This window comes from Candoia aspera, chromosome 6 (genome assembly GCF_035149785.1).
Source record: "Candoia aspera isolate rCanAsp1 chromosome 6, rCanAsp1.hap2, whole genome shotgun sequence".
Lineage (NCBI taxonomy): Eukaryota > Metazoa > Chordata > Lepidosauria > Squamata > Boidae > Candoia > Candoia aspera.
The window spans coordinates 52,734,509-52,806,597 of record NC_086158.1 but is presented as its reverse complement, the minus strand read 5'-3'; positions in this window follow the sequence as shown (position 1 = coordinate 52,806,597).

Here is a 72,089-nt window from a genome sequence, read left to right as displayed (position 1 = left end):
ATGTTGTGAGGTCAAATCTAATTTTTTTAGTTGTTTTGACTATTCCATTGTTATAGCTCATAATCACAGGGAAAATGTTTGCCAGTTTATTTCATAATTTCTGTATTTCAGATGGTAGGTCCTAATATTTTACAATCTTTCCAGATTCTTTTAAAATATTCTACTGTCCATTGGTATAAATATTTACCTATAAATAAGACTTTTCTTGCTTTTCTTCAACTACAGCTTTTCTTCAACTACTGTGATGTCCAGCATATTGTGTTCTTGATGTCACTCCATTGGAATTCACTCCATTTGAATTCAGAAGTTCCATAATTTTTTTACATGGTCACACTAATACTTTAGGGCATCAAATGCATACTTTATACATAAATTCCAACATACCATCGTTGTGTCCTCCTCCTCCTCCTCTGATAATAGGGAATAATTACTTAAACAAAAATAAGTAAAAATATATAGCAAATCTTATTATAACAGAGATTTTTGAATACTTTGCTTTTATTTCTGATGCTCTGTGAATCATGAACAATGTGATAGAGATTTTTAAGCAGTTTAAAATTTATTTATTTATTTATCATATTTCTTCCCCACCCATCTTGTATTACAATGACTGGGTGGTTTACAAACAGTTAAAAATCAAAGATTAAAATATCATTAAAATAAATACAATATAAATATAAATATAAATGCATAAATATAAAAATGCAAGATATAAAATATACAGTCCAAGATGGTGAATTACGGTGTCATCATTGGCCCCATCAAGGTGCCAACCACCCCCATGATTGACTATCCCCCCTCTCACCCCAAGCAAGGTGGCACAACCAGGTCTTAAATCTCTTTTGGAAGGCTGGGAGAGTGGGGCCCTGTCTCATCTCTGGGGGTAACTTATTTCAAAGGGTGGGGGCCATGGCAGAGAAGGCCCTCTTCCTGGACACTGCCAATCAACAGTCTCATGGACGGGGTCTGTAGCATAACCTCTCTGCCTGACTGTTTGGGACGGGTTGATATAATGGGGGTGAGGCGGTCTCTCAGGTAACCTGGACCCATGCCATGTAGGGCTTTAAAGGTGATAACCAACACCTTGAATTGGACCCGGAAGCAAACTGGCACCCAGTGCAGCTCATGCAACAAAGGTATTATATGTGCCCTCTTTGGGGGCTCCTAAAACTGCTTGCGTAGCCACATTCTGCACCATCTGTAGCTTCCGGATACTCTTCAAGGGTAACCCCATGAACAGTGCATTCCAATAGTCTATGTGGGAGATGACTAGGGCATGAGTGACTGACCGGAGGGACTCCTGACCCAGGAAGGGGCGTAGCTGGCGCACAACATGAAGTTGCTCAAAGGCTCCCCTGGCCACAGCTGCCACCTGCTCTTTGAGCAGGAGTTGTGAGTCCAGGAGAATGCCCAGGTTCTGTACTGGATCTGTCTGGGGCAGTGCAACCCCATCCAGAACCAAGGATGATAAGTTCCTGGATACCATGGATGTCCTAACAGCCAGGAACCACGCTGAGGCAAGGAACAGGTCTCTAGTGTTTTATTACTGCTACATAACAGAAATCCTAACAAACTGAAGAAGCGTGGGAAAAACCCAGACATATAAACCCCAAAGGTTAAGGCGGGCCTGATCTGTGTCTCTTGGAATGGCTACCTAATTCCTCAGTGCTACGCATGCACTTTACAGCCTGGATGGGAGCCCCCTGCTTGCCATCCTTACTCATGACAATGGAGCCCCCAACCCACAGCCACTCTGTCTTACCAGGATTCAGCTGAAGCCTGTTGTTTTCCATCCAGACCCCTACAGCCTCCAGGCACCAAGAGAGGGTAGCCACAGCATCACTTAAGTCACCCAGGATGGACATGTATAGTTGAGTAACATCAGCATATGGATGATACCTCATCAAGGCAATGGATGATCTCACCCAGCAGTTTCATGTAAATGTTAAAAAGGAGCAGAGAGAGTACTAACCCCTGTGGCCTCACACAAAGGAGGGGCCACAGGCCGTATCTCTTGCTCCCTATCAATACCAATTGGGACCGGCCTTGGCGGAAGCAGGTGAACCAGTGCAAAGCCACACCACCCACCCCCAACTCCCTGCGCCGACCCATAAGGATACCGTGGTCAATGGTATCGAAAGTCACTGAGAGGTCAAGAAGAACAAGGATGGATGCCCTGCCCCTATCCTGCTCCTGCCAGAGATCATCCAAAAATGTGACCAAAGCTGTTTCCATCCCATATCCAGGCCTGAAACCCAACTGGAAAAGGTCCAGATACTTTGTTTCTTCCAGGATCCTCTGGAGCTAAAACGCTACCATTTTGTCAACCTCCTTCCCTAAAAAAGAAAGGGAAGGTGGGAGACTGGACAAAAATTGTCCAGCATGGTGGGATCCAGTGATAGTTTCTTGAGGAGGGGGTGCACCAGCGCCTCTTTAAAGGGGGCCTTGTTATTAACTGACCTGGCGTTAGGAAGCAGCAGCCAAAAGCCAGGGACTCCATGGGTCTGCTGTCCAGGGCCCAGGTCAGAGTGCAGAGGGCTGGAACATATCACCAGTACTAAACACCAGGGGCGTCTTCCCCGAAGATGGCCTGCTCTCTGACTCCCACCATGACACCCCTATCCCATCACTACTTGAATGGAACAACCCATCCTAAATCCCCCAGAGTTCCTGTTCCTATTTCCTCCCAATCCCAGCTGTCTGGAATCCCTGGTTAGGGGTACCTCCATCCAATCATACAACAGGCACACATCAAACAATCACAGGGAAGTGGCAAGTTCCGCAGCAGTTCAGCTGCAGGAACCTAACCAGTACCCCCACATCTGCCATGCCGCTTTACCGGCCTCTCTCACTAGCTGGCAGGGGGCATCCCACTCACTTCTCCTCCTCCCTGACTCTCACCCAAGGAGAGAGGATCCCCACATGCATATCTCATCCACTCTCGGGCTTGCTCCCCGACTCTCACACCAGTGAGGGAGTACCCCACTCATCACACTGAAGGGACCCTGGCGGGGCAGTCCTTATTCCCACAGACTGGGAGCTCATGGGAGACTTATAGTCAACCCATGAGGTCTGCTGGGTCATCATAAGGGTCCACTGCACTGCTCAGTTGCCATGCTACACCTCTGCTGTTCCAGGGGGATCTGTCTGGGCCTGCAGGGATCTGCTGGGCCACCCCAAAGATTCACTGTCCCACTAGGCTACCTCACTACACCTCCTGAGTTCACTGTGCTGCCTGGGTTCCGCTACTCTAGGGGGCTCCAAAATGAGTCTGCCGGGTTCTTTTCAGTGCCTGGCTGCTGTGCCGTAGCTCCCGGTCTTGTCACAGTCACCCACACCACCTGGCCACCTCACCGTGGCTCCACCACTCTAGGGGGCTCTGTGGGGCTCTGACTAGGATCACTGGGCCACCCTCCACACTTTGTGCTGGGTCCCCCGGGTCCTCCAGGTTGCTCCAGTGGGTCTTCACGGCTGTTCGGCTCACCACTGCCATCTGCACCACATGGCTGCCATGCCATGGCTCCACTGCTCTGCCGTTCCAGGGGCACCATGGGGCTCCAACTAGGCTTGCTGGGACACTCTCCAAGCAGGGTCCCCCAGGTCCCCGAAGTCACCTCGGGGTCTTCACGGCACATGTCCACTGTACACCTCCCAGCCTTTCCATGCCACTTGTAATAGAACAGTTTTCTAGCTGATGTGACTGGGCCTCTTCTTGAAATGGGTGAAGACACTCCTATTCTGGTAGGCCTGTGCTTGCTAAGTGCGGTTTTATTTAATGGTTGTTTTAGTTACAATTTTTATACCTGAAGTTCTGGAGTATTCAAATCTGCACCTCAAAGGAATCTGGTGCATCCTCAGCTATGTAAAAAAAGCAAACGGAGAAGTATTTCTGTTTCTCTCCCACCCTCTTTCCATTTGGTTTTATTGAGATAAAGAATTATTTTTAAACAAGCAATGCGCGGAAGTGGAAGAAGACAATAGAATAGGAAGGACAAGAGACCTCTTCCAGACAATTAGAAACATTGGAGGTAAATTCCAGGCAAAAATGGGTATGATCAAAAACAAAGATGGCAAGGACCTAACAGAAGAAGAAGAGATCAAGAAAAGGTGGCAAGAATATACAGAAAACCTGTATAGGAAGGATAACAATATCGGGGATAGCTTTGACAGTGTGGTCGGTGAGCTAGAGCCAGACATCCTGAAGAGTGAGGTTGAGTGGGCCTTAAGAAGCATTGCTAATAACAAGGCAACAGGAGACGACGGCATCCCAGCTGAACTGTTCAAAATCTTGCAAGATGATGCTGTCAAGGTAATGCATGCTATATGCCAGCAAATTTGGAAAACACAAGAATGGCCATCAGACTGGAAAAAATCAACTTATATCCCCATACCAAAAAAGGGAAACACTAAAGAATGTTCAAACTATCGAACAGTGGCACTCATTTCACATGCCAGTAAGGTAATGCTCAAAATCCTGCAAGGTAGAATTCAGCAGTTCATGGAGCGAGAATTGCCAGATGTACAAGCTGGGTTTAGAAAAGGCAGAGGAACTAGAGACCAAATTGCCAATATCCGCTGGATAATGGAAAAAGCCAGGGAGTTTCAGAAAAACATCTATTTCTGTTTTATTGACTATTCTAAAGCCTTTGACTGTGTGGACCATAACAAATTGTGGCAAGTTCTTAGCGGTATGGGGATACCAAGTCATCTTGTATGCCTCCTGAAGAATCTGTATAACGACCAAGTAGCAACAGTAAGAACAGACCACGGAACAACAGACTGGTTTAAGATTGGGAAAGGAGTACGGCAGGGCTGTATACTCTCACCCTACCTATTCAACTTGTATGCAGAACACATCATGCGACAAGCTGGCCTTGAGGAATCCAAGGCTGGAGTTAAAATCTCTGGAAGAAACATTAACAATCTCAGATATGCAGATGATACCACTTTGATGGCTGAAAGTGAAGAGGAACTGAGGAGCCTTATGATGAAGGTGAAAGAAGAAAGTGCAAAAGCTGGTTTGCAGCTAAACCTCAAAAAAACCAAGATTATGGCAACCAGCTTGATTGATAACTGGCAAATAGAGGGAGAAAATGTAGAAGCAGTGAAAGACTTTGTATTCCTAGGTGCAAAGATTACTGCAGATGCTGACTGCAGTCAGGAAATCAAAAGACGCTTAATCCTGGGGAGAAGAGCAATGACAAATCTCGATAAAATAGTTAAGAGCAGAGACATCACACTGACAACAAAGGCCCGCATAGTTAAAGCAATGGTGTTCCCTGTAGTAACATATGGCTGCGAGAGCTGGACCATAAGGAAGGCTGAGCGAAGGAAGATCGATGCTTTTGAACTATGGTGTTGGAGGAAAATTCTGAGAGTGCCTTGGACTGCAAGAAGATCCAACCAGTCCATCCTCCAGGAAATAAAGCCAGACTGCTCACTTGAGGGAATGATATTAAAGGCAAAACTGAAATACTTTGGCCACATAATGAGAAGACAGGACACCCTGGAGAAGATGCTGATGCTAGGGAGAGTGGAAGGCAAAAGGAAGAGGGGCCGACCAAGGGCAAGATGGATGGATGATATTCTAGAGGTGACGGACTCGTCCCTGGGGGAGCTGGGGGTGTTGACGACCGACAGGAAGCTCTGGCGTGGGCTGGTCCATGAAGTCACGAAGAGTCGGAAGCGACTAAACGAATAAACAACAACTAAAATCAAAGGGAATAAATTAATCTATGTCAAATTAATCTATGTCATATTTGTGTCTAGTATAGATTAGTTGCCAGATGGGATGGCTGAGCTATAGATCATTCCACCTCACAGTGGGACTCTGGGATTCTATCAATGATTCCCTTTAACATTTATGAAAAAAAACCCTCCCTGCACATAAAGCTCTGATAATTGATACCATGCTGATGCAATAATAGTTGAGAGTTAGGCTGCATTGGCTTGAGTTCTCCTAAACCTTTTGTCTAATCATTTTATTGCCACCTTCTTTACAGTATTAGTGATTTGATCAAGAAAATGTGGAAAACTTTATCTCAATAGCTTGGATCTTAGCAGAACCTCTGTTTAAATCAATGGGAAACTTCTCTACAGGCATCAGGAAACCATCATAATTTGATAATTTTATGATTGGACTCCAGATATTAAAGACTGAAATTGGTTTCTCAATGTCAGAGAAATTAAAAGCAGCAGGGGTTAAAATAGATCAGATAATAAACTTTGTCATCAGAATAACAGAAGACCAGGTCCTTATATTGTGAGATATACTGTACTTAATTTAATGACATATCCATGGTTGAGAAATGGTCATTAAAGCTGAAATCTTCCTTAGCAAAGTAGCTTCATGGTGAAAGTTAAACAACCCCAAAACCTTGAATGTAGAACACTATGTCCACCAGCTGAAACAACAAACCACATGCGAACAAAACTTCACTTTTGTCAAGGGTCTTTGTTAACTTCAGATTAATTGATTGATTTTGTCCCATCAGGTTGCCTTCGACTCCTAGTGACAACACAGATATTGTAGATCTTCTCCATGATGATCTGTTCTTTCAAGTCTCCCAATGGTGCACTCATCACCACTGTAAAAATTAGTTGTTTTATCAGACCAGTCTCCAATCTGAAAACAACTAATTTTCTTATGTGTTATGAATAATCATTTTAAACTTTAAATGTGTTTACTTTTATAGATTTTCTCTATTATGAATTGAACCTCTCGATGTATTGTCAAAACATTGGCTCAGTTATGTGAGCAACAACTTTCTAATATTGTTTCTAAATATAGCCTTTTCTCTTAATGAAATAATAGTACCAACAATTTCCCTATTGCTAAAGTGATACAGGGAAGAATAACCTCATACTTTATATGCAGGGAGTCTATGAATTCCTTGTGCAGTTTAATTTTAATAACTTCACTTCTATAGACAGTAAGATATAAACAACCTGAGAAATGAAACAAAGAGGGAATATATTTAAATTTATGTTAACTTTCAACATAGCCACCATTATTCTGAATTCAAATCATGACACAATTTTGAATTGTGTCTGTAGCTGTGTTTAAGCTAGTTTGCTTAGCATTTTATTTAATTTAAATATTGAGCAAATTCTCTATTGCATTTTACAAATTGTTTGTATCTTATATAGAAGAAAGGTTATTAAAAATTAAAACTGTACAAGAACGTAATAATAACAACAATATAATCATTTATTAAACTTTTATGCCACCTGACTCCCAATGACTCTAGCCTGCTCACAGCAAGATAGTGGATTATATGTCAAAATCTGATTATGGTGAAGGGCTGGCACTGATGGTCCAAACTATGAGTTACCTGTCTAAGTCTACTTCCCAGCAGCCTACTCAATGCAAACTCTAGCAGTCTGGCTGTTATTATTCCTTGCCTACATTTCCTAAGAGTAAAAGGAATAATGACAACAAGGAGACAGAGGAACAACACGGACTTCCTTTCCCTCTTTCTTGGGTGCACTGAAGACTGAACAAATGAACAGCCTGGCAGCATTAAGAACAGGGTGGGTTGATTGAGGATATGGGGGGCTTACTAAGAGTGCATTTGCCCAGGACTCCCAAAACTAGCACTGCTTCTGTAATATATGATTATAGCCCTGTTCTGGAGTGGTGGGAAAGATACTCATATTGGTAGCCACAAGTCAAGCTTCTCTGCAGCCTTATATGGCAATGGCCTAACATGTTTTAGAAGTGATCTAGCTGGTTTTAGTAAAAGTGGTCATTTGAGTACAACAAAAAGTGGTCATTTGAGTACAACATTGGCTTCTGGCCACTTTCCATCTTTACATCCTAAGAATGTGTCAGAGGCCACATGGTACTCAAAGCCTTTTGAGGAATAGTAATCATAGATATATTGAGCAGGGCTTTTGAAACATACTCAGCTAGGTCCCCTGTCTCCAACAAAGCAAGATAATGCACATCACAGTTATTAGCAGGGAATTTTGTAGGTACAAAGGGAAGTAACTTTAGATACAAGGACATCCAGGTGCACTATATTGTCTAATATGATACAGATTGACTAGGCCATTGCTTTCTTAGAAATTGACAGAAGATTCAGAAAAGGTAAGCAGTGGAACCATAACATACCATCTCAACGTTAAAATTTAAGTAGTGGTTATTACTGTTACACTGACCTATGTGGTAAACGTCTGTTATTCTGTCATTAAATGAGGCTAACGTGAAATCACTATTCGTAAGCAATCTTCTTAGGGTGGGTGATTCTTCAAAATTAGACCTGAGGTGGAACAAATTCTTCACTTCAGCATTTCTGAGATAATGAAGCTTTAAAGCAGTTTTTCATTTTCTTTCTTAGATTTCCCTCACTGCTTTAACAGTGTACTGTTTATTTATTTGTGTGTTTCAAAAACTCCCAGTCCCTTTGAGAACAAGTCACAGGCCTCTTCCAAAATTTACAGCAATAAAATAGTAGGGTTGTATTGCTTCAGATTTGTTTCCAAAAAGTGCAAGGATGTGAATGAAAACTCCATTGTTTGCATCCCTTGTTGCATCCCTTAGGGCAGTGTTTCTCAAACCTGGCAACTTTAAGATGTATACTGGGAGAACTGGGAGTGGCATGGCTGGCTAGGGAATTCTGGGAGTTGAAGTCCACACGTCTTAAAGTTGCAAAGTTTGAGAAATACAGCTTTAGAGTAGCTACCTTGTTTTCTAGGATGTTCTGGCAGCTGTCCAATCCCAGAAAATGATGTGACTGCTTTGAAGAGTTTCTGATAGATTTGCAATCCTAGGTGCCAAAAGACATTTTCCAGATAATTTCTGAAGTGCTGCACCATCCTAGAAAATGAAAATACTCTTAGTAATTTCCATCACATTTGTAATCTTCCTTTACAATCAAACATCCCTTCATTTGGCATAAAGGCCAAATTCTACTTAGCATTTTCATACAAAAGGATAGCAATCATGAACAAAAAAGAATAATGAAGAAAAAAGGTTCTTGTTCACAGAATTGCACAATCCTTAGGACACAAGTCTGGCAAACTGATGTTACCATCATCCCCAATCAGAGCAATTAGTCCTGCATTGTAAGATTGTTAGATATTGAAGAACAACCTGAGCCAGAGACCAACACCAAAGTTAGGACAACTCAATTTTATTAAAGAGATTATTATTTATTAGCAATTGATACTATTGAGACTCACATAAAATCACTCATATGGCAGAGTTCTTCTCTTAGGGTGTGATGGTTTTTTCAGAGCTCAGAGTCTGGACACTGGTATCCACAACTGCAAAACTTTCTTCCACTGTTGGAAGAAAGCTCTCTTGGGATTCATCCAGCTGCTCTTTACTTTTAATTCTTTTACTCTGTCCTGTCTTCTGCAGAGTTTTCCTATTCTTCCTTCTTTCATTCATTCTCTCCACTGCTTACATTGAACTCAGGTGGAAATCATTGAATATTTCAGTAATAATAATCAGCAAATGTCTGTGATACAGAAATTAGAATAAAGAAAATACTTAAACATGTGCTAATAAGTTTGGGCAGGTGATTCTGTACATAAAGAATGCAACACAATATATATGTGACTTATGGACAATATTATAGAAATGCCTATTCCTAGCATTGATTTTTCTACTTTTCTTGACAGGAAAATGAACTTTTGAAAATTGAGCATGTTTTTTTTTTTGTCATACTGGTCCTTGTTTGCAAGTATGATTGTGTAAATCTTCTGTTTCTTTCTTCTGCTTTAGAATTCCAGTTTCACATCATTTAAATATTTTTTTAACTTTTATTTCCCCTGTACCAATTTCTGTTAATATCCATTTTCTCTTCATCCTAAGGTCCTTTTTTCGAAGACTTCTACTTATCTCCATACCATCAGGCACTTAAGTTTCCTTTATGGCAGCTTTACTTGTTCAGCCAGTAGTTTATATTTATATTTTTTAGCAGTGATGCTGATGGAGCTAGCAAATAATGGAAGTATATTCACTCCTTATAATACTTGTACTTATTATCAGTTGGAAAATCTTTTCCCAAATGCTAAGTGCGTTTGATAAAAAATACATTTTAAGGATATATTCCATTTTTATACATGTGAAATTGTATCTCATCAGACCAGGCTAATGAAACTTGTAGTCCCTTCTTGGTGCTTTCTCAGAACAATTGGTTTAACTCTTGACAGTTTGGGTGTTACATTATCCTTCTTTCCTGATGGAGAGCAACAGGAGAAATGCAACTATTTCAACACATCAGTACCTGCTCAAATTCATGTTTCACTATACGGCCTGTGATTTAGGGTTCAACTGACAAGATTTACACTCTGTTATTGACTTTTAAGTCCATTTCCAGGATTGGTGGGAAGATGATTGGCAGTGGAGCAGCACCCATCACTGATGGATAAGTCCTGCTTCTAGGACCCTCTATTCTAACAGCCAATCAGAGTGATGATATCAAGAGTCATGATGTAGAAAATTAGGCACACATTGCTGTTTGCCCGTTTCTGCATAACACTGCAATAATATGAGTGTTTCCTGACATTCCTCAGTTGAATTAGTTAGGATTCTCAGAAATAAAACTCTTTTATAATCAATCAATCAATCAATCAATCATTCAAATTACATATAATTAACAGCCAAGATGGAACTTGAAGCAGAGCTGGCATGAAATTCATTTTTACTCATAATCATTTTCTTTAGCTGGTCTTCATGCGAGCCAATTCCCATACTTGTATTTAATCTGTGCTCAGAATCCATCTTTTGATTAATTTTTCTTACCTGTCATTTGATGCAGTGGACCTCCAAGACTGCTTACAGAATAAAATGCAATTTCCACAAGAAGTTAAAAGTCAACAATAAAAATAAACTATCCTGGATATAAGAGGTGTGTGTGTGTGTAAAATGTTTTTCTATTACTATTTTCACTGATTCCAAATAAAAAGAGTTGGATTATGTGGCTTCTAAGTACAATAACATTACAGGATTCTGTTCATGTATCTAGCTCTCGTTCATCTATTCACCATGGTGAAGCGAAGGTGGGTAATGTAGTGGCTCTTTTATAATGCTATTTGGTATACAAACTACTATGGATCTAGCTTCAAAGATAACTTTTTTATCTACAGTATTACAGTATATTTCATGTTGAGTGGTGAATATGATACACAATACAAAAATTGGAACATTACTTCTCATTGATATGTAGTCCATTAAGAGTAAATTATTTTTCAAAAATGTGGTTGTTGCTAAGTATTTATTAGATATGAGGAAAAAAGCTGGTTCATTTTGGCTGAAAATATAGTTCCACCATTGAAAAAGAATGGATGTCACTGTGTGGAAAATGCAAAGTTAATGAAAGCATCTCCAAGGGGAGTTGGTTTTGGGGGTGAAGGGAATGATTTGTTTATTAGTTCCTTTCAATTGTTTTAGGTTCAGTCTGGAGGGAAATTTGCAGAGTATTGTATCAAGAAAATATATTGTGTACATTTATGAAGATGGAACATCTGTAGCCTTTGGATTGCTTGATCTGTATGGCATAGTTTCATAATTACTTAAACTCAATGAATTCTCTAAGATAACTAATCTGGCCCTGAACATTAGGATGACACTGAAAATCAAATTTAATGCATACAAAGTGATGGCTAATTTAGCAACATATGTCAGTGTAAGCCAAAAACAACAACAACCCTGCATTTTCTCCTAGACATATTTCTTATGTCTTGGGACATAAAATATGAGACATATTTCTCATATCTTTGTGACAAATGCTTTCTAATAAAACAAATACCTCTGGTTTGACAGACAGAAGATTCTGTACAATGTCCATTAATTTCCCCATATGGTGAATGACAGGATATTGGAAAAGACAGACACATGCCAAATACATACATTGTAGGTACAAGTTTAAGGCTCTGAATTCATGAGGTCTAGATATTTTTCTTTTTTAAAAAAGTAACCTGATATTTTCACCAAACAAAAATCTAATTCAGAGTCCTAGATTCTTCCTCTACATCAAGGTATAAATATAAGGAATCCATGTGAGTACCTATTAGTAACCATTAGAGGGGGATAAAGCATCACAATCTTGCATCATCTTAGCACTGATAACATCTGCACTATTGAGCTGAATGTCAAGTATAACCATCAAGAGAGGGGCAAAACCATAAAGGTAGTGATCTTTCAAAATTGCCATGCAGGATCTGTAATGTTTACCCCTGGCTTTTAGGTTGCTTTAGCATTCTCTGTGTGATGGATCAGATGAAGGATGTCCTTAAAGTCTGCCCATTCAAAGCAAGGATAGCCTAAGGTATATGAGTTGAGTGCTGGCCTTGGATATTGCAAACTAAGTCTATTGTGAAACATCTAGATATTCTTAGGCAAACCCAGAAGTTTGCCACAAATTATGGCATTTGCAGCTTGGAGTATGAACTGAAAAGGAAAATTTCAGCATGCTTACAGTAAAAATGTTGATCAAGTGGTACAAGATGTATTAAGACCTGATATGCTTGAGCAGTAAGAAGATAATTCTTATGAATTATACTTTAAGAAAATCTTAATAGACCATGTGAATAACATATTTGTATATCAAATACTGTGGTTTAAGTAAATTCAGTTCATTTAAATTTAACTATATCCATACTCATACGATTTCTTTTTTTTGTCCTTTGGCTACTAAAACATGAATTGCAAGTCCTTCAGAAATTAATGGAAACCCTTAGAGAAACACAACTGCATGCAAAGAATAAATACTCAAAAGAAAGAAAAAATGGATCTTGCTACAGTTCTTAACTGATTGACTTATATTTTGCTAATAGGTTTACTCTAAAAATAATTCTATAGATTTTTTTATCAAGTTCATGTTGGTCATGTGTAAATCTGCTAAATGAATGACTCATATTCTTTTTGTATACTTTTTAAAGAAAGAAGCAATGCATAATTTTTATTCACAGGAAAAAAGCATTGATTACCGAGCCTTTCTTTGCACCCCATGTATTACTATTATGACTGTTGCTACAACTGCTCATCACTTCTTCATTATTAGCAGATTCAGGAATAAACAAAAAAAAAACCCCTTCCATTTTAGATTTATGCCATACTTGAGGGCAAGCAGGTATCTCCTGCTGTAAAGGAAGAACTCTCAGCTGGACTGCAAATCAATCCTAATTAAGATCACTATGGTGATTAAGAGCTTCCTACCAGGGTGCACAATTAGAATTTTATTAATAGTTCAAGAGATACATACACCAGAAGCATTTTCAGCAAGAGAAGCTGTGGATATGTTACATCTCCTGCAGGGTTAGATGATTTTGTTATGAATCATTGGAGTAATGCAGATTTGCTGCCACATTTTTTCTTGTATGGTATGATACAAATCTTACAAAGAAGATACTCACACAGTATTTAAAAGTCAATACCAGTTTTGTAAGAACATTTAAGCTTGCTGTTTAATTAAAGCAATGTTACTGTTTATGTTGACAATAAAAGAGCCTTGCTGGATCTAACACCCGGACTAATGTTTCCATGGAGTCCTTGGTACTCTCTGAGCATGTTGTTTGCTTACAGAGGTTCATTGCCTGACAGCACTGGTGATGTTACCTAGTTGGGCAATGAAATGCCTGCAAGCAAACAACCAAGCTCAGAGAGCACCAAGGCCTCCAGAATTCAACCCTGAGCTATATATATTATCTTCTAATGTTTCCATGGTGGCCAAACATATGGGAAGTCTACGTGCAGGACAGGAGGGCAGCAGTCCCCGTTTCTTGTTGTTTCTCAGCAGAGCTATGCATTCAAAGATAAGGTTTCAGGGTTAGGGTTACAACAGCATTAGAGCAGTTCAGACCAGTTTTGTTGTTATATGTTTCTGATAGAGTGGCATGACTTCCCTTGAATTGGAGATCTTTTCCACTAACAAAATGACATCCAAATTCTGCACTCATTCTATTCCAGACACTATTTCATTCATTCCCAAGTGGCCTACACAACATACAAGAAGCTGCCCTTTATGGTAATAGGATGTCAGCTGCCTCAGTGTATGTCTTGCTGCAGAGAGGGCACTGAGTAGACATTTAATTATTGTTTGACCTTAGGAACTTATTTAGGGTCTCCAGATTCGTCTTTATTGCTCTTAAAGCAAGCAAAATAAAACAATAAATGCTTTCAAACCATGTTCTACAGAGGCTTCCTTCATTGCTTATTCCCATCGTCATCTCAAATGTCTATAAAAAGGTCACTTCATACTACTAGAATGTCAAGTTGATTGATGGGGGGGGCAGTAAAAAATCACTCTGAAAACTTATTTACTGTTTGTTAGCAGTGAAAATGCAAAGAGAAAAGTACTCTTGTGCTGTTCCCCACATGTACTCCTTGCAGGTAATAGTGAAAGAATTATTAAATGCAATCTGGGATGCAGACAAAGAATGTAATTCTATGGTTTAGACTTATTTAGAATGAATGAGACTGCCAGTTCTCATTTCTCCAACAATACTTTATGTGGATAGGCTTTTCACGTTGATCTTGCACTACAATCAGGATTATAGCTGAGGTGTCATTTAGATGTTGAAAGCAGGAAAGGCAACCCTGAAGGTCAAGATTATACAGATATGAGGAGGCAAGTGAAAAAGCTCTGGCTTCATTCCACACCACCTCTTTTTACTTTCTCTGGGTAGCTTTCCAAATTTATTTTGATTTTCCATCATAAAAGTCCATTGTTCTAAAGGAGGAAAAATGTCTCAGGAGTTGTGACTGGAACAGTGTAGGACTTCTCTTAAAGGGAGTGTGTGAGAGACAGTTCTGTACTGCCAGATTAAGAAAGTAGATCAAAAACAAACATTCATTATAAAAGCTAAACTTATTTTCCAAATTTATAGCATGTGAATTTTAAGAGTTACTTTGAATTTATTATTTAGAAGGGAAGTTATGAATTTGTTCTGATTTTGGTTGTCAGTTTCTATTATTTTATTCATTCTACTTTTGTGATATCTGCTCTTTGTGATTTACACTTTAGTGTCAACATTAGGTATCATGTGTGCTCATGTACTCACTGGGTGTAAGAAGGGTAAGAAATTTTATGTTAGTAAAAAGGAGCATAAACATGATATGCTTTGCTTGTTTTTCAGACTTAATATTTAAAAATAACTGAAAAAGGAAATGGAATAAAAGTCCAAGCTCTTAAAGTCAAATATTTATAGTTACAATTCATAGAAAGTTAACATTCACATCACAGAAAGATACGATTAAGCTTTATTTGCTTAAAATGGGCATTTTACACATAAATAACACTGTCATTTTTGCTCACATACAAAATCTTTATGTCTCAGTTGCCCAACACAACAGAAGAACTTACTTTGCTGTCTCATTAAGAAGATGTCCTGATCTCAGGGGTTCCCCAAATGTAACTTAGACCATACAGTCCACTGATTGATTGATTATGTGCCATCAAGTCATTTTTAACTCCTAGCAACCAGATAGACAGACAGATAATAGATAGATAGATTTTCTCCATACAGTCCATATTATCTCACATATTGTTTTCGTGAGGGAGGGGAATCTCTGCACTGTTCCATGTTCATCCTTCTCTTACCCATACCTTCATTTGTCAGAGCTGAGAATATCTCACTCTCTCCCTTGTTAATTTCATTGCCATGCCAGTCAGTTGCCTGCTGCTATTACCTACTGTTACCATTTTGGAACCTCTTAATAAGCTCTGTTTTGAGGATTTAGATTTGCCACCATTGAACAATAACAGACATATTACTCCAGACATAATACCCTTCTCTTTGCCCTTCATATTTTACCTTTATCCTGTAAGTTCTTGCTACCTTATTTTATAAGGTCTTGATCCTTCTTGCTGTTTGCTAGTTGAGTCACTGATGATGATACTGAGAAGTCCCCCCTTGTCACATAGGTTACATTAGCAGGCTTCTGTATATTAGATTCTACTTTCCCCATTTTTGTGCCAATTCTTGTTTATTTTCTTGTAAAACTGTAGTCATGTGCCAAGAACGAATTATAATATGAAAGTTAAGAGCTTTGCTTACTTACTTTATTGCCAGAATAGATTGTCAATCTACATCAACCATTCCAAACTTAATTGCCCTCCAAATGTATGGACTTTATTGCCAGAATTCCCCAGCCACTATACTGACAATCATGCAAGCTGACGTTCATACTTCTGGAAGACGCTCAAGTTAGGGGAGTCTAATCTACAAGTTATCAGGTTTTCTCAAGAAGCAGAAGATGCATTTTAGTATTTGTGGTATAAATACAATCCAGTAACACTTACTTTGGAGTAAATCTGATTTATCTCAGTGGAATGTATTTCTGATAGTCATACAAGGATTACACTCTTGACCAGCTGGAAATGCCTTTATATTTGGCATGATTAGTACAATTCTACATGAGTTTTAAAAAAAATGTTCAGCAACATGATCAACAACAATGATGAGTATAAAAAGAGAGTGCAGAGAAAAGTGACAAAGCTGGGGAGGGACTCAGAGACTAAATTCTATGAAGAGCAGTTAAAGGAGATTGGTATGTTTAGCCTAAGGAAAAGAAGGCTAGGAGAAACATGATAGTAGCCTTCCAGTACACAAAGGGCTGTCACAGAGCAGAGAGTGTGGATTTATTCTCCATAGCACTTGAGAGAAAACAAGAACCAATGGGTAGAAGCTTTACAGAGGGATATTGAATCTTGAAATAAAGAGGAATTTCCTGACTCTAAGAGCTATTAAGGAACAGCCTACCTCCTAAAGTCTGGGTACTGTAACACTGGATGCTTGCTACCTTGAGAGTTAATGCTGTATCACTGAAGGTTTTCAAGAAAAGATTGGAAATACATCTGTCTGGGATGCCCTGAGGATTCCTGCCTTGCACAGGGGATTGGATTAGAAGACATCCAAGGTCCCTTCCAACCCTAAGTTTCTATGATTTCAGATACAGAGAAGTGCACTAAGAAGATTAATATGCACCATATTTTCATATCTACTCAGAAATAAACATTCTTGTATTCCATGGTTTTTATTCCAAAGTCAGTATATGTAGGTTTGTGGTCTTAATTTTCCTTGTAAATAATGGGCTACCCTCTAAAGCTTTTTGGACAATAGTTACACTTGGTGGACGATATTTTTCCCCAACAAATCATGTTTAACTGAAATTAATATGCAAATATTTCATCACATCTTATTCTCATTTTCTTCATTACCAGTGTATTAACATCTAGCAATTTTTCCTGCTTATTTCAGTGCTTAACTATTCACAACATCTTAGAGATGCCAAAATAGAAAGACAATGTAATATATTACAAGGTTCATAAACAGCCAAGACAATTGATCATTGTTGCATAGTTCAATGCTGTGGCTTAATAGCACCTGTAAATGCATTCCATTGGCTTGACAGAGTAATGCTAAATTATTGATGATTTGGGGAGGGACGATTTTGCTACTCTGAGAGTGAAACAATTATTATATTTAATTCATGCTCAGCTGGGGAGAGAGAGGAGAAAATTCACAAGCAGAAATTAGAAACAAGATGTATTTTCTTGATCTTTTGATTGGTGCTCATTCACACTTTGTTTATAATTCTACTGGAGTTAGAATATGAAAGGAAAAATAAATAATGATCTATTTTGGTTCTCTTTCATCCTTTTTATCTGCCTTTACCAAATTCTTGTGCAAGTCTTTTCTTATTGTCATCTCTGAAGTTAAACCTTCTACCTTGATCACTGACAATTTAACTTAAGTACTACAGTTCTCTCTCTGTGTGTGTTTGTGTTCAGGATCCCGTCTTGTTTCTTTATTCATTTGTTCTGGTCTTTCTGTGGTCCAGTTTTCCAAAAGACAGTCTTAAAATAAGATACAATATATCTTAATATATCATAGAATTTTAAAATTGAATCAAACTGAATAGCAGAGTGTTAATGCTTAATATTTGTCAAACCTTCTGGCCATGTCTGGTTAGGCATTTCCTTAAACTATCAATAATGTATTTACATAGAAACTAAGGCTAATGTTTTTTCCCCTTAATATTGGATCATTTGGAGATATTCTAAGTAGAAAAAAAATCATAGAAAGAAGCAGATTTTTCTATACCCAGAAAAAGTTATATCCTACCAGAAGATTTGTGTTTGTGTGCATGAGTGCAAATAGACAGTCTGGGTGAATATGAAGAATAGCAAAGACGAAGAAACCTAAATGTGATTGCTGGAAGAATCGTAGAGTGCTGGCAATCTCCCTGCAGATGTGATGTAGAAATAAGAAGGTCTGCTAGAATGTTTAAGCTGTGACTCCATTTATTTTCAACTTTTATTTATAAATAAACTCAAATACTATTGTCATATTCTCTGCCCCTTCCATGGTCATCTAAACAGCATGTTTTTTTTTAATCCATCCTTTTTTCTTATTAATTTACAATCCATTTTCCTTTGTGGGATTCCAAAATTTGTCTCAGGCTATAGAGCTAGAGTTCTTGGGTTTAACATACAGCAGCTGAAAGTCACAAGCAGGCCTCTCTCCAAAATCTGTATACCACAATTGTACTGAGAACACTCTACTTCCAGTAACCAAACGATTCAATGTCTTTTATGCCTAGAGATTCTGGACTTCAGCTTCTTCTGTTTTTTTCCTTCCTTGAGTTTTGTCAGATCAATTAACCCCCAGAATCTCACTTAGCATGCTTAGTTTCTTCTTTCAACTAACAGACTTGCTTTGCATTTCATAATGAATTTCTGAGGTGCTTTCCTCTTCCCACAGCTGTGTTGCTTTCGTACTAATTGTTTCTCTATTATTTATCTTCCAGTTTGTTAAGGTGCCATTTGGCCTGATCTCTGTCTCCTATATAGCAATTAACCTCTTGGCTAGCCATTGCCAGGGTTGAGTTGACAACTTCCAGTGGCCCCTAGCAATTTTTCACAGTTACAAGCTGTTATTTAATACTATATAGTATTTGAGACTGGCCATAAAAGTATTTCACATCTGTAAGGACTTGATAGAAACCATGCAATCATTATGAACATTTAACATTAGTAGAAATTGGCAATGTAGGAGAGTTCATATCTGAACCTTGCTAAAATCTGTCATCTAAATTGTTGGATTTTCAAATCTGTGAAAAAATATTATATTCACAACAAAACACATAATTTTTTAATTCTACATTTTGACTCATCAAACATCTCTTGATGAAAGTACAGAATATGGCTCAACATCCAGTTTGCTTATACCTTCTGTTATGCCAACCCTGACCAGACAGAGAAAAACAGAAGATATATGACTGATATAATATATCTGGATCAAATAATCAGAGACATGTTGGTTTAGGAGGATTCCCTTCTCACCCCAATAGGTGGTATGTGTCTTCCTCAGTCTCGGGTCCTCTGCCAGCGGCCTGGGAGTTTGAGGGTTCTGCGTAGTCTCTTGGCTGTTCCTAGCACTGCACTCTTCTGGACAGAGAGCTCTGATATTGTTTCTGGGATATATATCTTTTTCTTTATATATAAAACTATATAAAACTCTCATTCTCTCTCTCTCTCCATTCATATATAGTGTATGTATGTACGTATGTGTATGTGTATGTGTATATATATGTGTGTGTATGTGTGTATGTATATAGGCGCATACAATAGTGTTTTCTTAGCAAAAAGAATTCTCCACCTTTTTCCAAAGATTCTTGATTGTTATGTTGACATCAAAATTGTCTTTATCCTTTTGCATATGGCTGACATGGATTCTATACCCCAGTTCCAGTCATATAGTGGGTCTTTACAAATAATGAGGAAAAAGGGTTCAGAGAAGTATGAATCACCTTTATTGGATATTAACATTTTTTTCAAATTAAAAAGCAGAACACCACCTGCATTTTATATGCAAATACAACTTTCTTGACTTAATATTCTGTGTGCATCTTTCCCTCATTCTCTTTTCCTAGACATATGCATTTTGTATGTAGTTTCTGTAAATATGTGCCTTTCTGTTTGCTAATTTTGACCTGACAAATATTTTAAGACAGATAATAATTAAGTCCATTTCATGCTGTGACAGATTATAGTTTGGTGACTCATATCATTTTGCTTAATCAGTGATTAATTTTCTGATTCCCCAAGGAAAATCTGAGATGCCTAGTCACATTCACATGCAGACTGCTGTGGTGTACCTTTAACTACTTGCCTTGGTTCTATGTAAAGAGTTCCTATCTGTATGGTAGTTTGCAATCCTTCACATGATATGCTTTAGATTTTTTCCATGCTTGTTTGATTCCACAAAATGGCTTTGTGTTATCAGTATGTTCCTACAAAGGTGGAATTATTTCTCACTCTCTTATTCACCCTCTCTAATAAACTTGGCAATTCCATGAGCAAGTCCTTTATTATTCATATGGACCATTAAGAATAGTGTATTATTATACAGAGGTTGTTCTGATTCTTGGATTTGGTTGATTACAATAACTGGGCAAACACCTAACCCAATTAGGCAATATTCCTTGTCCTATCTATATGATACAGCATACAGGAATCACTGACAGTTCTTAATAGCATGTTCATTTCAAAGGACCAGATGCCCAAGGCTGGCTCCACAGAGCTTCTCATTTCTGTACTTGCTAATTCAAATCCATGGTGAGATTGTTGGTGATCTACTTATACCTCATTGTAATCTTGACAGTTATTGAACTGTCAATGGGCATTGAGTTGCGCTTCTAATTCATTCCAATAAGAGAATTTCCACACGTGACAAAGCATCACAGAGTAAGGATTAACTGGAATTCTGATGGACAAGCTCAACAGGGACACCCAAAAATTAAAGGGACAGAAGAACTGAAATATTCTGTCCTCAGTTATGATTTATGAACATCTACAGAAGTTTTGTGAGGGAAACCAATGAATTGGGTCTCATACCGATATTCAGATCCGGCTAATTAACTTCCTTTAAGGATTTCATATATCTATATCTATATATCTATATATCTATATATCTATCTATATCTATATCTATATCTATATCTATATCTATATCTATATCTATTTCCTTCCTTCCTTCCTTCCTTCCTTCCTTCCTTCCTTCCTTCCTTCCTTCCTTCCTTCCTTCCTTCCTTCCTTTACAGCTACACTTCCACAACTGTGTTCTTTGAATGTTCCCAGTTTTACTTACCTCCTGTTCCTTTTTTTTGTTTTTGAGCAGAAGTTGAGTTCTGATAAAATATTTAGCTATAGGAATATATGTATTTCGTTAAGTAAGAAAGAGAATCAGCTATCACACTGAAAGCAACATACCTGGCAATTTTAGCTATGGGAGACAAAACAACCTTGTCCCAGGTCTCAGAAGAAGAAAATATTCACTAAATAAATGGGGGCTGGATTAGATGGTCTCATTGTATTAAGAGAGCTACAGCGACAACAAAGAATTAACATTAAAGAACTTTTGTATAAGATCCTATAAACAGCCTGGCTGGCTTGAAAACTGAATCTTGTTGTATAAGAAAAATATATGCAGGAAAAGGGTGCTATTAATGATAAATACCCAGGTAAATCTGCACAGGTCTTTTAAGGAGTGTATTGGTTCAACAAAGACTTGATCAAATCACTCATCTGAAGAAAATCTAAAATAGGGACCTACTTCAAAGAGGTAAATTGAATCTGGTGGCTTGAAAGCCCTTAAAAATCTTTTGAAGTGCTTTGTAAATTAGATGGCTTATTTGTTGCTTCTTGGGTTTTTACAAACAATATAACTTCACTCCCATATATGGAAAATGCTGGGATAGTTGAGTGATAATGAGTAACAACTTGAGTTGTGAGCCAATGAATTTTATCCTCATTAAACTCTCTGCTTATCAGAGCCTTTTTAGGATAACAAGGCTAACATTGCTTTGGGATTGAGTCCCCATTATTTTCATCCCATTCTGTCCCCTGCCCCAAATAAAACAGCTGCAACCATTTTGATTCTTTCTCATTAAAGCTTCATGAAGGAAATCAGTTTGACCTCAAATCAAGTGCCTGGATTAAATTATACTCTCTTCAAATCTCAAAATTCTCATTTGAATTGAATGTGGGATGACTCACATAGGCTTAATATACTGTATCAGCTTGAGAAATTCACATTTCAGCTGAGTAATTGAATATTTCAACAGTAAAGTCTTTAAGGTCCTCAGTGAATTGCAGTTTTCATTCTTTATACTGAAAACCTCTCCCAGAGTTCTGACCTGCAGTCTTGCACCTGTCCACTGAAAATAATTATAAGGTAGGTCATTTTCAGGACTTTCTGTCGATAGATCAGAACTACTTTATCTAAAAAGGAAAATCTGAATGTTTCCTTCCTTCTACATTTGCTAGCTGGTTTCAACAATATTGCCTCCTCCATCTTTGTAAAGCAAGGCAACAAACCAGAAGTAGAAATAGTGGAAAATCCTGGAAGATTAGTTATGTCAGGAACTGAACCATAGTAGAATTTAGCTGGTAAAGATGAGAAAATGAAAATTCTGCTATGATTTATCTTTTCAGATTGCCATATTAGTTACTAGGCTTAATGATAACTTTGCTATTGTAACTGGTTCAATTCATGCCAGGTTTATGGAATGGAAGGTCTGTTCTTTTCTGCAAGTATGTTCAGTTCTACACATGCATGTATCACCTGAACATGGGAGCAAAGAAGAGCAGACCATCTCTTCTACAAAACTGAAATATCATTTAGAATAAATATCTTTCTAAGCAGGAGTAATAGCATCGGCCAGACTGCCTGGTTAATTGATGGGGACTCCTTTCTCTGGCAAATAAATTATAATGGCAATATTGCTTTCAAGTTTTACTGTTTACAAATTAGAATATACCTGGTGAAGAGTACAATTAACCAAAATCTGGATTCTTTTTCTTGATAGGATTGCTGCTTCATTCCAGCAACTTGAAAATAACACTTCTTTGTGAGATGGTTTGCATTTCTAATTAGAAAATAATAGTGCAATCCTATGTTTGCTCAGAAACAAGTTTCATCACGATCAATGGATTTTACTTTCAGATGAACTGGATTGCCTAAAGATTACATTTCAGCTGGCTGGAAGTTGCTTATTACAGTTCACTGTGTTTTACAAGTTCAACTTATGTGGACAGAAAATTCAAATTCAAAGCAGCTAGCTCACATTTATTGTTGAGAGGGACTAGAGCTTAGTGAGAGAATATCTGCTTTGCATGTGTGCAAGTTTTATTTAAGTTAACCCAAGACAATTAATTTTTACTTTTTGATATTCTCTCCCCTCTTGGATCAATCCAATCATCTTGCCCACCCCCCAGTTTAGTGGTGAGATCCTATCACCTACCTTCTTGGCACTCACTTTCTTGTGCTCAGCTCTTAACAAGCTATATAAACCAGGCCTTGGTCCTTGTGTGGAGAAAGGCTGCCCACTTCTCATTTTGTCCAGTCTTCAAGCCACAGCAGCCTTGCTGGTAATGATATGTTATTCATTTTTCTAAACAGTTATTGGTGGCCTTTCAATCAGCTTATCTGCAGAAGGACTTTAGATTCCTTTATGATGTTGCTTCAGTAGCCAGAATCTGACTCTGTGTCCTGTGGCAGCAAGTTCAATTACACAAATGGTGTTCTCAGCTTTGTAAGGCTTCAGATACTAGGGATTTAGGAAATGAGTTTGAAGCACTTAAGTGTTACAAATTTCCCTTCTTGAGCAGTCATGGTTTGATGCTTCTGCTTAAAGGATTGTTCAGCAAAAATGGATTGCATTTTTAGCAGAATGTAGTCTATAGTTAAATATTTCATTTGCTAATTGCAGAAATATAGTCAATACCAGTGTCTTTCCCTTGACCGGTGTATCTGACAAAAGATGGCCAAAAAAGGCACTCAGGTGGAAAATACTTCTTCATTAATAAATTCTCTCATTAATATATAGCTGAATAACTCAGTGTTAATCATTTGTCAGTCAAACAGAGATACTTGGTTGCTTCCAGCAGCAGCAGCAGAAACTAAATGAATCTAGAAGCAGCTTCTGCACTGGAAAAGTCAGATTGAACCATGAGACCCCTCCCCCATATAATTTGCAGCTGTGTAACATCCATAGTTCAGCAAACAGATATGAACATAGTCCTGGTTTCAAACAGGCTTTGCCTAAACTTAAAAACTAATTTAGCAAATCCTGCCCCACAGCTCATTTGTCATAATATGTTACATGAACAGCCTTGGGAAAATCCTGTACTGCAGGGGAGCATATACTATTTTAAATGAATAAGCATTTATTTATTACAGAATTTACATATTTTTTCATTGTAGAATATATCAAAACAGTTTACAATTTTATATGCTATAATAAATATGATCAAACACAAAAGTGTACAGACATTTGAATAAGCCTTGCAGTGCACTGCAACTCTTCAGTTATGATTGTGAGAATAAAGTTCCATAGAATAATTCATAATTGAAAAATGATCCTGTTAGTATGTTCTTGTTACCCTGTTTTATATTGTATCAAATACCGGGTGGATAATTTTACTTGAAGCTTTGTGATTGCTACATGATTGACTTCATAAAGTTTAATAGTCTGTAAAAAAATCTAGATGTTACTTCTAAAAGAATATTTTCCCCTCCACATTTGTCACCTAAATAAGGGTAATCTTTTCATAACTGCTGAATTTGTGAAATATTTCTAAGTTAGTTTTCCTTCAGTTCTTAGAGAATTCCAGAATTGGATGCCACCATAAAAAGGCTCTGTTTTATATTCTCATCAAGAGAGAATGAATCTAGAAAAGCTTATTGTAAACTAGAGGTTTTTTTGAATTTGGGTGGTCTTAACAAATCCAAATAAATAAATAAAAAACAAGTTCATATATCCAGCATTTTAAGTTATAACTTTTTGAGCAAACAAACAGGAAATATTGATGGAAAAAACTAAGTCTCATTTAGGAGAATTGAGTTTGGTTATTCTGGAAAGTGAAAGCTGCTTTTTCTCATAGAGATTGAAAGTTGCACCCATGTTGGTGTTTCTACTTCACTTAGGACACAATCCAATCTAATGCCTTCCATTGAACGACAGTTCAATTTACTCAAATTATTTGTCTCATTAACTGAGGAAGTCTGTTTTTCACATACTAACTCACTTCATCCTCCCACTTAGTTAAACACCAAGTGTCTCTAGCAAATGTATTTTTAATGTATAATATAGTGAAGGTCTTCAGCAAAGGATCGTTACCTTGTTGTGGTGCTGGAGCTTGAGCACCTCAATGATGCCATGAGCTAAACCGTGAAGGGCCACCCAAGACGGGAAGGTCATGACAGTGAGGTCAGACTAAATGCGATCCCTGGGGAAGGTAATGGCAACCCACCCCAGTATTCTTGCCGTGAAAACTAAATGGATCAGTACAACCAGAGATATGTCGGTATACCATTGGAAGATGAGACCCCCAGGTCGGAAGATGGTCAAAATGCTACTGGGGAGGAACAGAGGATGAGCTCAACTAGCCCCAGACATGATGATGCAGCTAGCTCAAAGCCAAAAGGACGGCTAGCGGCCGACGGTGCTGGTGGTGAACGGCGAATCCGATGTTCTAAGGATCAACACACCATTGGAACCTGGAATGTAAGATCTATGAGCCAGGGCAAATTGGATGTGGTTATTGGTGAGATGTCAAGATTAAAGATAGACATTCTGGGCGTCAGTGAACTCAAATGGACTGAAATGGGCCACTTCACATCAAATGACCACCAGATCTACTACTGTGGACAAGAGGACCACAGAAGAAATGGAGTAGCCTTCATAATTAATAGTAAAGTGGCTAAAGCAGTGCTTGGATACAACCCAAAAAATGACAGAATGATCTCAATTCAAATTCAGGGCAAGCCATCTAACATCACAGTGATCCAAATATATGCCCCAACCACAAATGCTGAAGAAGCTGAAGTAGAGCAGTTCTATGAGGATCTGCAGCACCTACTGGATGACACGCCTAAAAGAAATGTTATTTTCATCACGGGAGACTGGAATGCTAAGGTGGGCAGTCAAATGACACCTCGAATTACAGGTAAGTATGGCCTGGGAGAACAAAATGAAGCAGGACATAGGCTGATAGAATTTTGCCAAGACAATTCGCTCTGCATAACAAACACTCTCTTCCAACAACCTAAGAGACGGCTTTATACATGGACTTCCCCAGATGGACAACACCGAAATCAGTTTGATTACATCCTTTGCAGCCAAAGGTGGCGGACATCTATACAGTCGGTAAAAACAAGGCCTGGAGCTGACTGTAGTTCAGATCACGAACTTCTTCTTGCACAATTTAGGATCAGACTCAAGAGATTAGGGAAGACCCACAGATCAGCTAGATATGAGCTCACTAATATTCCTAAGGAATATGCAGTGGAGGTGAAGAATAGATTTAACGGACTGGACTTAGTAGATAGGGTCCCGGAAGAACTCTGGACAGAAGTTGGCAGCATTGTTCAGGAGGTGGCAACAAAATACATCCCAAAGAAAGAGAAAACCAAGAAGCCAAAATGGCTGTCTGCTGAGACACTAGAAGTAGCCCAAGAAAGAAGGAAAGCAAAAGGCAACAGTGATAGGGGGAGATATGCCCAATTAAATGCAAAATTCCAGAGGTTAGCCAGAAGAGATAAGGAATTATTTTTAAACAAGCAATACCTGGAAGGGGAAGAAGACAATAGAATATGAAGGACGAGAGACCTCTTCTAGAAAATTAGAAACATTGGAGGTAAATTCCAGGCAAAAATTGGTATGATCAAAAACAAAGATGGCAAGGACCTAACAGAGGAAGAAGAGATCAAGAAAAGGTGGCAAGAATATACGGAAGACCTGTATAGGAAGGATAACAATATCGGGGATAGCTTTGATGGTGTGGTCAGTGAGCTAGAGCCAGACATCCTGAAGGTTGAATGGGCCTTAAGAAGCATTGCTAATAACAAGGCAGCAGGAGACGACGGCATCCCAGCTGAACTGTTCAAAATCTTGCAAGATGATGCTGTCAAGGTAATGCATGCTATATGCCAGCAAATTTGGAAAACACAAGAATGGCCATCAGATTGGAAAAAATCAACTTATATCCCCATACCAAAAAAGGGAAACACTAAAGAATGTTCGAACTATCGAACAGTGGCACTCATTTCACATGCCAGTAAGGTAATGCTCAAGATCCTGCAAGATAGACTTCAGCAGTTCATGGAGCGAGAATTGTCAGATGTACAACCTGGGTTTAGAAAAGGCAGAGGAACTAGAGACCAAATTGCCAATATCCGCTGGATGATGGAAAAAGCCAGGGAGTTTCAGAAAAACATCTATTTCTGTTTTATTGACTATTCTAAAGCCTTTGACTGTGTGGACCATAACAAATTGTGGCAAGTTCTTAGTGGTATGGGGATACCAAGTCATCTTGTATGCCTCCTGAAGAATCTGTATAACGACCAAGTAGCAACAGTAAGAACAGACCACGGAAGAACGGACTGGTTTAAGATTGGGAAAGGAGTACGGCAGGGCTGTATACTCTCACCCTACCTATTCAACTTGTATGCAGAACACATCATGCGACAAGCTGGGCTTGAGGAATCCAAGGCTGGAGTTAAAATCTCTGGAAGAAACATTAACAGATATGCAGATGATACCACTTTGATGGCTGAAAGTGAAGAGGAACTGAGGAGCCTTATGATGAAGGTGAAAGAAGAAAGTGCAAAAGCTGGCTTGCAGCTAAACCTCAAAAAAACCAAGATTATGGCAACCAGCTTGATTGATAACTGGCAAATAGAGGGAGAAAATGTAGAAGCAGTGAAAGACTTTGTATTCCTAGGTGCCAAGATTACTGCAGATGCTGACTGCAGTCAGAAAATCAGAAGACGCTTAATCCTTGGGAGAAGAGCAATGACAAATCTCGATAAAATAGTTAAGAGCAGAGACATCACACTGACAACAAAGGCCCGCATAGTTAAAGCAATGGTGTTCCCCGTAGTAACATATGGCTGCGAGAGCTGGACCATAAGGAAGGCTGAGCGAACGAAGATCGATGCTTTTGAACTGTGGTGTTGGAGGAAAATTCTGAAAGTGCCTTGGACTGCAAGAAGATCAAACCAGTCCATCCTCCAGGAAATCAAGCCAGACTGCTCACTTGAGGGAATGATATTAAAGGCAAAACTGAAATACTTTGGCCACATAATGAGAAGACAGGACACCCTGGAGAAGATGCTGATGCTAGGGAGAGTGGAAGGCAAAAGGAAGAGGGGCCGACCAAGGGCAAGATGGATGGATGATATTCTAGAGGTGACGGCCTCGTCCCTGGGGGAGCTGGGGATGTTGACGACCGACAGGAAGCTCTGGCGTGGGCTGGTCCATGAAGTCACGAAGAGTCGGAAGCGACTAAACAAATAAACAACAATAGTGAAGGTATTTCATTTCTCTAGGTAACATTTGGATTATCATTTATGACTGAGTGAGCCTTAACTGTCACTTCTCCTTGTTTACTTTAGTCCATTAGCAGAGACCAATTATTCTGTTTATGGTGAAAGGTTAGAAACATATTAGATTTGTTATCAGAGTGAGTATAAAGAGATGACCTTGGGGAAGATATGAAAGAGCTGTTAAGGGGGGAAGGAAGGAATAAGCCATTAAGAAAGGACTTGGGGAAGCAATTACATAGTCCAGAGATTGGAGCAAATGTGCGAGAGAAACTCAAAATAGCCATCCTTGATTTTGTTTAGTATAAGATGAGGCAGAGAAAAACTTGAATAGACTTTGTTAGGTACAGAGGGGGAAGAGGGGTTGTCCCTCCCAGAAATGTACCCTCCTGGGTTTCAAGTGTGATATTAGCCATGACTCCAAGGCAGGGGTAGCAATGTGGCTTTTCTCATCCAGGAATCCCTGATGGCTTTTAGGGCTGCTGCTCCAAACATAAAGTAGCTGAATGTGAGACCCTGTTGGTGAACCTGGGTTATAAAGATCAGATGTGATTGCTGCTCATGTACCAGCCTCCCTGCTGTGTAACAGCTTCCCTGTCCAAGCTCCTCAATCTGGCAGTGGAATTCCTGAGTTTTGTATGTAGACAATGCTGTTTTATTGCCAGAAAATGTGAATAATCTGCTGTGAATGAAGATAGAGTATACAAATAAGCAAAGTATATGAATCTAAAAATTACTGTACTAAAAACACAGGTAGCTGTGTTTGGTAGGGAAAACTGAGTGAACAATTGCAAGTCAGACAAAAATGGCAACATAATGAGGACAAGTGAATACATTTGTATACATTGATAGAACATTTACTAAAGATATGGAAATGGAGAATTTATGAGATATGCAAATGCTGGTAGAAAAAGAATGAGTGGAATATGATCTGCTGCAAGGAAAAAGATGAAAATGGCTGTGTATAAGAATATGTTTCTGTCCACATTGTTATAGGGATGTGAGAGTTGGGTCTGGCAGGAGAAAAATAGAAGTAGTTGAATGCAATGGGAATGTATTACTTAAGAAGTGTGTGTCAGGACAGGCTGCCATGATTGAGATTGTATTGTATTTTATTTCAAGGCTGGATTGTTGTCTTCTTGCTGGAGTAGAAGAAATGTCACATAGACAGCTAGAAGGTGCTTGGTTGAATCAGAATACTGTGAGCAAGCACATCTCCCTCCTCGGGCAAGATTTATAACTGGCAGAATTGTTTGGCTAAGGAGTTTTGTTTTATGCTTTTGTGTGGGCTGGAACTGCTTCTGATGATCAAGGGATCTGGTGACTGAAGGTACTGAAGAGGAGAAGAAAAGAATGCAACAGAGCTGGAGAGAAAATCACCAGAGGAAGGAGAGATGTGCAGTGGATAACCCCAACAAGAGCATGCAAAATAATAATAATTTTAAAAATTCTGTAAATGCAATAACTGACAAAGTTCTGGATAACACTGAGAAAAAGAGTAGCACTGGAAAATATAGACCTAGAGCCATAGCAGAATGGAGAAAAATGATCCAGAGGATGGCTTTGCACTAGGGCTTGAAAAAGAATGATTTTTTTTCCCTTCTGTCTAAAGAAGAAGCTAACATAATAAAGTCCAGTGATTAAGTTTAGCAACTGTGAGGATAAGGGAACAATCAGTTAAGGAACCTCAGTGATGTTCTGTAAATGAATGTCTATTAGATTGCTAAGTTAGGCTTGTAATTAAGTTATGCACACATAGAAGAAATAAGACTACTGAATATTGGAAATATAAGTACAAATCATTTACTCTACTTACAATGTAACAATAAAAATAACTTCAGTTGGTGGAAGAACACTGTGTGTATGTCTGGTTTAGTTTTCATTCTTTTCCCACCTTTTGACAGTTTGGTAAAACAAAAAGATCAAGAATAAATGGGTGATGAATTAATGTCAAGTGCAAAAGTGAATGACCAGTATGAAAGAAGTAAACTGAGGTGGTTTGATTATGTGAACAAAATTAGTAAGATTGAATCACAAATTAAATATATGACAAAAGAATAATAATAATTTATTGTGCATAATAAATTGTAATAAATAATAATGCTGACTGTGTGAAAATAATAATAATAATAATAATAATAATAATAATAATAATAATAATAATACAACTGGAGAAAATCACAAAATACAAAGATCTGCAAAAAGAAGTAGAATGACTGTGGCAAAAGAAAGCAAAGATATTCCCAGTAGTAATAGGTGCCTTGGGCACAATTCCAAAACACCTGGAGCACCACTTGAACACCAGTGGCATTGACGAAATCACCAAGTCAATTGAAAAGGCAGCTTTACTAGAAGCAGCTTACATCCTGCAATGATACCTTTAACACCATTGAACAACAACATCTGCCTATCCCAGGTCCTTGAGAAGGACTTGATAGGTGGACAAAAATGCCAAATCCAGTCTAAAAACATCTGGGTAATTGTTTGACAAACAGTTATTATTGTGAGTAATAAATTGTAATTTATTATTGCTTGGATCTACACATATACTATGCCAATACATTATGACATCCTAGGTTCTTGTGAAGAACTTGATGAAGGCCAACACCAGTTAAAGAACTGGCAGCTATGATTTCACATTGTTGTCTAAAATAATTCATTATATTTATATGCTGCTCTGGGAGGTTTGAGAAGAAGGGTTTATGGGATTTTCCAAAAGAGTGAGGTAAGAAATTTGAAGAACAAAAAGTAATGTATGAATCATTATATGAATGTGATGGAAGGATGTTTTCCAGTTCCACAAATGACCTTCATCACCTTAAAATAAATATTGTTTAAAATGTCAGCTCTTAACTTTTCTACTTGTATTCTGGGGTGGCAGCATGACACTGAATAATGCCCTTGGACTTATGCCTGAGAGATGGTACAACTTTGCTGTCTATGATCACTAGGTTGCTGGCATGCCAGGAAGGTTGGCATAGATGGGTGGCAAAGTTGGCCTCTTCTGGAAATAATGTCATCATCACTGTTAGGACCATGTTAGGGCTGTGATGCTGGCAGGACTCTAAATTAGTTGTATAGAAAAAGCAGCAGAAGCAGACTGAAATACAATGCCACAGATACTGTATAGGCAAGCCAGAGAGAAGAAGTAATATTCATAGCTTTACATTTCCTACAACAAACATTTGAGCCAATGGCTGTGTTAGCTTAGCACCATTCACTAATTGTTGAATGGTGCAGAATTTTAATGAGTTTAATGAGGTGATAAATCTCAGTGGCCAGCTGCTCATGTCAATATCAGCACCCACTGCATCATTCAACCACACTGATATTCTCCATACATGGAAGTCAAGTTCCAGCATAATGTAACGTGTATAAGAACACCAGAAGCTGCAGAAAAGCCACTTAATTTGTGAAGTGCTTCAAAATCATCCATTAATGGGATGATTCAATTGAAACTAGAGGGTAGCTTTACACAACCTTAATGTTTATGTTAAAAAATGGATGTAATGTAGCAGCCATTGTAGGAATGATTAGTGTAAAAAACAAGAATAAGATCATTAGTTGTGAGTGAAGAAGTCAAGCCAAATCCCAAGAATTTAAGCCAAATTCGTAAATCATCAAAACATGTGTTTTTCCATTTTCTCATTCTGAGGACTCCCAGAAGATCAGGAACCCAAGAAACCTCTTAATACCAGCGACCATTTCTGATTGGTTAGATTTTGTTGTTTATTTGTTTAGTCACTTCCAACTCTTCATGACTACATGGACCAGCCCACGCCAGAGCTTCCTGTCAGTCGTCAACACCCCCAGCTCCCCCAGGGACAAGTCCGTCACCTCTAGAATATCATCCATCCATCTTGCCCTTGGTCGGCCCCTCTTCCTTTTGCCTTCCACTCTCCCTAGCATCAGCATCTTCTCCAGGGTGTCCTGTCTTCTCATGATGTGGCCAAAGTATTTCAGTTTGGCCTTTAATATCATTCCCTCAAGTGAGCAGTCTGGCTTTATTTCCTGGAGGATGGACTGGTTGGATCTTCTTGCAGTCCAAGGCACTCTCAGAATTTTCCTCCAACACCACAGTTCCAAAGCATCTATCTTCCTTCTCTCAGCCTTCCTTATGGTCCAGCTCTCGCAGCCATTTGCTACTACGGGGAACACCATTGCTTTAACTATGTGGACCTTTGTTGTCAGTGTGATGTCTCTGCTCTTAACTATTTTATCAAGATTTGTCATTGCTCTTCTCCCAAGGATTAAGCGTCTTCTGATTTCCTGACTGCAGTCAGCATCTGCAGTAATCTTGGCACCTAGAAATACAAAGTCTTTCACTGCTTCTACATTTTCTCCCTCTATTTGCCAGTTATCAATCAAGCTGGTTGCCATAACCTTGGTTTTTTTGAGGTTTAGCTGCAAGCCAGCTTTTGCACTTTCTTATTTCACCTTCATCATAAGGCTCCTCAGTTCCTCTTCACTTTCAGCCATCAAAGTGGTATCATCTGCATATCTGAGATTGTTAATGTTTCTTCCAGCAATTTTAACTCCAGCCTTGGATTCCTCAAACCCAGCTTGTCTTATGATGTGTTCTGCGTACAAGTTGAATAGGTAGGGTGAGAGTATACAGCCCTGCCGTACTCCTTTCCCAATCTTAAACCAGTCTGTTGTTCCATGGTCTGTTCTTACTGTTGCTACTTGGTCGTTATACAGATTCTTCAGGAGGCATACAAGATGACTTGGTATCCCCATACCACTAAGAACTTGCCACAATTTGTTATGGTCCACACAGTCAAAGGCTTTAGAATAGTCAATAAAACAGAAATAGATGTTTTTCTGAAACTCCCTGGTTTTTTCCATTATCCAGCGGATATTGGCAATTTGGTCCCTAGTTCCTCTGCCTTTTCTAAACCCAGCTTGTACATCTGACAATTCTCGCTCCATGAATTGCTGAAGTCTACCTTGCAGGATCTTGAGCATTACCTTACTGACATGTGAAATGAGTGCCACTGTTTGATAGTTTGCTGGCATATTGCATGTGTTACCTTGACGGCATCATCTTGCAAGATTTTGAACAGTTCAGCTGGGATGCCGTCGTCTCCTGCTGCCTTGTTATTAGCAATGCTTCTTAAGGCCCATTCAACCTCACTCTTCAGGATGTCTGGCTCTAGCTCACTGACCACACCGTCAAAGCTATCCCCGATATTGTTATTCTTCCTATACAGGTCTTCCGTATATTCTTGCCACCTTTTCTTGATCTCTTCTTCTTCTGTTAGGTCCTTGCCATCTTTGTTTTTGATCATACCCATTTTTGCCTTGAATTTACCTCCAATGTTTCTAATTTTCTAGAAGAGGTCTCTTGTCCTTCCTATTCTATTGTCTTCTTCCCCTTCCACGTATTGCTTGTTTAAAAATAATTCCTTAGATTGCTTAGGTAACTTTGTTGAAATATGGCTTAAAATTTACTGGTAAAGAGACTTGCTTTTCATATATTTCTTTTAGAAAATTATTTTTAGCTGTTTCTCATGCATATATAAAGATACCACTGTTTCTCATTATACGGGGCAAAGAAAATTAAGGATCTTCATCACAGTTCTATATTCACATGAAGGAATAAATTTTAGCCTGTTTTGATTCTGTTATTCTGTTATATATGTTTGTGTCTGTGTAGGTGTATGTATGTGTGTGTGTGTGTATGTATGTATGTATGTATAAATTCCAGTCAAGATTTAAGAAAGATGCTTTAATTCTTACGTTATTTTTTCAATTTGTTAAACAAAGTTGACTTTGTTTTTCTAAAGGAGGGAGAGGTCCAAAATGCAAATGAGAAATGAAACAGATTGATTTACTTGCAAAAGCAGAAGGTGTAGATTCATTCTTACTATGCAGGCCATGAGCTAATTTAGGGCAGATTATGAGAATGAGACCAATTGGTGGGTCCACAACAACTGGAATTTTGTGGATCAAAAGCTGCAGGGTTTCCTATTATACCTTAAAATGTTATTGCCTTGCTTCAGATAATGGGAACACTGCAGTAGCACTGAAACCATGGAAGGGTGTAGAAAGAGATTAATCTCAACTGAAACATTAGAAAGCCAGCCCAGCCCAAAGAGCATTGCAGCATGTGGGTCTTGGGGTAAAAAATCTTTTAAATACCTAATATAAATCAGGCTAGTATCATGTTCTCTACAGATATTAATGAGAAATTAGAGGCACGAATAACAGCAAAATCAATTCGTGAAAGGATCCAAGGAAGAAATACTAAGTCTGTAATGATTGCCTATTCTAATGTACATCAGACTCATAAGCAGGGTTTCAAAGATATCTGATTTATTGAAGAATAGTATGCAGGATCACAAAGAAAGCTGAGAATGATGAAACCGTGGCAAATTCAAACTAAAAACCCTCAGTGCAAACGAAATCCCTCCCCCTGTAGAATCTTCTCAAGTCCACAATCCCAGGTGCTCCTAATGGTCTCTGATGGTCTGCGGGAAAAAGCCTTGAACAGATAACATAATTCCAAACACATTCCATTGTCCTGATTTCACATACAGAGCTTGGTACAAGGTGTCACAGCAGCTCCCTCCCAAACAGAAACGCGCTTCAGCGCCCTGGCATGTGAAACGTTATGATGTATGAACTACAATGAAACAATGAACATGACAAAGTCCTTTATATTAGGGAGCCAGATGTGCTATCTTTAAAATTTCTTATGTTCATTTCTTTTTTAATAATTTCTATTGAAAACTTTTTACATGAATAAAGAAACATGAAAAATATAAAACAGAGTTAAAAAAAAAGAAAAGAGAAAGGACAAGAAAGAAAAAAAGAAAAAAAATTAAAAATGTTAGGAAAAAGAAGCGACTTCTGATCTTCTTTACCACAGTTAGAAACAAGCTTTTTTCTCTCCTCCCCTGTAAAATTTCATAAATATTTTCCCTCTCCCTATATTCCACTATTTTTAATTAACAAAATCAAAAACCATCCAGGTCACTTTTTTTTCATAAGAATTTTATTAGATTTAAGACAAAGATAAAACTACAAAAAAGCAAAAAAACTACAAAAAGAAAAAAGAAGAAACTAAAAAAGAGTGAAAACACAAGAGATTTTTTTTTTTTAAATTACAAGAAGAGGTGACTTCCAACTTTTAACAGCAAGGATATACAACAATTTTCCACAATCAATCCCTTACTTTATATTAAACCAAAATCACATTATTTCTATAAATCGTTCCATTGGTGCATTATAAAAAATCACTAAATACAGTTCTTCCATCCCCTTATATTAAAAGAAAAAGAAGAAATATATATCCTGATATCTCCTAATTAATTTCCCCACAAAGATAGTGTTTATTTATTTATTTCTTACTACTATTCTATATATTTCTGTCTACTATAATAAAAAATCAAACTAAAAAGCAAATTGCCTGCCATTATAATTAATAATACAATTATAATAATCTTAATCATATTAAGCCTAAAACCAAGCATTTATTATTATACCTTATTAATCGTAATCCAAATTGTTAAAGATGAATGAAGTCAAACCAGTCCTAGAAGCAATCCAGATAAATATTCTGAAGCCTTCCCCCACTTCAAAATAAACCAGAGCATTTACATATCCCCACAATACACACAGAGCTTTTTTTTTTTTACAAAGAAATCAGACAGCCCAACTACCAACCTTAAGAACTCCAACTTCTCGACAAAAAGACATATTATGTATGTCTCCCATACATAATAACCACTTCTTTTCCATAACATTCCATCAACAATTCCATTCCACTTATGGCTTGCAATTCGATCTGTCCCTTTAATTTCTTCAACTCAACTATCCAATCTTCATCCAGCATTTCAACAGAAGCCCCAATCTCGCTATTAGAAGAAACATTTCTACTGTTGTTAAGTTCTTCAATTTCTTCCATGACATCCCCAACTAGATGACACATTTTAAACCTCATGTTTTCCACAATGTCCTGAATACCTTGCATAAAAGCATGGCAGGACTCAGAAAGCATCTGTATAAAGTCTTGGTGAAAGTCAAAAACAGTCTGCTTGAAATCTTCCATGTCTCATGCAGTAGATTATGGTGTCCCTTGGGACTTAACCAGTGAAAGTGGAAGATAATAGAAAAATTCTGAGGTGTTTACAGAAGTGAAAGTGTGACAACAGGCAGTTCCCAGGAAAAGTAGCAACAGAAAGCTGAAAGTTCAAAACAGCAGATTCAACATGTAGGAAAATGCTAACATCTTCTAATTTAGTATAAAAATAATAACAGGGAGATGATTACATTCCTCCTTAATATTTATTTATTTATTTATTTATTATTTATTCAAATTTAATTACCGCCCATCTCCCCCAAAGGAGGGACTCTGGCCAGTTATTTGGATGGAAAGCCTCCTGGCAGCTCTTACCAGTCAAATGTGAATCCTGTTTACAATCTGGCTGCAAGCTGCCATCCTGGAGGACAAATGAGGTAATTCCAAGCATTTTCCTTTCCCAGTAAAATGCTCTTGGACTTCAGGAAAAACCTGCCTGAGCCCAAAAAAACCTGCCATGTTGTTAGTTCTGCTGATGGAGCCCACAAGCACAGCTGTCCAGTCCACCATGTCCCCACCGGAAGTCCCATCCAGGTCATTTTTAGCTGTTTTCAGCAAAAAGTTCATAAAGAGTTTTCAGTCTTTTATGCTTAATATTTTACCCCTTGCCAAATAAGTCCATTTTACATACTTTGCTTATACGAAATCTTCTAATAGATGTTTCTTTGGGCAGAATTAACTTGGCGTTGAAGTATTGCTGTATAATGTGATCCCCTATCATCTTCCTGTCATGGTACACAGGTACAATTTTTTTTTTATATTTACCTGTTTTGTGTTGGTTTTGTGTACAGTGTCTGCTTCTGTGCCCACAGCTTCCTCCTCCTATTCCATAGATTCTGTTAGGGCCTTGATGGCCCTCTCCTTAATATCTTCCCCAGGTTATTTATTTATTTATTATTTATAATAAATAAATACATAAAATCATCTCCTCTCTTCTTTTGCTGCTTTCCTGATAACAGGCATTTCTCTTTTTTCAAATTGTCCAAAATGGGAAAGCAACAGCCAAAAGGGAGCCCTTCCTTCCTTCTTTCCTTCCTTCCTTCCTTCCTTCCTTCCTTCCTTCCTTCCTTCCTTCCTTCCTTTTTCTATATTCTTAACTTTTTAATCCCATTCAACACATTCTACGATCTATGCACTTTAACTACAATCTCTTGTCTTTTTGTTTAGAAAAACCCACCAATCATTTCTCTTAGAAAGCCCAAACAATCCTCTCTTCCAAGGTAGTGTGTGCTATTTATTTATTTAATTTGTTTAATTAATTCAAAAATGCTTTAGAATAAGTATAGTCCAAGTTCAGATAAACCCTTATTCATTTTAAATTTTCATAGTCCAAACACTTAGTAAGCTATTTGCTGTAGATTATTTTTTAATCCTTGTACTTATTTCTTTCTTTTCCCTTTGTTCATGACCTGGGTCATAGGAACACTCACCAGGAGTTCTAGTTACTCTGCTGCTCTGAAGATCTCTATAGCTTTTAAATAGGTATGATCCAAAAGTGTTTTATGAAGTGAAGTTTGGGCAGACCCAGTGTCCTGTACAGGCTGCACTTGAGGCTGTGAGCTTCAACTTTCTTCCTCAGCTCCCAGTGCTCTATTTACAAGGTTCCTGCAAGTTTCCTCACAAGGAGCTGCCTTCCTGAGTGCTCATGGGTGATCTCTTTGGCTTTTCCTTGTCTGAAGAAGCTTCACTGGTCTGGGCTCAGCACCCCGTTGCAGTTCTCTGCCTCAGCCTCATCCCTGCTCTTCATGTGTCAGTCCACCATTTTCCTCCACCCAGAAGCTGCCTTAATGCTTGTTTCTAACAATCACTGCTGGATTCTGTTTCATCAGTTCTAGCTATGTTCTATAAAAGTTATCCATGCCTTACTTTTAACCCCTGATAGACTCTGATTTTAAATTACATTCAGAGATCAAGTGCCTGGGTCCAGCAGAAAAGTTGCTCATAATTCAGGTTGAGTTCCTAGGAATTATTTTTCTGGATGCTTTTTAAAAAGGGAGACAGCTCTGCCTGGAAATTGATTGCAATTCTCTATCTAGACTTACTTCACAGGCCAGTGATGAGGTACTGCAGTCTGGGAGTGATTCTGATTTCATTGAAGTGGCCTGAACTCAGACTGACTGCCAACCTAGAATTCATTTTGAAAAGTCACCTGGAACAAATTATATTTCCTCTAATAAGATTCCACTTGGAATATAGGCTGGTCTGTGTATAATCTTTGCTCTTAAATCAGAGAGAAAATGTGATTAAATCTGAGTTCCTCTTTGTGAATCTAATCGATGTTCACTTTAAATATCTTCCCAGTTTGGCCACTTTAATTACTGATGCCAAACAAACATAGATGTGACAAAGATGTGAGTGTGTGTAAAGAGATAGGGTGTCAAAAATGTTCCAGTAAAGTTTTGATTGTGATTTACTTTGTTGATTACATTCATGTTAACAGAGGCTAGAATATAGATGCTAAGCCTAGGTTTCCCCAAAATGGGGAACGTTAGGTCTGCCAGGCTGGTGTACAGTCACTTAGCACATGTTGCTTAGCTGAATTCAACACAGAAACAGATAATTGTAGAAGTGAAGTGGATATTATTTTAATCACAAAAAGCTTATGAGAAGCTTATTCATTTATGGCAATAGGATAGATTCCAGGGTGAATAACTCATACAGATCATGCCAACAAAGAGACTTGTACAGAGAAAAGCCAGATTTATAAAATACAGACATGTTTTTTTTAATTGCTTTGCTTTCTAAGGAAGAAACAATGTAGTGAAGCAAGTGTGTTATCACATACTAAGTGTTTCCAGGGTTACAAGATTATAGGTCTAGACTCAGTAAGGGGGAAAAAATTTCACAAGTAGCTACATAAAATTCCCTTCTCAGTTGCCAAAAGTGACGTTAACTCTTTGGAATCTGAAACTATTAACGTTTTTTATATCTTTTTTCTGCAAATTCTATCCCTACACTTGTCTGCCACACAGTTTGGGAATTCTGAGATTTGCAATCAGTAATCATCTGGAGAACTTCTGACTGGGGAAGCTGTTGAAAAATAATTTCATATGTATCAAGGTTAAACTTGCTTCTTGCTAGTTTTCGTAGACTGATTACAAGATAGATCTTTCAGAAAAATTAAAATGTAGCTGTCTGTTATTTGTTCAGACTTCATTTCCAAAAGCCTGAGATGAATATTACCTCTGCAGTTAACTTTTGTGTTACTTGCAGGCTGTTTCTATGTAGACACCACATTAAGTGAGCAAAGATCATGCACTAAATTTATTATTCTTTACCATATCAGTATTTTTACATCAGTAACCAGATTTGATCTCTATGTCTTATATTCCATGTTATTATTATTTATTTATTTTCTATCCCACCTTTATTATTTTTTATAAATAACTCAAGGTGGCAAACATACCTAATACTCCTCCTCCTGTTTTCCCCACAACAACAACCCTGTGAGGTGAGTTGGGCTGAGAGAGAGCGACTGGCCCAAGGTCACCCAGCCGGCTGTCATGCCTATGGCAGGTCTAGAATTCTGTCTCCTGGTTTCTGTAATGATTGCCTACCCTAACAAAACCAGACTCACAAGTAGAGGCTTAATGATATCTGATTTATTAAAGAATAGTATGCAAATACAGAGAAAGCTGAGAATGAGCAAAAGCGTGCCAAATACAAACTAAAAACCCTCGGTGCGAACGTAATCCCTCCCCTCGCCCAAACCATTTCAAATTCCCCATCGCAGGTGCTGGTGACAATTTCTGCTGATGTCCTGGGAAGAAAACCTTGAACACACGAAATAACCCAAACACATTCCAATCCAGCTGAGTACAGATAACATCCCAGGAGACAGAATCCTCCTCCCCTCCCAACCTAAACACACATCAGCAAAATGACATGCAAAACGTTATGATGTATGTTTAACATTGAAACGATGAACATGACAGTTTCTAGCCCATTGCCTTAACCAATAGACCAGCTAGCAAGAGTCCTTTTATCATGGCTAAGAAAAGAACACTGTTTATGAATCTGGATGAGAACAAACATAGAGTAAGCCCAGGAGAAAGCAGCCCAAGAATCTGACTTAGGCTGTCAAGACCTTAAACTCAGAAAACTCTGACCCAAACCAGGAGCTTCATTTACTCAGCTGTCAAAAAAATCAGCATCTGAAGATGGGCATCAAAAGATTGGGAGGTATACACGTACTTGACTACACCAAGAGACAGCTGGATTTGGCAAGACTCTTCAGGAATAACCAGCTAAAAAAAGCCATACCTGATCATGGCCAATTGTGCTCAGGTGGGGTCATAAGCTGCAGGTTACAAAACAACCTGGGCTAAGTAAAAGTTACTGGAGCACCAGTCTCTAAAACCTTTGTGACCTGTCATTCACAGAACTCTGGACTCTAAAACCTCCTGGAATGATTTATATGACTTTTCTCTTGTCTGCTTGTTTTTGATGTTGTCCTACTGATCTATCTGCTTGTATGCATATGACATTTAGCCTGTATTTATTACAAGATAAACCTAACAAATTTTTCACAACTTTAACCCAGAGAAGAGTTTCTGATCATGTGGCCAGGACAATCATTGACCTTATATTTTCACAGCAAACATTTTGCTGTTTTGTCACTTGAAAGGGCATATTGTGATTCTCAGATGGCAGTCATCACAAACAATGATCTATCATACATTTCACATTATTATTTCCTTTATATGCTAATCAGTTCTCCAAGTGCTAGTCCTTATATAGCATCCCAAAACCAGGGGAGGGTGAAGTATTTTATATCCTAGCTATGTCCATTTTGCAATTATTCGGTAATAAGCCTGTTCCATCAAATTCTTGCATCAATGTACACATATTTTTAAAGGAATCGCATTTATATTTGCCTTTCTTTTTAAATGTAACTTTATACAGTATATTATGCAATTTCTGAATCTACAGCTGCATCACAAATTTTGGAAATTTACATTAACTACCAGGAGGCAGGCACTACATGGCTGGTTTGGTCACATGTGGGATTCATCAGAGATAGGCGGCCAGATGTCATTCTATGGGATTCAAAACTCCACCAGGAGTTGAACTCATGGACCTTTGCACTTCAGGTGAGTATATACACTACAGTAACTTTAGGAGCTATCTGGGTTCTGGTACTCAGTGGTTACGGGAAGGGATGTATAGAGGAATGATATATACAGTCCACCCTTCCTTAAGCTTTCAGAGCAGATAGGTATAAATGCTACATTATTTCATGTCCCCATGTACATAGTTTTATATGACTTCCACCACCACCCCCTACCCTTGGAGAGGCAGGAATTTCTCTAGTTTTGGAGAAAAATTGGAGAGGTGTTGAAATAAAGTAATATATCTGTCTGAACTAGGTCACTTTGCTTAAAAACCTAGACCAAATATGATTTTCTCCCATGCTTAATCCTTACACAAGAGAAAGGTATCGTCAGTCTAAGACAAATTCTGAGTTTTGAAATAGAAAAGATTTTTAGAAAAATAAACAGAGGTGGAACCCTCCAAAAAAGGAAAATATAAATCAAGTGAGCATTGTTGTTGTTTATTCGTTTAGTCGCTTCCGACTCTTCGTGACTTCATGGACCAGCCCACGCCAGAGCTTCCTGTCGGTCGTCAACACCCCCAGCTCCCCCAGGGATGAGTCCGTCACCTCTAGAATATCATCCATCCATCTTGCCCTTGGTCGGCCCCTCTTCCTTTTGCCTTCCACTCTCCCTAGCATCAGCATCTTCTCCAGGGTGTCCTGTCTTCTCATGATGTGGCCAAAGTATTTCAGTTTTGCCTTTAATATCATTCCCTCAAGTGAGCAGTCTGGCTTTATTTCCTGGAGGATGGACTGGTTGGATCTTCTTGCAGTCCAAGGCACTCTCAGAATTTTCCTCCAACACCACAGTTCAAAAGCATCGATCTTCCTTTGCTCAGCCTTCCTTATGGTCCAGCTCTCGCAGCCATATGTTACTACAGGGAACACCATTGCTTTAACTATGTGGGCCTTTGTTGTCAGTGTGATGTCTCTGCTCTTAACTATTTTATTGAGATTTGTCATTGCTCTTCTTCCAAGGATTAAGCGTCTTCTGATTTCCTGACTGCAGTCAGCATCTGCAGTAATCTTTGCACCTAGGAATACAAAGTCTTTCACTGCTTCTACGTTTTCTCCCTCTATTTGCCAGTTATCAATCAAGCTGGTTGCCATAATCTTGGTTTTTTTGAGGTTTAGCTGCAAACCAGCTTTTGCACTTTCTTCTTTCACCTTCATCATAAGGCTCCTCAGTTCCTCTTCACTTTCAGCCATCAAAGTGGTATCATCTGCATATCTGAGATTGTTAATGTTTCTTCCAGAGATTTTAACTCCAACCTTGGATTCCTCAAGCCCAGCTTGTCGCATGATGTGTTCTGCATACAAGTTGAATAGGTAGGGTGAGAGTATACAGCCCTGCCGTACTCCTTTCCCAATCTTAAACCAGTCTGTTGTTCCATGGTCTGTTCTTACTGTTGCTACTTGGTCATTATACAGATTCTTCAGGAGGCATACAAGATGACTTGGTATCCCCATACCACTAAGAACTTGCCACAATTTGTTATGGTCCACACAGTCAAAGGCTTTAGAATAGTCAATAAAACAGAAATAGATGTTTTTCTGAAACTCCCTGGCTTTTTCCATTATCCAGAGGATATTGGCAATTTGGTCTCTAGTTCCTCTGCCTTTTCTAAACCCAGCTTGTACGTCTGGCAATTCTCGCTCCATGAACTGCTGAAGTCTACCTTGCAGGATCTTGAGCATTACCTTACTGGCATGTGAAATGAGTGCCACTGTTCGATAGTTTGAACATTCTTTAGTGTTTCCCTTTTTTGGTATGGGGATATAAGTTGATTTTTTCCAGTCTGATGGCCATTCTTGTGTTTTCCAAATTTGCTGGCATATAGCATGCATGCAAGGGACGCGGTGGCGCTGCGGGTTAAACCGCTGAGCTGCCGATCAGAAGGTCGGCGGTTCGAAACCGCGCGGCGGGGTGAGCTCCCGTTGCTCGTCCCAGCTCCTGCACACCAAGCAGTTCGAAAACATGCAAATGTGAGTAGATTAATTGGTACCGCTTCGGCGGGAATGTAACGGCGTTCCGTGAGTCATGCTGGCCACATGACCACGGACGGGTCCTTAGGGACAACGCCGGCTCCAAGGCTTAGAAACGGAGATGAGCACCGCCCCCTAGAGTCGGACACGACTGGACTTTACGTCAAGGGAAACCTTTACCTTTACCTAGCATGCATTACCTTGACAGCATCATCTTGCAAGATTTTGAACAGTTCAGCTGGGATGCCGTCGTCTCCTGTTTTCTTGTTATTAGCAATGCTTCTTAAGGCCCACTCAACCTCACTCTTCAGGATGTCTGGCTCTAGCTCACCGACCACACTGTCAAAGCTATCCCCGATATTGTTATCCTTCCTATACAGGTTTTCTGTATATTCTTGCCACCTTTTCTTGATCTCTTCTTCTTCTGTTAGGTCCTTGCCATCTTTGTTTTTGATCATACCCATTTTTGCCTGGAATTTACCTCCAATGTTTCTAATTTTTCTCAAGTGAGCATACATTTTATTTATTTATTTATTTAACACATTTATATGGATGCCCAACTCACACACAGTGACTCTGGGCTGCTTACAGAATTAAAAGCCAATAAAACAAACAAACAAACAAACAATAAAGCCTCCACACCCACCCCATTCTGCATGGTACAGAATGCTAAATTCCTCTTGAGATGGACTGATACATGAATGCCAGCTGGAATGAATAAATCAAGAAGCCCTCCAAATTTCACTTGTTTTCACAAGTGTTCAAAATACTTTCCCAAGATGAATGGAAATTAATGTCAGAAAAAAAGAATATGTGCAAACAAAGTTTTATCAGTAGTGGTATCCACTTCTTTCACCAGTATTTCCATTAGGCTGATAAAGAACACTAGTCCATTACTGTATATTACTCTGCATATAATGTTGAAGTGGCCAATCACTATGTTGTATACAGGTACCAATATTCAGTCCTTTTCAGAAAATAGATCTCTTCATGTAACTATTCATCCATTAGGCTCCTTGTCATTAATTTTCATCCTGAGTGTAAATAGCTTCATACTTTTCATAGGGCAGAAGTGATCTGCTGAAAAAGCTCTGAAAATGGCTATTAGCTCTGTTTTGCAATAGACATCTAGTTTGTAAAATTGTGATTATTACTATTACTATGGGGTGAAAGACAGAAGCAGAAGATGCAGGTTCTTTATATGAGCCTGACAAATTTAATTCTTCTAGTGATACTACTAGTGATTTTAGTGTCTCATAAAAAAGGGAGAGATTGTGTTCCCCTCACAGTACACTATTCCCAAATCAAAATCCTGTGCTAATATAAACAACATTGAAAAACTGAATAAACTGCAGTTTCTAACCTGAATGCCACCTTAAAAAATAATTATTAAATTTGGATATGTTACCTATCTAGGAGGATTGTTTAGAACCTGTAATGGTAAGTTCCAAGCTTAAGAGTGATTCCTATTCTGGATACTTGAATTTTATTATCAGTTAAAAGAATGACTTTTTCACCAATTCACCCCAAGGCCATAGTTAAGATGCTGAGAAAGTATCCACTTGGTGTCAGAACCCACAGTCAAAGAGTTGTTAGATCTGTTGATTGTGTTCTCTGCCATTGAAGCAACAAATCTCAAGCTCCAGATTGGGGGTTGGGTGGAAGTTGTTGAGAGTGAGAAGAAATCCAAGGTCGTACCAGCCAGCCAGGAGTGGAATGCTGGACTGTTAAGGGAAAGCGGGGGAGTGTGGAGGAGGTTTTGACTTGCCTATGTGTCTTTTATCAGGTAGCTGTATGAAAACTTTTTTAGTCTTGGCTTTTTGCTTAACATCTGTACACATCATCAATAAATCTGAAATCTGCAATTCATCTGGATGCATGAGTCAGAATTTTATTGAGTCAACTGTGTCAGAACTTTACACTTGGCAGGTTTGGAGTTATAATGGTTTTGAAAGTGAAAACTCAAAATACAAGAAGATTAATAACAAATCCATAACTACAATAAAGCATAACCACTAGAGACAGCATTGCATATAATAGCCATGTTACCCCAACTTATCCTGAGAGGCCTATCAGAAGATGGTTGTCTTTACCTCTTTCCTAAATGATAGAAAAAAGGAAACAATTTCAACCTCAGGGGGAAAAGGCCTGGGATGGCTGCATGAAAGGCCTGTCTTTACACACACACAGAGCCTACAAACCACCCACATCTGACCAACCATGCAGGTAAAGGTAATCAGAAGCAGTTTGACATGTCCTCAGAAGCCTACTGATAACCAATGCAGCTCCTGCAGTATAGGAGTGACGCTGTTAAATTGAGTCCAGTCTGATAGCAAGCAAGTTGCTGGAGTTTGGACTAAGGGTAGTTTCTGAGTAGTCTTCTAGGAAGGGGACTATTAGGATAGAGACTGAGTTGGAGGAGGAAGAGTACAGACCGGAACAACCACCAAGCCAAGCCGAGGAAAAAACTGAGGAAGGTTTACAATTGAAAAGAAGCGTTGGGTGGGAAGAAACAGAACAGCTGATGGGGCCAGGCAGTGATTCACTGCCGCCAATCAGTGCTCGAGAGCGGTGCGCGGCAAGGAGGGCCGAGCAACGAGAAGCCTGATTGGTTCTCAGTTGGCAATGGTGTGATTTTGCAGCCTATAAAATGCATAGGAAGGCACGGAAGGGCACCGGAGACAAGCGCTCCTATTCGCAGCCATTCGAAGCCACCTCAGCACCTCCTGAACTGTCTCTAGAATTGGAAAAAGCTTGTAATCTTGACAACTCTGATCTTCCTATAATGCCTATGATCCTTCTACCCATCTTAACCGACCCGATTCTTGTAACTGAATTTCCGTTAGAGATTCCTGCCTCAGGAACCACTGCCGCTCTCTTGCCTTCAGAATCCTTCTCCTCTCCCACCACTTCAGCACTGTCCACCTCTGACATCTCTGTTTAACCATCAAATCAGCTCTGTTTACTTACCTCACAACTTTCTGTCTCCACTTCTGTAATACTTCCACTCAGTCTTGTTTCATCCTCATCTACCGGATTTCTCTGCCTTAGCCTTCCATGCTGCATCTCTTCACTTGGAACTGCTTGATATCACTGCCTCAGAGTTAATGGCTCCCTTCATTTTTCACCATTGATACTATAGGCATCTCTTTTGCTTGATTTCCTGAAACTCTTGTGTGAACCATGGAGCACAGACAGAGACTGCTTGGCAGCATTTTCATCTAATGCCTTTGCCAACTATGCATTCCAGAACTTATGGTTGCTTTAGGTGAGGAAACAGGCACGATTTATAGACTTAACAGGGGGATTGAATCAGATGATCAGTTAGGCCCCTTCCAATTTGTACTTTGTCTCTTTTATTTGTAAGGCCTTAGCTTGTTTGTTGATCTGGCTTGTGCCATGTTGTGGCCAAAGCCTGGCTCACCTAAAGCAACCAAATCACTTTGAAGATACAAAGTAATTTTATTTGCATGCATACAAGCAATAATGCAGCATCTACTGGACCCCAGCAAAGCTTTGATACTTTGCTGAGCAGCAATGAGCAAAAGCAGAACCTGGGCTTGTATGTCTTTGGCCCACTGCACTGCAAGGCAAAGAAAGGCAAAGGCAAAACAAACAAAAAGGCAGACACAGTGGAAATTACTGTGTGATGTTGGAATATTTTAGATAAACACATCCACGTGATCTTATTCGTATTTATCTTTTCCTACTAGGTCAGCGTGCTAGCCATACTATCCTTGAGATGTGGCCAGTGAATAGAAACAATTTTATTTATTTATCATATTTTTATCACCCTCATCTCCCCCACATTTGGTTTATTGGCCACAGTTTCCAGACTGATTCCTCTCCCTGTCACCACTCAGGGTCACTTCAGCTTGCTGTGGATGTTTTCTTACAAGGGCACATTCAGCAGTTCATATGTTGGAAGAGGGGGCATCCCAGAGGTTTGTTAGTGAATACAGCTTACATATGTAAAGGGGGTATTACCCTTTACCACCACAGCCATCAGATCTTTTTCATTCTGTTTTGTGTCTTACTTAGTTTCATCTCATCTTATAAGCCTGCAGTCAGTGCATCATATGTTTTTTATTTCAATAGTAAATCAAGATTTTTGAAAAAAATTAGGAATCACCACCAAAGCAAACAGTGGTTCTGGAGAGGATTATTTTGAGAAGAGAGGAAATCAAATCTGTTTTGTGCTTGATTTACAAAATAAGGTGATCATTAAGAAAGTGTTCTTTCAGCACCTAGGAAAGCTCAGTTTTTCAAGTGAAAATATAGTCTTAATTTCATATTAGAAGTGCAGCACTGCACTTTGTAGGTCCATCATTGGCAGAAAGAAAGAAAAATGTGGTTTGGAAACTGCTCAAGTATTTACTAAAAGATTTCCTTTCCTTAATTTTCAGGCTGCTTTATTCTTTGCCCTACCAAACTTTGTTGCCTGTTTCATGCCAGGCATACATCTCCCTAAAAAGAAAATATATATTTTGTGGGTACACATGCACATACACACAAACACATAAACAAACACATGTAAAAGACTAAAATACTAATGACTAAATATCCTGGAAGTAAAAACCTATAATCTTCTCTTTTACATTCTTTCCTGTTTTCTGTACAAAAATGAGTGGGTCAAGTTCAGCCTGAAAATGTTATTTAGTGGTATAATTAGCAAAAATATAATGGCAAAGATGATAGGTTGTTAGCTGCAAATATAGTTGGCATTATTTACATCTGAACTTAGAAGGCATAAACTGCCAACTTTAGAAAAAAAAATATGGAAGATTAACAGGATATTGGGGGCAGAGAAAACCTTGCTTTGGCTGAAAAAAATTGCAAAGAAACATACAAATGATCGTAGTCCTAAAATAGTTTATTATGAACTTTCCCAACATCAACAGAACTGCTCTCTTGACACCTGAAGTGATGCAGTGAAGATGCAACACAAGAGAGCATAGTAATGGGACTGGTTTTTCCCCACTAGAAAAAGAGCTGCTCTGTACAAGCTGGAGTATCAGATGAAGCATTAGACCTTCTTTTGCTTTTGTGAGCAAAGGAGATGATAATGTCTTTGAAATTTTAGTACAGATTAGCATAAGAAAAGTTAGTGGCTTTGAAAAGCAATAAAATAAAGGCTGCATACTTCTTTCTTTTTCTTTGATGGGGTCCCGACTTCATGTGGTGATTAAAGAAGATACTTTTCTGAAATATTACTTAGATTTCTAATGCAAAGTTAAATGTGACATTTCAGTTGGCTAAAGATATTTTGTTAAAGCTTACTGTGCTATGGGCTGAACCTACAGTACATAGTCAGAAGTACTTACTTCCAAAGAACCCTACAAGGGATTCAGTCAACCCCTAACTGCAATGCTATTTTTATGTAAATTTGCATTTGTAGTGGTGTGTGATTGTTTACAATCATATTTATCTTATTTGATATAACTGATAGAAAAGTTGTATATACACATATCTCCTGAGAAGTTAGACTAAATGCAGCCATGCGGGTGATCTTGGGTTTCCCAAGATCAGCCCACATCACTCCTTTGCTCTGAGAGCTGCATCGGTTGCCAGTATGCTTCCGGGTCCAATTCAAGGTGTTGGTTATCACCTTTAAAGCCGTATATGGCATGGGTCCAGGTTACCTAAGGGACCGTCTCCTCCCCATCACATCAACCCATCCCACCAGGTCATGCAGAGAGGGCATGCTACGGACCCCGTCTGCAAGAGAATTCCATCTGGTGGGGTCCAGGAGGCGGGCCTTCTCTGCAACAGCCCCTGGCCTTTGGAATATCCTTCTCCCGGAAGTGAGATTGGCTCCCTCCCTCCTGGACTTTAGGAAACAGCTAAAGACCTGGTTCTGTAATTATGCCTGGGGCGGGAGAGAGAGTAGCCATTCTTGGGGATGGTTAGTTTCTTAGAAGAACCCAGCTCTGCCTGCAAATCATAAAGAACTTCCAGCCATCAAGGTTTTTATTATATTTATTGTATTATGTATTATACTGCTTTACAGGTTTATATTTTTATTTATGTTTTATTGTAAACTGCCCAGAGTCCCTTTTGGGAGATGGGCGGTGATAAATTTTATTAATAAATAAATAAATAAATAATAAATATATTGTGCTATTGGGATGAGACTCTGGCTTCCTTCCCTCCCTCCCACCCACCCCCCAACTACAAATTGTCAGTATGATGGCTGCAGCAGTACTAGTGGAGGGGGTTGGTAAACCTGTCAATAGTTGTTCTTCATGATCCTGTTTATTGCCTCCAACATCAAAGCAAATGTTTCTGAGTATCAATTTCCAGCCAATATCAGCAGGAGGATGCTATTGAACTTCTATTCTGTCCCTAGGCTTCACATATATGATTGCTGGACTAGGAAGGATTTTGATCTGATCAGCCTGACTATTCTTCAGCAGAAGAAAGCATTTTCCCCTTCCTTCTCATTCCTTATTCATACTGTTAAGAAGATTCTGACTGCCATGTCCTTTCAGTTTTGTTCTCATATGGAGGATAGTCCAGGATAGATTCCAATGTAGTTATGGATCATCGTTTTGAAGCCCCTTCAAAAAAACTTTAAAAACAAAAACAAAAAATAAATTAATTCCCAGGAGAGCCCAGTTGAATGCATACATTCAGTCTAAGCTAGCTGAGCTATTCATCAATGGAAATTATTTAGTTATAATAGTCAAAAATAACTTTGGTGCTTAAGGAAATGAAGCATATAAAGAAATTGTATGAAATCAGTCTTAGATATCTGTGAAGTTAAACAGATTGCAAGCAAATTATTGAAGATCCACAATATTTTCATGATCTGAAAGTTTTTTTAACTAAAAATTTTAAATAACTAAATGACATATCCAATCTACTTCACTGTTGCTGATTTTTTTAGAACATCAAACTCATGCTGTCTTATGCAAGAGGTCTGTGAAAGACCATGCCAACATTATTTGACCCATGTCACATCTGTCAGGTTGGCTTTAATCTGTCTTCATAAACTGATATGCAGAGGTAAGTTAGGGTATATACAGCAGCTTCTAAATTCTGGTGATCTTTATTTGTTTGCTTGCTTGCTTCATTTATATAGCTTCCTACTCGGTGCAAAACTCAGAGTGACATACATCATTAAAAAACAATAAAAATGCAGTAAAACTACATAATACAAGGACCTGAAAAACAGACACCAAAACAGATATATAAACACATAAAATGCTGGGAAAATAACTCATCCAGTGGGTCATATCATTCCCAGACCCAGTGCCTGCGGGGTGGGGGTGGGGGGTGGACAGGTCTTTAATGGCTTTCCAAAGACAGGCAAGGTCAGGGCCAGCTGGATCTCACAGGGAATGATGTTTCAAATGGTCTGAACAGCAACAGATAAAAATGTGATAAAATATGATAAAAATGTGATAAAAAGTATTGATGTCAGAAGCTGTGGGAAGAAAGAAGAGAATGATTTAATTTTTGAATGGTTGTTAAAAATTCTTGTGCATCAGGCATAAGAGTCCTTCAGAAATATAGAACAGGGGAATATTATGGCAATCTACAAATTAAAAAGCAGAAAAGACCTCAAAGGTCATGGAGCATTTTTCAGCAAATATGAAATAACCTCTTTTAGCATATTTTCAAAGAACACTTCAGATTCAGTTTGAATATCTTAGCATTAAACTTACCATTCCAAGATTCCAGTTAACAGGTGATAGAAACTAAGTTATGAAGAAAAATACTCATTTCTTGACAGGCATCCTAAAAAAAGGGGAATGGGGGAGAGATAGTTGTATTACTTGCCCTGTATCATTAACTGATTATTTATTTATTTATTTATTTGATTATATATACAAAGCTAGGTTCTTTTATTCTCTTTATCTTAGGTTGTTTCAGCAAGCTGATGGTTCTAACTACTGAATCAAGATTGCAAAAAAGTGGCAAAAATCAATTTGATTTTACTGGAATATTAGGCAAGGTGGTAACAAGTTGTAGACAAAACTGTGAAAACATGGCATTAAATAATCGTTACATAATGAGCAAATTGTACAGTATGATAATATTATTAATAAAACAAGGGCATTGTAATATAATAAATTAAAATAATAGTAATAGTAATAAATAGTAAATCAGAGTCTAATCAGAGCATAAAGCATGTTACTTTAAACCATAAAAATTGCATTAAATTCCATCCCTTGCTAATCCCATTTCCAGGATCAGGATGCTTATACATTAATATTAAGCATAAATAAAAATTGCAATTTTAGTGGACTGCTCAACATTCTTAGATGTTTTTAAGGATCAAATGTGCTGAGAAAAGAAAGTAAAGATCTGAAGAGAAAAAAGTTTTCTATCAGTTAAAGAAATCTATGGATTAAAATTGCTTGCCATCCCAAATCTGTAAAAAGCTTATAGCCAAGAGTTAGAAGAAAGCCATTAACATGTTTCCCTAGCATCCATAAAGAAGCAGCCACTCATTTGTCTGTATTAGTGTTTTTATAAACATCTGTATCTCTTAGTATGTCTATGTCAGCTTTTAAAAGCATCTATATCTCTTTGTTAAATAGAGATACTGTAACATCTCAAGATCTGGTTGGACACTGTGCTTTTGATATCACCCTCAATTTTACTATATGAATTCTTATTAGCTGTTAGGTATATTTGATAGCCTACCAATTGTACTGATAGATTGTTAGACCAATATTTTGATAATTTCTTTGATCCTATGCTATTTAAGTGTCATCCTTGCATCTGGAATCAACCATCGCTACTCATAATAAATTTGCCTATTTGAAATGTTCTATTCTTGGCATCTGAGACTAGTTTATTGGATTGCTTATTGGATTTCTGCACTCTTCACCTGGAGTCTTAGAAACTCAATAATAATAATAATAATAATAATAATAATAATAATAATATAGAAACAAAAATGCATTGTATAAGTATACCAATAAAGCAAAACATAAGACAATTGATCTGTATATATTATCACTGAAACATAGAAAAGTTAATGAAAACTAATAATGACTTCCAAATTAATTGCAGCTAAATGAAATCACTCTTGAAACTGTTCTATAAAAATAACATGTGTTCCTGGGTATCATCGTACTGCATTGATTGACTGATTATGTGCCATCAACTCAGTGTCATCTCTTAGCAACCACATAGATTTACTCCATGACGATCTTTCCCTAACCAGGTCCTTGAGGTCTTCCAATGGTACACCATCAGCACTGTAACTGAGTTCATCAATCTTGCTGTCCTCTACTTCTCTTCCCTTCCATCTTTCCCAGTATCATAAACTTCTCTACAGAGCCAGGTCTTCACATTATGTGTCCAAAGTATGATAACGTGAGTCTGGTCATTTATGCCTCCAGTGAGAACTAGTATTACATTACAAGAGTTATGTGAGAAAAGCAATTTCATAACAATTCCTCCAAATTAAATGTATTCAGAAAGCAGCAGTGCAAGTTCTTCTTAACATTACTTTTAACTGATCATATTTTAATGTTCCAATAAGTACTAACAAATTCTGTATGCCTCCATGGTCAAACGGAGCTGCTATAAATAATGATACATTTCATGGTTTAAATTGATTATTTTAATTACGAGGAACTCATATGTGTTATCTTCACATTTCAAACTTCAGAGCAGCATTGAATACCTAACGCTGTCTACTATCTCTGTAAGCTATTGACGACCTTCCATAAACGTAAGTTGTAAGCCTCATAGTGCATGATTAACCTGTGGAATTAATTTCCGTAAGATGAGGTGGTGGCACTAATTTGAATAGCTGTAAAAAGGAATTTGCTGAATTAACGGATGACAGATCTATTTAGAGATGTCAGGCTCAAGACTCAATATTACCTTTGGGCTGGTGTCAGTATCCCTGCAAATACTACTTGCAGGAAAACAATGGTAGGAGCAAATATACCTCTATCTCCGGTTTGCAAGCCTTTCAGAGCTATCTGGTTGGCCTGTAAGAAACAATACATTGGACTAAGCTAAACCTTAGTTTAGCTTAGGGCCTTCATTTGATCCAATAAGGCTATTCTTATGCTTGTATGTTTTATTTCTGCAATGTTGCATATCATGGCTCATTAGAGAGAGACACTTGATTATGATTTTGACTATAACTTCTCAAAGCCAGACATACAGGTCTATTTAAAGCCATATTTGGTTCAAGCCAAGCAGTCAGATCCAGGCTAGCTCCATTTCATTCAGATTCTGAGAGATTCTGTTTTCCAGTGTAACTAATTCAAGCTTCATTCAGTCCAGACCTTAATAGATTCAGTTGTTGTCCCATAGTCCTTGTTCACAGCATCAAAAAGTGGGCAGACTAACACATATAAACTTCATTGTTGTAGCACAAAACTGAAAAGTATGCGATAACTCAGCTTCAGGTTTTTAATATATTTTTATTTTCTAAGAATGTTTTAGGATATATGCAAGGCTCAATGCATAAGATAACGCTTGAGGTTTGCACTTCGCTCTGCATATATTTTTAATTAAAATAACAAAATAAAATATAACCAAGTGGGCATACTGGCATCCATGGGAGGTACATTGGAGATGCAGGGATTTAACATTTACATTTGGCCTAGCCAAATACTGTCAATGCTGACTGGGTGTTTTTCTCAAAGTTTCACATCAGAATTTTCCCAAGCATCCTTAGAGATGTTGGGGGTTGATACCTTGGTCCTTCTACTCTGCTACTGAGCCACAGTCATAAATTTTAAGTATGATTTGTCTGCAATCACTGAATTATCTAGGCATGTTTTATTTCTAACTTGTTTCTCCTTTAAAATGTCTGCTTTGGCAGATCATAGTATTTCAGTGTAATCTAAACTGTGATAGCATTCTTTTATTTTCCTAATAGGTAAAGGTAAAGGTTTCCCTTGACGTAAAGTCCAGTCGTGTCCGACTCTAGGGGGCGGTGCTCATCTCCGTTTCAAAGCCTTGGAGCCGGCGTTGTCCATAGGACACTTCCGGGTCATGTGGCCAGCATGACTCACGGAACGCCGTTACCTTCCCGCCGAAGCGGTACCAATTAATCTACTCACATTTGCATGTTTTCGAACTGCTTGGTGTGCAGAAGCTGGGACGAGCAACGGGAGCTCACCCCGCCGCGCGGTTTCGAACCGCCGACCTTCCGATCGACAGCTCAGCGGTTTAACCCGCAGCGCCACCGCGTCCCGGTTTATTTTCCTAATACTATATTAATATTACATTATGCAGCTTCTCTTGCAATAGGGTATATCTAGGCTGATATTATTATTATTACTATTAAAATTTATATGTTGTTCAACTCACAGTGACTCTGGGTAGTTTACAAATGGTTTAAAACATGAAAAACTTGACAAGAAAAAAACAAGAAACAAAAGAACAGTAGAGATGGCAGAATGACAAACTAGGTGGAGACAAAATAAAGCAACCTAGATTAAAAGGAGGCTTCAGTCATCGTCATCAAAGCCTGGGTGAAACACAAGCAGGTTGGAGCCATTCAGATCTTAGGGGAAACTTCATTTCAAAGGGCAGGCACTGCAACAGAGAAGGTGCAGTTCCCAGGTCCTGAGAGATGGCATTGCTTAATTGAAGGAACCCAGAGCTTGCAATCCCACCAGATCAAATCAGCTAGGCAGATACCATGGGAGTTAGGCAGTCTCTCAAGTAACCAGGCTGTATGCCATGTAGGGCTTTATCGGTAACCAGCACCCTGAATTGCACCCAGAAGCAAACTAGCAACCAGTGCAGCTTGCCAAACACAGGTGTTAAATGAGCAGACTGAGGCATGCCCATCACTGCTCATGCTGCTGCATTCTGAACCAGTTGAAGCTCTGGGTGGTTTTCAAGGGCAGTTCCATGTAGAATGCTGCAGTAGTCAAGCTGTGAGGTGCCAAGGGCATGAGTGACTGTCTGAAGAACCCCCTGATCTAGGAAAGGGTCAACAGGTGCACTAGATGAAGGTGTGCAAAGGTCTTCCTGGCCACAGCTGTCACCTGCTCATTGAGCAGTAGTTTGAGTCCAGGAAGACCACCAAGCTGTGCACCACCAACGGGGAAGTACCATCCCATCCAAGGTCAGAGATGAAATATCCTAAGATCAAGGAGGCCCAAACACCCACAGCCACTCAGTCTTGGTAGGAATGAATTAGAGATGGTTCCTCCCATCCAAACCCTCACAGACTCTAGGCACCGAGACTGATCCTCAACAGCTTCCTTTGGCTAGCCTGGGATAGAAAGATATAATTGGGTATCATCACTGTACTGATGATACGGACCTCAAACTGGCCATGATTTGGCTGTAAATTTGCAAACAGAGGATCTATAAACAACAATATAAGGAATCCTTGAAGAGTTTAGTAACTCTGTTTAGTCAAAATTTTCAGATTTGTACAGTCTCTGTTGGCCTAGAACTGAAACTAACAGCTTTATTTCCTGAGTAACACCTATGATGGTCCCCTAGGAATTGATGGATTCTAAAGTTGTAATTTGAATTTTCAAGTGAATACTGACTCACACTTTATTATGGTTACTTAAAGATAGGTGGAAATATTCATTCAGCATGGAACCTATGATGTTCAAAAATGCTTATGAAAAGGTTAACATTTACTCACCCACCCCTGCATCAATATGATATAGATCTACAACTCTATTATTGTATCTATACATTCTATACAATTCTAATATTAATTTAAAGATCTGTCTTGGGGCCATTCACTTATGAAAGCACCCAGGATTTTAATTCAGCCCTGTTTAGGAGACAATGGAAAAAGAGCTTACATTGGAAAATATTAACGGAAAACTTGTAACAGGTATAGTTGTGAATCACACACATGCTAAGCATCTGTGGAAGAAGTTATGGAATTAAACATAGACATATTAATGACTAAGTATTTTAAAAAGTGGGAATAACTTTCAGCATTCACTTCTGTGTTATACACCTTCACAATGCTAAGCATACTTTGATAGCTATAAATACATGCTGGCTTATATTTTTGTCATATTCACAGACAGAAAGCAGTGGAACCACATCTGACAATTAAATCTGGCCCATCTGTTTGTGTTTGGAAGCAGCCATGTATGTCTCTTCTAAGTATAAGCAAGTTTCAAAAGTCCTCAGTAATTTTAACTTTACCTCCTTTAGGGGAAAAAAAAATCACATCTAAGCTGACCTAAATGAAATTGCAGTTTTTTTGTGGGAATTTTGTTTTACAAACCAATAATTGGCCAGCTGGTGAATTTCCCTAGAGCTATTCTAAAATACAAAATACTTATCATAACTAAATGCTGCTTGTCGTATTATCTATTAAAAGAGCAGGATCATAACTTAAAGACCCAAAGCTGCCTGACAGAAACCTTATAAAACACATCCTAGAGCTAAAAGATCTTGTGTATATTTATGTGTCATTACAACTTAATTTTGCATTTTAGTAATTACTCCTAGACCCCTATAAACATCTAGAGAGTTTTGAATTTTGTCTGCTAAACCTGCTTCTGTTATATTTCTGTTATTTGTTCTTCCCAGAGAGACATGATACAGAATTGCTGAAAGACTGCAACTATTCTAACAGAATCATGCACGCTAGCAACAGTTCTCGAATACTCACCATTTCCTTATTATAATATCCTTTCTGCTTTTGTGAAAATTCTCAGCCTTTTTTTAATGGTTGGAGGATGAAAAACATTGTGATCTGCTAAAAGAGGAACGGCAGAAAGACACTGACATTCACAATGTGTTTCTGAAGCATAATCAGTGATTTTCACGTAACAAAGCCTTCAAATCTGAAGGATCTACTGAAATCTAGTGAAGGCAACAAGCTGCAGTTAGAGCTGTTTATCAGAATTTGCTTTGCTCAACAGAGGCAGACTCTGTCATAAAGCCCAAGCAACATGGCCACATTAATACTGCAGGAAATCACATTGATTGGGGAGTTCTGGAAGTTGAAGTCCACACATCTTAAAGTTGTCAAGATTGAGAAACACTGTTGTAGGGCATTGCAATGCTATAATACAGAGATTGTCCTTTGAAGTATCAAGTCAATCTTTGACAGAAGGAGAAGGAGAAGGAGAAGGAGAATTCACAAATAATGCACAGTAAAAGTATTTCCCAAGCATGCCTTCTTTCTAGTATAACACAATTTCACATACCACTGGTAGTAAATAGGTTTTATGCTATCCCTTGTTTATATTGAATCAATAGACCCCTGGAAACTATAGCTCAGAGACAGACAACCTATTGCTCTGGAAGGCATATATGGAATCACAGTGGAGTGGGGATTCCACAAGATTGAATCCCTTGAGAGACAAGTCTATCAACAGACAGGCCAGCCACAAAACACTCATCTACCAAAAGGCAAAGCAGTGAAGTGACTCTGCCTAGCACTGTGGGCCTTTCTTCTGTGAAACATGGTATGCTTCTAAACAAAACACAGGACAACAGCTGCCCACTTTTATTTTCTAAGAATACCTTTGTGGGGCTCAGAGGCACTGTTGTAAATGAGGCCAGCACTTCACATTGCAATTTCCTAGATTCCCATCTAATCTTTTTAATTAAAAGAAAGGCAGGGAGCCATTGGTAGATGTATTGGTTCTGTGTTTATCTCTCTTATAAGTAAATAAAGATATGACCTCATTTATCAAACTTGGGTATTCTTTCCTATTCTTTTCTGCCCTCACCTTGCTCTCTCTCAGCTACAGAGACCTCACCCCAAAATAAACCAAATAATAATTTACATAGCTGCTTCATAAGTACAGTGACCATATTTTCTTGGAAAAAATAAAGGACAAACCTGAAAAAGGGGCAAATCTGGAAGAGATTCATAAGGATTAAAAAAAATGTTTGTGCTTATAACTTTTCTTGACAAGGGAAAATTCAAGAGTGAAATAAGAAAAAAATAATTAAATAAATAAATCTAAAGGACAGCTTTCTAAAATAAAGGACTGTCCTTTGTAATACAGGATATATGGTCATGTATTCATAAGTTAAAGAAAGATTCCCTATAATTTTAGATTCATACTAATTATGTCATTATGGAAACAGTATTACATAAGAGGTATGGGAAGAGTTGGAAAAATAATTTTTGTAAGTTTTTTTGGTTTCAACCATTTATGAACTATAAAAATAAAAATCTAGCTTTAATGTAAAAAGAAATAGTATTAAGTTGCTGATCTCATCAGTATGCCTTATTGTTTACATATGATGTTCTAGTACTCAGGCATTATTTATCCTCTATTTGGGCAAATTAACAGAGGAATCCAGGATCCTTTGTTGTGATACTACAGAAATGAAACAAGCTGATGGCATTGAGGAAGACTGGGAAGTAGCACCTCAGCTGGATTCTTTAGCTAATCTTTGATCCTTTTACTGGCAGAAGCCTGGTTCTTGATTGCATTTTAAGTTTTTGACCTCCATGAAGATGTCAACAGGACCAAAATTACAAACCTCCCAATTCAAACCTTCTCCACCCTCATATGGCACCTCCACTGCCATAAAGAAACCTGTCAGTAACTCTGTGTGATTATTAGTGTTGGATGATAATGAGTAAAAATGTCAACATGTTAAATTCTCATTCTTGTTGTTGTTTTTTAGAAACTGTCTTTTGAAAACATCCTTCTAAGCCAGTGTTTTCAACTTTGGCAACTTTAACATGTAAAAACTTTAACAACTTTAACATAACCACCCAGAGTCCCCTTTTCGGGACAGATGGGCAGTGATAGGAATTGGAAAAATAAATAAATAAATGAAACATGTGTAGACTTCAACTTCCAGAATTCTCCAGCCAGCATGCTGGCTGGGGAATTCTGGGAGTTGAAGTCCACACAACTTAATGTTGCTAAGGTTGATAAACACTGTTCTGAGTGCTTTAAAGCATAGTGAGATCTGTTGCATACTTGTTCGTTTAATTTATTCATCACTGACACATGGACTGCCTCACAAGCTGTCTTTGATATACTCTACTTTTACTTAAGAAAGCATGAGAAGTTTAATCTCAGGAATTTAATTGATTTGTGCTTTCAGGCATACTTTGTCCTATGGTAAGGATGATGCCTAAAAGCAGCCAAAGCATTACTTTTTCCATGTCTCAATTGAAAACTTTTTGAATATTCCTCACATTTTGATTCAAATCCATACATAAGTAAAAACCTGATTTAAAATTCAGCAGTTAGTGCTGGCTGACAAATGTATTCCCATCTTAGCACTGTTGAACTCTTACTGATACCACATGTTCACCTCAGGATCTATATGCTTCCAAGCATGTTCTATCATCTCACAATAATGTATATTATCCTCTATTCTTTTGCAGGAGATTAAAAAATTCCAACCAGTTGTTTCTGAGACATGTACAAATAAATTATTTTTACAAATATGCTTTTTTTCCCCAAGGGGTAGATTAAATCTCAACATCAAAGAGAGAAAAAACAAAAAGCATTTAAAATGTTATTCAGATACTAAACAACCAGAAAGAACAGCTTGCCAGCGCTTTAGAAATGAGGATTAAGGAAACTTAAATATTTAGGAATGGACAACTCTTTATTGATGTTTACTAACTTAGAAACAGTTATGGAACTCCAGAAGGCTTCAAGTTGAGTTTCTGTATCTATCGCAAACCACATGCAAGTTAAAAAAAAAACAACTGCATTCAAGATAAAGATTAAGAGCCCTGGGGTAGGAATCCAACAAAGACCACCATTATTGTTGTAGGTTATTGTGTGAGGTTTGGATAATCCTTTGTGTACTATGCCACCTATAACTGATGAGCATTCTGTCTTAGTTCTCAAGTTCTCATTAAAGACAGCAGTATTTTTTTCCCATGTGCTGGACAGGTTAACTCTCTTGAACTGTTTTCTGTAATAGCACCTTCCACACAATAATTAAAGATAAAATGAATCTTTCTAGCCTGATGAATGGTCCCTGAAACTGAAACCCAGTGATCTAGACAGCTCTGTGAAAATAGAACTGTGTATTTTCTGACAGCTTAATTATTATGTTCTGTCACATTACTACAGCTTTTCTCATAAGAATCATTTAATAGTACTGCACAGATATTACTTTTGTCATCAAATACCACTTTTGGGGGAAAAGTTAATAATTCAGAACTTTTATATTAAAACTGGCTAATTTAAATAGCGGAGATGATGTCATCACTAGATACCTTTTTCATTATAGGTGGCACTAAAAATTCTCTCTAAACCTCACAGTGGATATCTTGCTTGTTGTGAAGTCTTCCAGTGTTCTGTCAGAACCTCAGCATTTAGATGTGAAGGCTCAGGCTGTTCACGAAGTCAAGACTCTGAAAAGTAGTATGCCCATGTTATGCTTTCATATGTGGAATAAAGTCCAATTATTTTTTTCCATGGGTAGTAGATATAGGGAAGGACTGGTTTAAAGCAGGCTTGAACTTTTGGAAATAAATTTAAATCTTCTTGCTAGATCTTCACAGATGCAAAGTGCAATATTTATTTTGATGGAAGCAAAACAATTGTTCTGTATAGTTCTGTGACTCATCTAGCATTGGACAGTATGGCCAGAAGAAAAAAGAAAAGGTGAGAAACAAGAGAAAAATAGACAAATAGACAAATAAGGAGTAGAGTTCTTCCATCACATTTCACACCAGAACTTGGCAGTAAATCACAGATCTCCTAACACTTAACACTTAATTCAACTGTTTGTTAGACTTGGCAGATGACTTGTGGGCAAGAATCATCTAGATTAGAATCGTTATTGCAGACAAGAATGAAGCCTTTAACACATGAGTTGACTATCCACTGCAGAGAAAAGAAATTAAAGACTTTATATATCTATGCTCCAGAAGTTAAACTCTAGTCTTCTTCTTCCTACTCTTCCAAATTAAAGAATAGTTGGTTGGTTACTTGATGGCCTTTGGAGATGACTACTGAGATATAATATAATGGTTCTCACTAGCCTAGGAACCACTGGTTCCTACCTCAGTCCCAGACCCTAAATCCCTACTCTTTCATTTAAATAATCCGATTTGCTTCAAAGCAACAGCTGTCCAAATTTACATTAAAATATTTGCATTTGAAGGAATGTCTAAGAATGGTCTTACACACACATGGCTGCTCAGTCAAAAGCTGGTTTAAAATAAATGAACCATAAACAGGGGAAAATATATCCTTCCTGCTACTCATCGGTAATTAGCACCTGGATGCAGAATGATCAGGCATACATCTCCCTTATCATATTTTTTTCCCACTAAACCAATGTATTTTATTTTCTATTTGAATTAGTCTACTATTTACATTATATTATTTCCAAATGTATACCTATGCTTGCTATATATACCTATTTTATGCAATCTATATTATTTTGTGTTTTTTTTTCTGGTGACGTATTTTATTTTTTGTTGATAAATGGGTGACCAAACCTTAGTAGGATGGCTTTATCTGACATACGTTACAGGTTCTATTTATACTATAAGATACTTTTGAACCTAAAGACTAAGTCCAAAATACAATAACTGAGAGTCGGGTCCTGTTGATTTTTTTACTTACAACACATTTTGGGTAGCATAGGATTCACTTGTACTTTTAAAAATTCTCTTAACAGCTTTCCATTCTGCAATATGTTCTTTATATATTTAGCCATGCATTTTTAAAAGTTGTGGCTGATGTGTTATAGCATGAACGAAAGCTTCAAATGTTTATTTTTAAACATAACTTTTGGGAGAAATTCAGATTAAAACAGTTTATAAATCTAAATAAATGTAGTTCTTGAAGTGGAATTTAAATGTTTTCTTATTTTCTGAGCTTGTGTTTTAAGGAGAGCACTGCTTGTTCTCAAGTACAGGTAGTCCTCACTTAACGACCACAATTGGGACCATAATTAAGCAAATCCAACCCAATTTTACAACCTTTTTAAAGGTGGTTATTAAGGGAATCACTGTGGGTGTTAAGTGAACTATGATTGTTAAGCAAATCATGCAGTTCCTCATTGATTTTGCTTGCCAGAAGCCGGCCAGGAAGGTCTAAAATGGCGATCATGTGACCACAGGACACTGCAGTGGTCATAAATGCAAACTGGCTGCCAAGCACCCAAATTACGATCACATGACCGCAGGGGCACAGCAATGGTCGTAAGTGTGAGGATTGGCCATAAGTCATTTTTTCCAGCACCACTGTGAGTCTGAACCATCATCAAACAAATGGTTGTTAAGCGAGGACTACCTGTAGTGTCTCTTTTAGCCACTTCTTGGATGGAGAACTGATATATTTGCTTTAATTAAAAAAAATTATGAAGGTCTCAGAATTGAAAATATATTTTGCTATTTCAAGGCTTTAAAACTTTGATTTGCTTTTTTTTAAAACTGGGGCAAACAGTTATTCCAAATAGGATTTCAATGTTCAGCAGCAATATCATCTCATAATACCTCCACCAAAATCCTATTTCAGAGAAGTCAGTTCAAAATTAGGAAAGATATAATGTTGCTTCTGTGAGTTATCAGATCGCTTCCTTATAAGAAATGGGGAAGCCCTTAGTAGACAGCAGGATGTCTTGGCAAATCACTGTATTTCTGTTCCCAGGTGATCCCAGTTCTTTGAAAAGTAAAGCAGTCATTTGTCCCTCATTAATCTCCAGAAAAATAGTTCACGCCAAATGTACCATATTAAGAGTGGTATGCTGCATCTCTTGAAAATGTTTAACAAGTAAACACCCATCCATCTGGTTTTCTCCACTGAAGAATGGATGATAGATGTACCCAATAATACGAGGGATAGGAGAATATAGGAATGAAACTCAGATCTGAAAGAGACTAATAGCTAGAGGAATAGCTGTCTTTGTATGAAGACTTCTTTTGGTTTTGGCTACATTTGACGATTTCAATCTTCTATGCATTTTTTTCTTCACATCATGTTTATGCAAAGAAAAAAACTGGCTAACTAATCACCTATAATGTAAAAAAACCCCTCCCAAACCCTGTTTCCGGTGCTGTCCCAGTCACTGGAATGTACAAGGCAGAATAGTAGGCCAAGCTGGTTTCTTTATAGTTGGTTGAGCACCCTGATTAGAAGCCATGAGAGTCAAGTTCATTTGGTACTTTCTATTTGGAAGAAAAGTGCAGGGGGAAAAAGTACCTAGTGTGACTGAATTTCTCCTTTACTATTTCTTAGAGCTCTCATTCTCAACCTTTTGTATCCTAAGTCCCACCATGCACTCTGCCAAAGTGTTTTTTTTTTAAAGAATTACTTACTGTGTTCCTTAATTTTTATGAAATAAAAAACATGCATCAGTGTTAACGTATTATTATTTTATACCCCATCCATAAAGTCATCTGAAAGCTTTTTATACAATGTATAATTCAACTTTAGAATTTGCTGCCATGAGATGTAGTGCTGGCTACCAGCTTGGCTGGCTTCAAAAAAGTGCTGGACCAATTCAAGGCAGTCAAAGGGGTCAATGGCTATCAGCTTTGATGGCAGTGTGACTGCATATGAAGGCCATCTACTGAAACTTTCTTGTGCAGTTAGTTGGCCACTGTGACAACAGATTGCTGGACAAGATGGGCCAGGGGTCTGACCCAGCACAGCACTGCTTATGTTCTCATGTTCTTTCCCTTTTTCACAAGAAGTGTATTTAAAGGAAGTGTTCGCTATAAGTTAGAAAAGCATCTGAACTTAAAAATGACTGTTTCTATTAATTTATGTTCCTGATATCAAACATTCATAGGCACTTGATCTGACAAACTAATATCAATATTTTTGTTATTCATCAATCCACTGACTCTAAATTAATTTTTGCATGAGACATCACAGAAAAGTTGATCATCACAGAGAGCCAGCTTGGTGTAGTAGTTAAGGCAATGGGCTAGAAACCAGGAGTCTGTGAGTTCTAGTCCCGCCTTAGGCATGAAAGCTGGCTGGGTGGCCTTGGGCCAGTCACTCTTTTTCAACCCAACACACCTCACAGAGTTGTTGTTGTGTGGAAAATAGGAAGAGGAAGGAGTATTTGGTTTGTTCGCAGCCTTGAATTAGTTATAAAAAAAATAATAAAGATGGGATAATAAATAAATAAAGTTTAGGTACAGCTCATAGTGAGTTAGTCTAAATACCAGCTTTTCAGCATAGACACTTCTTTCCATTATTATGAGGCCATAGGAATGATTGGGATTTTATGGAAAAAAACAGATAACAAAACTAATTGAGCCTAAGAGCTGAGAGCCATTTTTAGAAATGTAAGGGAAAAAGGTGTGAAAAAAGCCAAATATTATACTTACTGTGAAAGATAACAAGGACATTTCCACAGGAACCTGCATGGATTTGGTAATATCGTAAAAGGTGAATGGGAACTTTTGATCCAATTACACTATTTAAATTAGCCTTTTTCTTAAACTTAGTTGTGGAGGTTAAGTGAAAAGCTACATCAGAAGGGACTTATCCTGATCATCAATACTTCAGCTGACATATAAGCTCCACACACAAGATGAATACCTCTTACTGACATAAATAGGTGAACTTACATGTTTTAAAATAAATAATTACATGTCATGAACTTTTTTTTCAAGCAGCTAGGAGCAAGCTGAAGCCAGCTGGACATGAACAGACAAGGTTTTTCTTTCTTTCTTTCACAGGTAGCATTAAACATTAAGGTTTACCATTATGTTAAAGTAACTATCATATGTATTATGTTTACTGGGTTGAACAGTTAGCTGGAATACTGCATCATCTCATGCATCTTCCAACCAAGGCTTTTAGTCTACAACTGGCCGGCCTCAAGGACAGAATTACATAGGAGGGTGGTGGCAGTTAACACAATCTTCCATTTTAAAGCCTTGTGTGTATTGAGAACATTAGGAGCCATCTGTCCAGAAGTAACCCTCTTCATCTATTTACTTCATTATGAGACATTACAATATTGCACAACTTAGTGATGGGGGTTCAGTACACATTCATCTGGCTTAAGCATAGAAAATATGTTGGGATACAATCTAAACCCAGAGATTTAGACTGCTTTATGGATCTGACTACTCTGAAATACAAGAATACAATACATTCTCTTAGAACAGGTCAGTCAGCAGGTTCATCTAATCCAGTACTATTGTCTCTGTGTTATAAAAGCTTTCTGGAAACTTCAAGGGGTGGTCTTTCATCTCTTATACTGACTGGACTTTTTACATAGCAATGTAATGGATTTAATCTGGATCCATGTGCTCTCCCAGACAGCTATATTTTCCAACACACAATCACAGAGTCCAAATTTTGGTACTGCAGTTGGTATGGAGCTGATTTAGTGGATTTCCCTGAACAGAAATAAGCTGGCAAGTGAGCAGTCAAAAAAGAGATGTCCCATGTATTTATGCTGGGACACACCCTCAATGCTATATTAACTAGTTTTGTCTGTCAGCAGTTGGTTGTTTGACCTTCCTATCTGGGCTGGAACCCGGATGGGCATCCTGCAGCTTATTCTTAGTGACTTTATCATTAAGCCATACTGTTTTGCTTAAATAACAAAGTCGTCATAATTCAAACCAACGCCCTGATTTAGCTCTTTATTTTGAATAGGATAATAATGATATTGCTTGAAATGCCAAGAAAAAGTGAGAAAAGGAGATTAGTTGGAAAGCATTTGACACACATATATTTCCTTATTAAGATTTTTTCTTACTTTGAATATGAAAAATGTTTTCCAAGAAAGATTTAAGACAGCATTATTTGTATTTAATAATAATCCTTCTTTGAAAGCAGGTAAAAGAGTTTTTGGTTTTGCAATGAGATCTTGAAACAAAGTCCAACTGCTTTTCACTCACGATCTAGAATAATTTATGTCTATTCCATGGAGATACAGGAAAGCAACTGAATGCTAATATGAAAGAGTAAGTTGGGATCGCAGAGAAAAATGCTGTCCTTTTTTGATATTTGTATAGGCAAAATAATTTCTCACAGAAGTACATGACTACACAGATTACAGATCAGCTACTAGTTAACAATTACTTTCTCTACGTATATTGTCAAATTGCTGGTTGGATATGTTCACGTATAGGAGAAAAACCCACAGAGCTTCAATTGTTCCTTTTCTGTGCTTTTTCAGGCATAGATATAACTTGGAACAGAAAGCAATAAAATAATAAGCTAAAGTGGGGTGGACTATAGTCTGAACATGGCTTACTCAGCACCACATTTGCAGCCCCATATCACACTTATACTGCTGAATTTCAGAAGCTAAATGGACAAATGTCACCTGCCTTGTTGTTGTTTCTTCAGAATTAAGGATCAATTTTCTAATTCCCATTCCTACCTTAATTCTCCTAATCCTCCAAAAATTCTCCCTCCTAATTCTCAAAAAGGCCTTAAGTCTCAGATTATATTTTTAGTGGTGGTGATTGATTTGTGAATATTGTTGGCCTTTGAGGTTCATTAAGCATGGAAATGAGAATGGTGGGCCTCTGAAAAAGAAATCACTCCTATATCCAGCTTTAAAAATGCCCTCAAGCCTTAAAATATGGCTGAATATTAGCTGACAATTGGAAACTTGTGGCCAGGAGGGGATTGGAGGGTTTAATGGTGGAAACAAGAGAAATTTGACTCCAACGGGCCTCCAATTCTCACCCTTAAATGACTCCCCAGACTCCCTTCTCCCTTCTCAAAAGTAAGGCTAGTCCTTATAGTTACTTCATTATGTTATTATGAGGGCTTCCTGTGGCCCTCCAGAAGGCCAAGAGTCTGCATTTCAGCCCCCATCCCTTCAAACACTGCTTATCTCTAATCTAAAGGATGGATAGAAAATTCCACTTCAACAGAAACGATTTAGGTTTCCTTTTAATAGGTTCCTAGCAACTGCAGACTACCTTTCATTGCACCAGTGGTGCTGTTGCTAGCAATGGCAAAAACATACAGCAAGATTGTTTGTAACAAATCTGTGATGATAATCCCTACCACTAGATTTGTGGTATTCCTCACAACATATCCTTTTGTTAGGCATGAGTTCATTTCAGATTCATCTTTCTTATCATAGGAACTGTTTGATTTTTAAGCACATCTAGATCATTCTTTTCTGCATTAATTTCTCATCCCTTTATGAAAGCTTCTTAGGCAATCTAGTTGGCTATTTGGGATGATTTATGATACTCATCTTCTGTGCATCCAAAAATGTGTAGCTCATTGCATTTGTCAGTACCTGGACAACATGAAAAATATTTTTGAGTCAGCACTTCTTATCCTTATGAAAAAGCCAATGGCAACATGACCTTAGAGATAGAAAAAGTTCTTCCATGCTCACTTTGCTTATCTACACAAAATCGTCAGTGTCCTTGGAATTCTAGGGTGGTAGTACCATGTGCATAAATTGAGAGTCATGTCATCTTTGTTAATAAAGTAATGAATCAGCCCTTCAAGTCCTATTCTGCCATGTGTGGGCATGTCATTGTGATGTATACCCATGTCAGTAACGAGCTATTAAATGTTGAATAAGACTAGGCAAACATTCTGGAGGAAACAACTGAAGTTGGCATCTGAGAAACTGATTCTAAATGTAGGACTGTTATCTTCACGCCATTAGGGCAATAGGATGTCATTCAGTGAATCACCATTTCTGATGCAGTTATTACATTGACTCACTTTTAGAAAACATTACCGAGTCGCAGAACTCACTGCATGTGATATATGATGAAACATCTCTATACAAGTTGCTGGCTTCTCACAATAGCAGTGAGAAGATGCTATTGCACACATGATGATAATGGCCTCCGTGGGAACAAAAATATTGATTTGATCTAGCTGGGACTTCTTTTGAGTCTCTTTATTTTTATTTAGTTATGCAATTGTTGCATATTTATTGTTAAAACCCCTCAGTTTGCCAATCTGTTAATCTTTCAAAATGCATAATAGAACTTAAGCCCTTGGTGACCAACCTTTTCCAAAGAACTGAAGGAAAGTGTGTCTGATCCATAAAGGAACTGTTTTACTATTAGGCCAGAAGGTTAATCTATTACTGTTAGGTTAATCAGGTTTATGCATTCTTTTCCTTTAATTAAAATCTTTAGTTCCCTCTAGTGCCAATTTTTAAAACTGTTTATCTCTTTTATGTCTTAGGAAAAATTAAAAACAAGTTGACTTTCCCATGGGAAGGACTCTTTATAATTAATTCCAAATTCTTATTTCAAGCTTATCCATTTGTAACTAACTTTCTAAAATCAAAGCCTTAATTAGCTTTTTCCTGTTTATTTCAAATTTTGTAAGTTCTTAAGCTTGTAGTTAATTTTTCTTTCTTTAAGGACTGAACGCAGACTCATCCAGTGTTTTCAGATTTGTGGATCCAAAGGTTTCTAACAGCTGAAAAGTAGTTAATAAGCCATTTCTGAATGTGATTAGAAAAGGAAATATGCAAACTTAGTGTCCTTTTAAAGGCACTGACCATGGTTTGAGCAAGATGGCTATTCCCTTGTCTCCAGTGCTCAAAACTTGCCGGAGGCCAGTGTCTTGCAGTGTCCTTGTGAGAAGCAGTTGTCTGGAGCACTTGTGGGCAATCTCCCATCCTCTCCTTATCTGGAGAGGTTTGAAGAGCTGGTCTACTCAATTGTTTTATAGTATTGCAGTGGATCTGATTTAACACAGGTAATAATTAACATGCAGCTCTATGAAATCTTCTACTAGAGACTTATATTTTGCTCGATGTGCAGTTCATATCCTTTTCAGGGTTATATCTTTCTTTTATGTGTTATATTTGTATAAATAAAATATATTTATAAGCAGCAAGGTCTGAGGGGAAGCATTGTGTTTTTTTATTCAAACTAATTCTAGTTTGTGTTTTGCAAAATAAATGTATTGGCCCTGAGATATTTAGGTATGATTTAGCCTCAAGATGATCTTCTTTTTTTGCTGTAGGAACCTGGAACCATGATAATATTGAAAGTGTAATCTGACTGACTCTTTCTGAAGAATATGGTACTCACTATATCTAAGTCCTTGGGAGAAGAGCAATGACAAATCTTGATAAAATAGTTAAGAGCAGAGACATCACACTGACAACAAAGGCCCGCATAGTTAAAGCAATGGTGTTCCCCATAGTAACATATGGCTGCGAGAGCTGGACCATAAGGAAGGCTGAGAGAAGGAAGATAGATGCTTTTGAACTGTGGTGTTGGAGGAAAATTCTGAGAGTGCCTTGGACTGCAAGAAGATCAAATCAGTCCATCCTCCAGGAAATACAGCCAGACTGCTCACTTGAGGGAACAATATTAAAGGCCAAACTGAAATACTTTGGCCACATAATGAGAAGACAGGACAGCCTGGAGAAGATGCTGATGCTAGGGAGAGTGGAGGGCAAAAGGAAAAGGGGCCAACCAAGGGCAAGGTGGATGGATGATATTCTAGAGGTGACAGACTCGTCCCTGGGGGAGCTGGGGGTGTTGACGACCGACAGGAAGCTCTGGCATGGGCTGGTCCATGAAGTCACGAAGAGTCGGAAGCGACTAAACGAATAAACAACAACATATCTAAGTAGCTTGGGGCAATCATGTTATTTTAAATCATAACTTAAAGCTGAGAAGCCAGAATATAATTGATTCCTTCAGTGGGTTTCTTTGTAAGCATACAGGTCTACCCAGAAAATGAGGTGATTCTTCCCCTTATTTTGAATGAAGCTATTATAGCATTTTAAATACCATTTCCATTTCCCTTCTTTTTTTATTTCTGAGTCTATCATTTCTGTCCACTGCCTATGACTTCACCAGCATACAAGCCGTTCCCTAGTCCTGCTGTGACTCCTGTTTCAAATTCATTATTTGACAAAAATGAATTTACATGCTTCCACCATTCTATCTCTTAGGACTTATGGAAGTACAATTCAAGTGCTAGAGGTCTGGTTAGCATTTTTCTCTGCTGAAAGATATTTACTAAAAATAAAGCTTTCAGTATTTACCTGAAACTTATATTTGAGTTATTTCAGTCATATTTAAAGAAAATAAACCCTCCTCTAAATCCTCCCAAGGGTTAAGGTGTGATCCACCAAGTGATGAGGGATGTTGAAAGTATTTTTTAAGTAGTATCCCTAAATGTCATTTATTGTATATATTTAACTGTTTCTGTTGATTGAGTTTTAATTGTAAGCCACCTTAAGTTTCTCCAAATTGGTGGCCTTTAAATCATCATCATCATCGTACATGCCACACTCATTTCCTTAATTTCTACATTTGTATACATACATATGGATGACTATACATGGTAATAGCATCTATTGCTCTTGAGACAAATATTGACTAGAGTGACTAGTCAGTGATAAATGACTCATGTATATTTGTCACATATGCATAACAAAACCATTAGATGGTGCTTGGTCAAAATCTAGAAAAAATATAGAAAGGAAGTTGCGTAAATCTAAGACCTACACTTTTGGGTATTTTGGTCTCTTTTCTTACTGAAAACCAGGCTGTCTTTACTAGTAACCATCCCTGTTATTTTCTCAGTGGCATCCTGTTCACTACTATGTGAATTGTGACTATAGTGTCTACCCTGAGGTAGAAAGAGAAATCTGTTTAAATGGAAAGGGGATTTTGAATAACTGTCTTTTGGGGCTTTGAATAGTAAATTCATATCTTTCATGATGAGTTTCTTTTTTTCTTTTCTGTTTTTTGCATGGGGGGAAGGAAGGTAAATATATTATCTGCTTCTTACCATGGATATTTTGTCATATCTTATTTTTTATTTATAAAAAGGAAGAACATAGTATAAATTTTATGGAAATGGAAAGCACTTGAGTACTGTTTAATGACAGTAATGGCTTATTAATTATTTTTATTCTATTGGAGGAGTCCGTTCTGGGTTGCCGCAATTTATTAGATGTTGCAAACTAAGATAAATTCTGTACAACATGCTACCGAGCACTGAAAAGAATGAATAGTAAAGTTGAACTATGGTTTCATTTTGGCTCAGACCACTCTTTTGATGCTTCTCTGCCTTAGTACATAACATTCACATCACATCTCATCATAAATATATTCTTGCATCAGTATGTAATATTGATATCATACATGGAATGAAATTATGAAAGTAACTCTGCAAAGAAAAAGGATTGTTACACATGATTTGTGTGGAAATGTAATATACAGTTTTATATACATAATAATAGTTTCTATTTTCAGCAATCTGTAATTAAAATCTACACAAATACAATATTCTGAATCAGTTAGTATTCATTTCTGCTGGCCTAACCTTGACAGTTGGTGTGATAGAAAAGTTCCAGGCTGTTGTTTCTAAAGCAAAGGCAGATAACCTAAAGCTCAAGCTTCAGATCTGGTCTGCAGCCTAATTGCATGGGGTCCTCAGCCTCATTTCAAATACCTTTGTATACAATCAATTTTGTCAAGAGTGGTTTGCCTCTTCTCCAGTAGCTTTATTGTATGATATATCAGCAAGAGAGAGAGAAAAAAAAGTAGGTCCAGAAAAATGAAAAATACATATGTCAAAAATAATCTGCCCATTAGTTTTGCTCTGACCAATATGGCAGCGTCTTTGGTGAAGTCAAACTGGTCCATCTGACAAAAGCAGTGTTGTGCCATTATGATGCAAATCCTACCCCTTTTATATGTGTGTTGTGATGTCACTATCAATCCAAAAGGGACAAAGCGTGCAGTGTGATGAC